At 38.2% G+C, this 72,089-nt stretch overlaps 3 pseudogenes; 2 read left to right on the top strand and 1 right to left on the bottom strand.

Moving 5' to 3' along the window:
* Positions 1-14,012: 14,012 nt before the first annotated feature.
* On the top strand, positions 14,013-14,805 carry LOC148039355 (uncharacterized; annotated as a pseudogene).
* A 143-nt stretch (positions 14,806-14,948) lies between these two features.
* LOC148039356 (uncharacterized) lies at positions 14,949-53,182 on the top strand (annotated as a pseudogene).
* LOC148039357 (uncharacterized) lies at positions 46,644-48,373 on the bottom strand (annotated as a pseudogene).
* Positions 53,183-72,089: the final 18,907 nt, after the last annotated feature.

Consider the following 72,089-nt stretch of genomic DNA (forward strand, 5'->3'; position numbering starts at 1 on the left):
TTGGATTCACATAATCACCCAATAAGTAGTATAACCCAAACTTAAAATCTTTGCATGCTTTTCCTAATGAACTTCAAGAAAAAAGAACCAAATTGTGAATTGAACCTGCCTAGCTAACATCATAATGTCAAACACAACAATCAATGTTTAATGTCATTTGCAACAAAATTTAATGAAATTTTTTTCCATTATAATAGTGTGCATGAAACGCTTTTGCAGCAAGTATGGGAGTATGAGATCCATCAATAGCTATAATAACAAAAGGGATACCATTATTAGCTTGAAATGTTGTAGCAAATTCAATCATCTGTCTCTTATCTAGCCACTTGATATATAAGTCATATAATTCAAAAACCTTTGTAGCATGAAAGAGATCCATCACAATTCCACATGTAGTGCCTGTACAAATCAACTATGACTTCCAAATTCGCACCCAACACTAATCTGAGCAAACCTAAGCACATATGTTGTTCAAGGGCTATAACTTCACACATGCATGTATTTTGACATTGCATGTGAGGATACACTTTGAGATAGATATACTTAAACTTCTCCTTGCTTATTTGCATGTGCTTTTTGAAAATTGCATCCAAGTAAGAACCATACAAACATCTCTCCATAAAAAAATTGCTCGTGCATATATCCACATGTCAAAGATGCCTATGCTTGACTTGACTTGAACAATCCTCATGGTATTGCAAATATGCTATCAAAACCTCCTCTTTGATGCATTAAGCTTACTCACGTTCTTTGTCAATGAACAAAGCAACCAACAATGCTCACCTTCCTTGTCAATGAACAAATGCATGCACAAAACAATGCCTCTTCAATTGAGAGGGCCATGCTCTTGCAAATAAAATATGCAAAACAACTTTTATTTTGTAATCCAAGCTCAAAATAAATCCCACTTTGACAAAGCAAAACAAGAAATGGTTCATGAAATCTAAGCAGACAACCACCAAATTCATCTTTCAAAAGTAAAAATGATGTGTTCCATTTAGTCTGATGCAACATTCACTATGTGTGTGTGTGTGTGTGTGTGTGTGTGTGTGTGTGTGCACGCACATGTGCTCACATGCGTGCAGGCAGCACATAGGCATGTGTGTGTAATGGACAAGTCCTTTGCCACATTAAGGGGAGGAATCCCAAAGAGGGTTGGGTATTGCTAAAAAGGCCCAACTAGGATAGTTTGCATGGCTAACAAGTGACATTGGGGATAAGCCAACTTAGATGATGGAGGACCAAGGTGAGCCTCGTGCAATTGCAAGAAAGTGCCAACAAAGTGCAATGGTGATAAAGTTGTGGCAACAACGTGCATGGGGATGGTGCCCATTGAGATAAGGAGGACAAATTGGTGGTTGGCATCGGCCAATGCATGGGAGGGTGTGTTGAATGCACCACATGGCAATTGGGAGACTTGTGGGTGAACGAGATTGGAGATCACTAGGTAGAACTATGTGAAACAAGTAACAGGGGGTGGGACAAGAGGGGGATAGAAAGGAAAGTTCAAAGAGGAATCCTATAAGGAATTGTAGAATAGAGGATAGATTGTGGTAGTGGCAAGGCAAGTGACACTTGTGCAAGAAAGGTGTAGGGCCACAAAGTTGGTATAGGCAATCAAGTGAAGAGTAGAGGGGTGAACCAAAGTAGCAAGGATGAATGATAGGCTTTGTTGGGTTGGGGGCTTGAGGCAAAGGAGGTAGCCAAGCCAGGAGGGGACAATGTTGCAAGCAATTAGTAAAGACCAAGGGTCAACACCCAGAACGGTAACACAAGATGTGAAAGGCGCAACCAGGGGCTTGGAGGAAGCAAGTGTAGATAGTCATAGGCAAGAAAAATGGTGGAACATATGACACAAGCTTGTTGACATACGAGTGGGTGTAGGAGGTTGCCAAGGGTAGGCACATTACACACAAGAAAAAGCAAAGTGGGGCATAGGGGATTGATGAGTAGGCTTAGCAATGAGAGCTTGAGTAATAGAGCGCAATTGCATCTACACAAGACATCTCAAACAAGGACCATGGGTGGGGGACAATAGGGTGAAGTCTCAGTGAAGGTTCAAGGCAAGTTTGCAAGGGGCACCATATAGATCCTTGATAGTAGAGAAAGGTGAGGATGTCTGGTTGAAGGATGGGGGATGATAAGGGGAAGTCTTAGGAAAGGTTCAAGGCAAGTGTGCAAGGGGCACCATAGGGATCCTTGATAGTGGAGAAAGGTGAGGATGTATGGTTGAGGGGACGAGGCCTAGGACTTTTTGGCACATTGATGACTTCTAGGCCAATGTTCTCTCTCTCTCTCTCTCTCTCTCTCTCTCTTGCTCTCTCTGTCTCTCTCGTCTATATATTGCAGAGACAGGCTCTCTAGCATCTACAACCTACATACTTGCTCACAAAACTCACTCTCTCCCTTGTCTTTCTCTTTAGCTACCCAATTAGCACATGGAAAATCCTCCCATAAAGAAAAGCTGGGGAGCTTGGGGGGAGCTATTAGATATAACAACTTTTCTTTCTTGTAACAGAATTCATTTGGGGTTTGGTCACAAGAAAGAGAAGTAGTCCAAGAATTGTTAAACATGAGAGCATGCCTTCATTGCAATCCTCTCTTTTGAATACCTAACAAATTGAGCATGCAAGCACTCTTATAGCACTACCTCTTGCACCTTGATAGGACATCCACATTCATATTCCTAGACACATTTAGTGGATCAATACCATTATCCCATTCTTGCACTACTTTCTACCCCCCTCTCTCTCTCTCTCTCTCTCTCTCTCTCTATTTTGCCTCATGCAACACTTGTCTCAATCATGTTTTTTGTATGATGTTGGATTTTCAAGTTTGAAAAAGGAAAATTTTGAGAAGATCTTTGCCAAGGGAGGAAGTGTGCATGTTGTGTACATGATGTGGGGCTCACTGATTGGAGGTGATTGGTTGAGGCCCAATGGTTATGAGCAAATGGGGGAGACATGGCATGCGTATGGAGAGGATAATGCTGGCAAGGAGAAGTGTTGATTTTTGACAAGTTTGGTTGCCTACCAAAATTTGTGTGTTATATCTTCTATAGTTTTACTATAGTTTCAGTATATTTTTGATGGGTAGCTCATATTTTCACCCATACAAAAGGGGAAAAATACCAAAAAATGAGCAAAATAGCCAAGAAAAAAGAACCCTAGTGAAGAGAATGGGGAAGAGAAGGTAACAAGCTAGAAGTTAGAGCTAGCAACTCCATGAAGCAACTTTTTGGGAGAGAATGGGCTATAAGGTAAGAGTGCAGAACAACTAAAGGGGTGACATCACATCATAAGGGTTGAAGTTCAAGGAAAACTTGGAATTGCATGAGACAAGGTGAGTAATCCTCTTGTACCATTTTATCCCTAAGAGAAACCACTTCTATGAACAATCATTGAGTGGTTTGCTTGAAAAAATGTTTTCTTCATGTTCAAGTTGCACCTAGCTAGGCAACACTCCTATTCTCTCTCTCTCTCTCTCTCTCTCTCTCTCTCATGGAGGGTGAGGAATCCTTGTCATTATTGCCTCTCACCAAATATTCTAGCAAGCTTAAATTTGTGACATGCACAATTCTAGATTCCACTTTACTTCCTTTTTCACTTTTAGTGTTTTTCATTTTATATTTTGGATAATGGTACTATTAGACCACATGCTTTGTTATAATGGATCTCATAGATCATTCTAGCCTTTTGTAGAAATGAACATATCATTTCATTCCACTCTTTCTTTGCATCCCTATATTCAGCTTTTATCCTCCATGAAATCACTCTTAGTTTATGGAGTAATGATGGACTTGTAGGAGCTTGTAAATGCACTTCCGTAGTTTTTTCTTTTTTTAATTGCACAACCCACTAGCCATGAGCTTCATCACTAGTATCTCCTCTTGAATCCCATGCTTTTTGTTTGCATTGCTTCATTGTAGAGGCCATTATTTCTTGCCTTGCTTGAATGTGTATGCACATTTGTGTGGTCCTTGAGTAGTGGGTGGATATTGAGTGTGAAGTTGCATATGGTTCAATGGTTATGGTGGGCTTGAACTATGGCTCCTAAATGTCTATAGTGGATTCTCTAGAACAACTAGATAACTTGGTGAAATTGCAACACATAAACAACCCTTCATTGTACAATAGCAATGTCGGCAATTTTAGAGCACTTGTAGGGATGGGGATGTAGGTGACTTTGGGCATCGCAAACACACAAGTTTTGAGCTTTGGGCAGTCAAATGCATTGATAACAGTCTGAGTGAAATGCAACATGGTGTGTTTCTTGCCCAAAACCATCACCTCCATCATGGTCAATGAGGTGTTCAATGTCTAGCCTAATGTGATGTTAGTCCTCCTTCCCACGCTTGAGAATCTCTAAATTGACCTCCTTTATAAGAACAAAAATAAGGTTAAGATTTCCATTGCCCTTCCGACCTCCTTGATCTTAGACTCCTTCCCTCCTTAGGCTTTCTTTTAAAAAAAAACCCAACCTTTATGCTACCACACTCCTCTCTTTTTACTCTCAAATTGGTTCTTTCCTCATGCTTAATGTTGATACCTACAACATTGACAAGGCCAATAGTGGCATCATCTCAACAGAAGATACTCCAAATTTCTTCTATATATTTGTGTATGATTTGTAGTGTGCAGGGTTTCTTCTATGTACCATCATTTTAAGGTGTGCATGCTTTTTCCTTATTATTATTGGATTTTTTATTAGGATTATATTTACACCGAACTTGCTTTGCTTGAGTTTTGATATGAGATTAGACAGTGGATTGTAAGGAAAGTGAACAATTTTCTAGCTATACATACGGGCGTCTAATTATACATATGTTTTGTCATAGCATGTTTTTGTCATATATGAAATGAGCCCTTTTCCCTTGCAATGGTGCTCTACAAAAGTAGCATTTACATGTAAAATTATTGGCTAAAATGCTAAAAAAGGTTGGCCAGATTTCATAAGCACCCTTTGGCATTTAATGGCTAAATTTAAAAAGCCAATCTCACTAAAAAGTTGATAATCCAACAAAACTTTTTATAGAGAATAAGGGTTTGTTCTATGGATTTCCCTTCAATTTAAGGGTCAAGAAACAAGTTTTGGTCAAGAACTACCCTACATTGTTTTTGATAGTGCTCTAAATTCATAAGCCTCTACGACTTATACTGGACCATGTGTAGTTGGAGACACAAAAAGGAGCCAATTTCCCTTTGTTTTTCCATTTGGCTATGCAGCATTGTTGGCCTCTCTATTGGAGTCAATGAGTACCTAGCTAGATGTGTGCACATACACATATGCTCAAAATAGCCTCTCCTCTACATCAAAGGTAGGGGCATGGAAAGTGCATCTATATATGTGTGTTCATGTATGCACACTCATGTCTCACCTTTTTGCACTTGTGTTGATGTACACCCAAATCCTTGTGTATATATGTGCATACATATTTATGATTATACAAAAATATGTATATTCATATGTACATATACACACATATATTTACATACACTCATACATGTATGCACATATGCATGCATCCATGTTCACACACACACACACACACACACACACACACACACACACACACACACACACACACACACACACACACACACACACACACACACACACACACACACACACACACACACACACACACACACACACACACACACACACACACACACACACACACACACACACACACACACACACACACACACACACACACACACACACACACACACACACACACACACACACACACACACACACACACACACACACACACACACACACACACACACACACACACACACACACACACACACACACACACATGCACACACACAAGCTCCTTGCATCCAAAGGTGGTAGGTCATTTTCTATTGTCTATGTCTATAAATATAACACAGAGAAAACTCCCTTTACACTTAGCAAGCTCTAATGAGTTGCTCTCTCTCTCTCTCTCTCTCTCTCTCTCTCTCTCTCTCTCTCTCTCTCTCTCTCTCTCTCTCTCTCTCTCTCTCGATTTGTATTTGTCTCTACATATCTCTCTCTCTCCCGTTTGCCCAATGATAGTGTGTGCCTCTTCTCTCTCCATTGCACATTGTTGAGGGTTTCTTCCCTATCCCTCTCTCTCCTTTGGACATTGGAAGGCATGAAATCCCCCTTTCCTAGTTATTACACAAGACAACGATAGACAAAGATTACCTTAAGCTCACTCTTGATGCAAAGAGTCTCTCTATTGAGTTGTGAAATTCTTTTGAATAATAATGAGACTTTACTTGCACTAGAAATTTCTTCAATTGAAAACTAAATCAAGTGTGCGGCATGCACAAAGAGAGCAAGGAAGCTTTGCTTGCTAATTTTTGTGAGTGCCCAATTGTAGGAAGATGATGTTGAAGCAACTCATTCTTGCACTTTCCATTTTTATTTGCATTTATAAAAGAATAAGAATCCCACTGGTCATATTGCATGGAGTGAGGAATCTTATGCATTGGCTTTCTAACTCAAAATGCAAAGCTAGAATCAATTTAGCATAGAAATTTTTGGAGGCAACAAACTTGGAGAAAATGGGTGGGCTTTGGTATGTTGCAATCAAAGAAACCAAGTGCACTTGGTGTACAATTTTTCTTAGAAGAGAGGATGTGCAAGGGAATACTGGCCACTAAGGCAAAAACCATAGATTTTAGGAGAAGCGGAGTGGAAGGGATGCACACAACAAGAAGCAAGAGTGAGTGTGCACAATCACAAATGCGATTAATTATCATTGTAAAATCAAGGAAGGTTAGCATTTGATTCAAGAGGAATTAGTTCAATGGGTAGCAAGCTAACTGATAAATGTGTAATGTGTTGCATGCATATGATGATGCTTATGAGTTTGCTAGAGCAAGCTTGACAATGAAACGATGTGTGTGTGTGTGTGTGTGTGTGTTAATTATGCATGCAAGAGAAAATTTTACTACTAATTATCATTAATGTACATTAGTTATTGTGATAGACTAGGTAGACTAGATTATGTGTAAAGAAAAATGTGAAAGGCAAAGCAAGCAAGTTCTAGTAAAGCTTGTCACCTAACTTGCCCACCCCCTTTGCTTGCTTGTGCTCTGCCCATGTTGCCACCCAACCTCAAAGGGTGGCAATCCGTGTGGAGAGAGAGAGAGAGAGAGAGAGAGAGAGAGAGAGAGAGAGAGAGAGAGAGAGAGATTATGCTCTAGCATGGGATATGTGGAGCATTCACTAGAAGGGATGTGTGTGCTACTGTGTGTGAGGAACAAAATCATGTAGTCTCAATAGCATCCCTAGTAGCACCCCCAATAGTACACATGGTACAACCCTTGGTAGTGCCCCAAGTGCCGCAATTTTTTTGATTTTTTAAAAAGGCATACTTATGCCTTTTTTACTAATATTAATGGAACTCAACATTCTCCTCATCATAAATCTTATCCTACAACAAGTCTTCTTGTGCAAAAATATATATAAGTAAATTGCAATCTATATTTTCTTCTTCATCTATGTCATTTTCCATTGAGACAAAAGTTATGCCTATATTGTAAAATGATAACTCCTTGTTTGCTTCATATAGATGTTCATCCTCTACTTGTTGTCCAATATCATCGCCTATTTCTATTCTCACATCATGTGCAACTTGTTGATCTATGTAATTGAATCCAATAATAGGTACAATTTCATCCATGGTACCAATATTTCCATTGAAAGCTAGGTCATTGTCAACAAGACCATGGTCCTCATATATCTATTTTCTTCATGGGGAAACTTGGATAACATACCACCATGTTGGTTTTTCTTGAACATGTTGGAAAAAAAAACATGCCATTTATAAGTTTATTAGTTGCACAATAATCTTACAAATAAACTCAAATATTTGAAACTACATTATATATAGCCTATATACACAATTGTGACATACAATCTCTATGGAGTAACTATATACATACCTACTCACATAAATTTGCTAAAGCAAATGTGTCAATTCAATTTGTCCATAGGTTAGTTGAGTCTATGGCAGCAAAACTAAATGTGTCCCTTTGAACAATTGTATTTTCCCCTTGTGTTACCACTTTGAACCATTTTACATCAAGTAATTACATCTAGAATGTTTTATAATCAATTTCAAAGATGCATTGAATTCTTAAAAAATATTCAAACTTGACCAAATGAACTTAATTATCTTGTCTACTATATATTTCTTGATCAAATGATGCCATGACCTTAGAGTCAAACATTCACCTTTTATGATTAATACAATGCACTTGAAAATGTCATTCGTGTGACCACAATGCACTAAAGGATTTGTATCTTCTTTCACATCCTCTTGAAAACTCTTTCTTTGTCTTCGTCACATGCTCTCCTCTCAAATTGGCTACAATCAATCAATAAATTGTGACAAACCTTGGGGTCTCCTTTAAATTATGTGGATATTGAAAATTTGTTGCATTGGGTTGAGTTCTTCTATACTCTTGTCTTTCTAGAGAAATAGCATACAGTTATTCCTCATGCATTGTGACCCATTTCTCCATTGAAGGATGCTTTAACATACAAAAATTGTTCACTTTTTCTTTTAAAAGTCAACCTATTAGAAAATTTATACCTTTTCCTTGTGGCACTTTGCTAGTTAGTCTATTGTTCTCCTTATTGTACCATAAAATTCTTTGTCCTAAAAATTCATACACTAAAGATTCTTGGACCAACCATCATTCTACCATACTACCCTCTAGTTTTGTCCTTTAGAAAACATCTCTTTTCAATTTTTTCATGAATCTTTTGAGAAATAACATCCATTTTCTGTGCACTTCAACAACAATTGCAACTTCATCCACTACATCAATCAAGAGATGCACTTGTATTGTGAGGATATGTGTTGGAAAAAATTTCTCAAGCATGAAAAGTCCTTTAATAGCATTGACCTTGTTTTCCATAATGCTACTTTTGTTTATCTTTTTTAATATCCATCCCACAAGGCATAATGGTTGATAACTTGTGTTAAAGATCTTTGGCATTATGCACACTTTAATTGCTATTTGAAGTATATCTTGCAGAAAATCATGCCAATCATGTGTTTTTAATCCACTAAGTTTATTATTTTTTGTGAATGCTCCTTTCATACAATGCATGTGCCATGTTGAAGTATAAAAACCTATTATTACTCTTTCCACCCCTGTTTCTCTTTTTTCAATATCCATGGCACTTTTGATAGTGTCTCCACACCATCTTCTCCCATCATAAGCGAATATGCATGCACATATACTATCTCTTTGTCATGCAAATCACTTTGAGTTTTTTTGTTATCTTAACTCTCTATAATATGCTCCCAAAGTATTTGACCAACATTCTTGAAAATGTGCATTGGATTGAGAAGATTATTTATAAGTAGTTTTTGTCAATAAGGCAATGCATGAAAGATTGAGAATATCATCATTCAACAAGTGTAAGTATTAGATTGTCATGCATCATATAGGTATCCTTGTCATAAAGGGTTATCACTTGGAAGAAAGTTCTTGTGACCTTGATAAACTATTTTGGATAGTGATATAGAGTACATGGCATTTATGGCAAGACCATATTTGGGACATGCATTGTATCCACTTGTTGCAAGATGAGTGCTTTATCCATGGCCAAAAAAATCATGCATGGTCCACATCAAAGTTACCCTTAGGTTCATATTCTTTTACCACCCCTTTAAGACACATCCTTAATTGGAATACCATTTCAAAGAACTTGCACTTCTTCCACTAATGAAGCCAAGTAAACATACATATTCTTGACCTTGCTCTTTCCTAGAGCAAGTGATGTAAGGAAAATATTCCCCTTTTTTATGGCTGGCCAAGGAGGCAAGTTGTAGTTTACTAGTACTATTGGCCAAGTACTACAACTAGTGGATTGTAGACAAAATTGATTTACTCCATCCATGATAACACCTCACCATAGATGGTGTTCCTCCTTTTTGAACTCTCACTATAAAATGATATGGGGTTCACCACATCTGTAGACGCACCGCACCCCATACAAAAAAAAAAGAGTTAGAGAGTGAAAGGTAATTTTTGTGGGTAGAAACGCAAAAATGGATATAGCGATAATAGGCACATTGATATTTCTACATTTATTTCCCCATTTTTTTGTGCTAATTATAATTAGAAAAACATGGATGACTGCTTGAAGGGACCCCATAGTGGGACCCATTCAAGCAAACATCTATTTGAGCACAAAATAAAGTGATTATATCAATTCTTAATAAACTACAAAAGGGCTCATGAACAAGCAAGAAATACATGTAAGAGATGGTTGTAATGACAAAAAACAAAAAATAGGAGAGATAAAGACACAAGTGAGCTAATCATCAGCAAGCCATGGGTGCACTAATTGTTTTTGACATCAATGTCTTCATCATCGTTGTTGATAGGAGAGTATTAAGGTGCATGTTCACCTTCACCATGGGTTTGACTTTACAAGACACCTAAAATAAATAAATTCAATTTTAGGTTATTAAAATATTAAGTTTTAGTTTATTAAGTTACTATTTGTAGAGTTTGAATTGTATTGTCAAACCTCCATGGTGATGTGGTTATTGTCAAGAAACAACTCCCACATCATGTATTTGGTGTGGGTAGCCTGATATCTCACTGCTTCTTGGCTTGGATGCATCATGGTAACATTATATTGCTATAGCAATTAAAGGGCAAACAATCTTACAATTAGTTTATAAATTTAGATAAAGTCTTAAAAACACTTATGTATTTATCTTTTTAGGCCCTTGTTTCTTTTGACATAGTATGTAGGCATATTGCAAAATCTTGCATCCCTCTGCTAGGCATGCCTTATTTGGCTCCTCATCACTTCATCCAGATTTTCTACCATAATGATGTCACAGTCTCTATTATGGACCTAGTCAAGATGATAGTTAGGGTTGGGGTCATTGACAACCCTTTCTGTTGCACATCAAAAGCCCAGTTTTTAATTGTTTACAAAGTACTTGACATGCAATTCCAACCGCTTGTGTGGGTACCTGTGATTTGGAGGGTTTGGGTATTGAATATCAATGGATGCCTAGACATAGTTGAGGTGAACAAAATCTTGGTTTGTAAATCTATTAAAACATTTATGATATGTCAAATATATCATATTGTTGAAAGAGGTCCTAAATGCCTTGCTAGTTTCAACCCCAAAACTCACCTCCTCTCTTTGGTGAACCTTGTAATAATATCCCTGTGCATTTGAATCTAGAGCATCATAATCCTTGTCCTTATTAGATGGGGGTGCATGAAGGTGGTGGTGATGCTAGAAGTGGTGAGATTGGTGGGGAATCTATGGCACTAAAATCAAAGCAACAAGACCTACCACTCCTTTGATGGGATCCATGTCTACTTCTTGATGCCCCTCTCCTCAAGCTATGCCTACACCCCCCCCCCCTTCCAACACGGGCCACAATGTCTCTCCATGCTTGTTAGGAGAGAATCAAGTCAAAGGGATTAAGCATATGAAATTGTGAAGGTCAAGAAGAAGTTGATTGCAAGGGCATTGTCAAAGGGAATGTTGTTAGTGCCATGCATGTAGTGCTTGCTCATTGTTAGGGTTAGTAGGGACAATCACAATGTTTGTGAAGCAGTCACACAATGAATCAACAATATTTGTTGTGTTTTGCATGCTATAGGCCACTATGGTGTCCTTGTAGCTCAACCCATCTAAGATGAACTCATCCAACATACAGAAACTACTACAACATGAGGAAGAGGCCATACCAGATATCTAATCATAAGATTTTAATTAATCTAGGATCTTATAAAATGTTGTATTCTATAAACATACGATTCTATATTTTATATGATTCTTTGATCCTTTCAAATACTGAAATTTATCCTATGTATCTATTTCTTAGGTGTACATAATGATACAGATGTGTGTTGATTAAGACAAGTTATCTACTATAGTGTGTGACTCCACTAATGTGATTAAGCTAGAGTGTGGGTTTACTACCGTGATTAAGCTACAGTGGGTCTATTTGTGTGTGTACATGGAGGTGTTTGGTATATATGTTCTTGTGTGCTTGTGGAGGTGTGCTCTATTGGAATATCATCTAATATTTAATGGAGGTATGTAGTATAGCACACCCTTATACACTAGTTGAAGTATTTATATGATTTAGTCTATGTGCAACACATACTATTGCATATATTAGTGTCTAAACACACCAATAATGAAAGTATTAGTGTATATCTATACACACTAATACACAAATTAGTATTTATGTGTGTGCACACACACTAATTAGTGTATTAGTATGTGCAACACTAATTAATGTGTAGACATACTTATTAGTGTATTAGTATATGCAACACTAATTAATGTGTGCACATACTAGTTAGTGTAAGTGCATACACACTAATTAGCACATTAATTTATGTGGTGCATGTGTGTGCGCGTGCCTACACACTAATAGCGCATTAATTTGTGTTTGCATGCACATGCGTGCACACACACACACACGGTACTAGTTTGTGCATACACACTAATTAGTGTATGCACAGTAATGTGTGTGTCTGTGTGTGCATGCACGCATACTCAATAATTAATTTGTGCACACTAATGTGTGTGTGTGTGTGTGTGTGTGTGTGTGTGTGTGTGTGTTTGCACATGTGCGTGCACTAGTTGTTAGTGTGTGTGAGACAAGAATAGTGTGTGCACACACTATACTAATTAGTGTATGCACACTTATTAATGTGCATACACTAATTAGTGTGTATATGCACACACACACACACACACACACACACAAATTTGGTGTATGCTCACACACATTAGTGTTTGCACAAACTAATTTGTATGTGTGCACTTTGTGTGTGTGTGTGTGTGCACGCACGCATGTGTGTGTACAATTTGTATGTGTGTGCACTTTATATAAACATTCGTGTGTGCATAAACACATTGATTAGTTTTATAAAATATTTGTATTCTTAGACACATTAGTATTTGCACACAGAAGTTTGTGTGTGTGTGTGTGTGTGTGTGTATGTACACATTAGTGTGTGCACAAACACGCTAATTAGTTTTACAAAATAACTTTTAGTGTATTATGAAGTGTGTGTGGGTTGGTTTTTCAAAATAGTAGGTGTAGTGATTACTTTTACATTTGTGTATGTATGTAAAATAACACACACACACACTACACACAAATTGGTTCACTTACATGCATAGTAATAGCTGATGGAGACAAGGGGGGGGAGAGAGAGAGAGAGAGAGAGAGAGAGAGAGAGAGAGAGAGAGAGAGAGAGAGAGAGAGAGAGAGAGAGAGAGAGAGAGAGAGAGAGAGAGAGAGAGAGAGAGAGAGAGAGAGGGAGGGAGAGATGGGAAGAGAGCTTATGGGTATGGGGTTTCTTTGCCACAACTACTTTGCAACTACTTCTTTGCTATTAAGAAGAGGAGAAAAGTGGGGGAAGCCACAATAGGGAATGCTTTTTTAAAAAAAAGGCATGACATGTGGAGTGATTGCCATTACCCTCCCCTCCTTCCCCTCTCCCCTTGCCTTTGTTGAAAATCTTTCCTTGGTTTTTAGTTGTGATAGGTATGCATACATTATTATTGTTTTATACAAACTTAAAATAGAACAATAAATTTCAATTGAAGGAATAAATGTTTAATTAATAGGGGTTATGTATGTGCAAGTGAATTGGGACGACTATCAAAGGAAACATAATGCAATTGGTGGCTTTCTTATCAACTACCATGCCCTTGTGTGCATTGCAAGAAAGTGATCAGTTGCCTATGATGTGTGTATTTGGAACACATCAAGAAGTGGGGCTTATGGGATAATTCACCTAAAAGAGCACGCATGGAGACTAGTGATCCACATATATTGGCATAAATTGATGTTGCGCCTCATTAGAGTGTTGTTTAAGGGTGTGGCAAGAGGAGAGTGAAGGAGTGCATGTGTCAAGAGGCTGTCATCCAATAGATCCTTGCAAGTTCATGTGGGCTCATCAAAGGAGGCTAAGCCTAACAATCCCCACATGTTAAGAAGTAGTGTTTCACCCCATGGTGAGGGAGAGGATTATCTCTTACATGACTTGGTTGAGGACTTACTTGCCCGTGAGATAATCACTAAGTGTGATGATGATTGTCCATATGTCAATGCTACACAAAAAAAAGAGGCTCTATTACTTCAAAGAGCAAATACACTAGTGTACAAGGGATGCACACACTTGATATTATGAGCTTTTCTCAAGATCTTGAATCTTCAAGAAATGTTTGGATAAAGAAGTGCTAGTGTCAATGCTCTTCTAAGGTAATATGTGTTTTTCAAAATTAGACACATAATATATTTATGCATTTTATTTCATTAAGTGTAATTATTATGCACACTTCAAGTTACTAGGGAAGATGCTACCCATAGGCAATCACTTGCTAGAGGACCAAGAGAGTGCACATTCCATTGTGGCAAGATTGGGAATGGACTATGTGCACATCCATGCATGTGTAAATGATTGTGTGCTTTTCCGCAGTGAGCATGGGGATCTTGATGCATGCCCAAAGTGTGGGAAGGCCCAATACAAGGAAGAAATGCAAAGTAACGTAGTTTCTAAAAGGTTATTGCAAAACTTTTCATTTATTATCCCTTGTATCAAGCACATGTTTAGGAGCAAAAGAACAAGTGAGCTTCTCACCTTGCATGCAACAAGTTTTTCAAATCATGGATTTATGAGAGTTCCAATTGTCTCACCTACATGGAAGCACATAGAGACAATATGGTTGGAGTTTAGGAGCCTCAACACCTACGCATTAGGCTTGCTATGGATGGAGTAAACCCATTTGGTGTGTGCTCCACATCTTGGAGTTTGTGGCCAATTGTGCTTATCAACTACAACATTCCACCCTGCAAGGCAACAAAACAAGGAAACATTCTACTATCTCTTCTCAACCCTAGAAACACAAAATGAAGAATGTGGATGTCTATTTGGAGCCTCTTAGATCTATGGAGGGGAGTGGAGTGCAATGTCAAAGATGTTTCAAAGTCCCTCCCAAATTGGCATGCTATCATCAAGTGTATCCTCTTATGGACATTATATGAATAGCTAGGGCTCAAAGGGATTTCAAGTATCCTCTTATCAATTTTATGTGCCCAATTTCTCTTTTAGTAATATGGATTTTAACACACTTTTCTTCAAAGTAATTGAACTAATGTATGCAATGCGTTTTAAAGCAATACAAACTTATCCACCATAGAACATAGTGCTTGTCCTATTGATGGCCTATCGTTGGTGACAAAAAGGCCTTTTCAGCTTATCAGGTGGTATACCCTAATAACCATTGGTTCTTACTTATAACACACTCCAAATACATCCCCCCATCCAATGAGATAGAGCCACTTCAGTAGAACATGCATGATTGGGAAAAGCATTATGCCCAATATCCACTCCTTAGTGATATCCCAAGGGATATTTCACACCACTCTATCCTCCTTACTCTACCATATTGTACCAAATTAATATTCAACATCTTTTAAACCCAATGCATGTGTTTAAGAATGTGGAGCAAACAATATGGGACCACATAATTGGTAAGTGTAAGGGCCATCCCCATGGACAAAGACCTTTCCCAAGCATTAAAGACTCATCAAGCTTCAAATTAAAAGCCACAATCCAAGCTTAGCTAATTTTTGTGAAGACTATGCGGGGAAATTAATCTCAAAACCTTTTTTTTTACACATTAGACCCAAAGTTTTCATAACTTTGTAAATTGGAAAAATAAAAGCTACTTGGAGTCCAAGGAGGAATTTTGCACAAGACTATTCATTCAATTCTTAGGAAATAGAATAACAAATCATCCGCTACTCACAAACAATGACAAGGTAATAGTGGGAATAGGGATCATGCTCAAACTTTGATCTTGGGCCAATTAAATGAGGAGCTCCATTTTCTATATAGGACACTTAATAAGTGGGAAAAGGCATATTCACTTAGTTCTCTCTCTCATCTTTTTGAAGAGGAAGAAGAAGAAACTCAAGCTTTAATGGAAAGCTTGAAACCCTCTTCCACTCTAGCTTCCACCACACACATCCATCTTCTTTGAGCTTCAAGCCAAGCACACTAGTCATGCAATAGAGCTTCCATATCCACACTACCACCTCATCTTAGCCACAAAAGGCAAAAATCTGCAACTCCTCTCATGCAAAAAAATGCGCATTTTTCTTGAGCTTCCCATCTTGCTTGTTTTGACCACCTCTTGCCGCTAGGAATTGGATATTGCCTTAAACTTAAGAAAGATTTTCTCAAGATTTTCATTGCTATCCTCAAGCCTATAACTCCTTAGCTTTTCACTTTACATTTTTGAGTATTTCTTCTTTAAGCTCCAACTCCCCCTTGTTTGGGTTAAGCTCTAGCTAGTCCCTTTGCTACTAGTGTCATTGATAAGCAAAAAAGGCCCTTTCTTCTTCAACAATTAGCAAGTGGAAAACCATTTGGAGACTCTTCCAAGCTTGGGTAAGAGGAGGAGAAGCCCTTGAAGGAGAAGGAGGACAACCCTCACAAGCCTCTTCTTGCTTGAACCATTTCCCTTCTCCTACACCACCCCAAGAAGGCTAGGAAGCTTTTGGTCAAGATAATAGTCTTGTTTGCTTAAAGATTATTAATATTTTCTATGTTCTTGTGGGTAAATTATCTTTGAAGCTCTCTCTTTAATGTATTCATGAGGTGAGAAGGCTTAGTGTCTAAAATACTAGCCTTTCTCATACAACACAAAGAGGGAGTGAACTACTCCTTCCCCCCTTTTTCTTTAAATTCCCTTGAAGATCGCTATGCTCCATGCCCATGTACTCTCTTCTAATGATTAAGGGTAACAGGTGATGCTTACATTTAAATTAATGAGTGGTATGTGATGCTTCCTCACAAAGAGGAAGGGAAATATATGTTTTATTAAAAATTTGTTGGAAAACTAGTATGTTATGCCTTCTCACAAATGAGAAGGAAAGTAATGTTGCATGAAGAAGGAATTTAAGCATTCTTTCAAAGAGAAAAGAAAGTGGTACCTAAGGAATGGTATGTGGTTGAGTCAAGGTCTCCATGTCCCTATGGAGTGGAAAATTTTGTTTAAAATGATGATGCCTTTTAGTAAATTGTTTATGAAGGATCAAAGAGTCAAATAGGGGAGCAAGTGGGTGTTATGAGCCTAACCCCTTGACTCTCCCCTTCATTTACTTTCTTTTGTTTTGTTATGCCAATTTATTGAAAGAGGCATTCAAGACCTCTCTTTATGCTTATAAAATTTGGGAAAATAGCCTATTTACGGGGAGGCTATGGCAATTTTTTTTCAAATTGTATGCATGAAAATCAGCCCCTTAATTCATTAAAATCTTTAATGATGCATAAATGACATGCAATATAAAGGAAGTTTTATGCTTAATGAAAGAACTCATAAAGAGGAAAATTTGGCTTTATGAAACATTTAGACATCCTCATAGATTTAGGGAACTAAACATGCATGAAGGTATGTGAGATTAGTACAATCTTGAGTTCATAATAAAACTGTAGTGAGGGTAAATGAAATAGTTAAATCATGAGTAGTCTAAAGAATCAAAACCAGGATAATCAAAGCATAACCTCTTGAAAGCTAAACATGTATGAGAATGTTTTTAAGTTACAAAAGGAGAAAGGAATTTTAAGAGTCTCTTAAGAAAGAAGCAACTCTTGAATGACTCACTTTGAAAGCTAAATCTTGAAAGAAACTTCACCTCCACATAAATTATGATTAGCACTTCATAAAAATGAATTCCACTCTCATGTAACCTAGAAATTAATAAGAGAAAAGGGAAAATGAACTTAGGAAAAGTCACTCGCTTGAGAGGATTGCATATCTAGAATAGTGGGGATAATTCTAAAGAGTTATCTTGATTAAGTTCCAATCCAAATTAGCCTTATTTGGAAGCATTGAATCTAGTTCATGGTTGAATAAGTAGTAGGGAAAGTGTATGGGCATTGTATTGTTTTAATGCTTGCTTGAAGAAAGAATTGGAGGAGAAGAACTTGTATGATTTGTGGGATCCATAAAGGCCCTTAAGCACCCTTTAGGATTGATAAACTTCTTATAAAATGGTGGTTAAAGTCCTTTCTTTGAGAAGTATGGTTATCTAAGTCATGGTCAAATGATAAGTCATGTATTATAGATGATGCTTTCTTGTTATATCTTTCAAAATTGGAATAAAGAATCCATAACCCAAAATGAGAACATGATTAACAATGCAAAAAGAACCTAAGTAGGAAAGACCACCCTAGACTCTAAATTTAATCCAAGAATGACTAAAAATAAGAATCTTTTTTTAATAAGAATGCTGGATCAAATTATTTAAAGGATGGAATCTCTAGCTTGATTAGGGATAAATATTGAAAACCTAAAGAAATGGATGAAGCAAATATGGTCTTCTTAAGCAAGATCACATGAGGGTTAATGGTTTGTGAGAATGTGAGATTTAGCACCCTTCCTTCCTTGTTTGAAAGTGAATTCAAGAATGGTATGGCAAAAACCCCTTCCCTAACCTTTGAATGAAACTTAAGCACAAGTAGGAGCATTCATTTTGTTGAAGTCTATTGTTTATTCACCAGTTCAAGCCCGTAATTGAGGCCTGAGGGTGGACCATAAGGCCTACAACCTGCCTTGTTGTATATCTTAAAAAGTAGATTGAATAGAATAGGAAGTGGATGCATAAGCACAATAACCCACTCCCCTCTCTTGCACTAAATCTTACACACAATTTAAGGGAAAAACCATAAATAAAGGACCCCAACCAAGCATTACTTAAAGGAATAAAAATACACACACATTTGAGTAAATGGGAATGGTAGATAGGTACACTCCTTATGCACAACTATAACGATAAAGAACCATAACATGAACACTATTGAATTGGAAACAAAGTGTAATAAAGGGTGACCATAAGTCAATTACTATAAGATGTAATAAAGGAAAGCAAAACCATAAGCAAAGAGGACAACCATAAATCAAAGAAGGTATTCAAAACAAAGCTAGGGAAAGACAACCATTTTAAAGCTTCTTTAGTCAAAGACCTTAACCCAAAAGTAATACAATAATCTAGCCTTTAAAAATCCAAGAACCATACAATGAAAAGAAGAAGGAAATAGGACAAATTCTCTTACATACGGGAACCTTAAAAAGATAAGCAATATAGTCCTAACCCAAGACACTACTAAAAATTTAAGGGAAAGCAGGAATTCTTATGAACCCCATAACAAAGCTGGCTATTAATGGTAAACTCTTGGATATGCTTTAAACATTGAATTCAAAAGGATACACATACTAAAGTTTATTGTTGTAATGGTAACCTTCCCTTAACATTTTGGCAATGAAATACATGAATACCTTTTGTTAACAAGTTTTGGTACACAATGGTCACTTTTTTGCCATATGTAGTAACTAGCTATTTTTAGTAGTTATAGGTTGATAATGTGGAGAGACGGGGCCGTTTGGGCATCTAGCTTGTAATAGAAGTCCATAGTAGAGTGTTGGTATGATTTCATGATTAGGTCAACAACAGGTATATATACCAACACTTGTAATTTTTCAAGACACTCTCATTGTATGACTTAGAGTAAGAAGAGCGAGCTTCTTTCAAAGAGTGCGCGTATCTTCGAGGGCTCATAGCACGGAATCGGGTGAGCCCATTGCATCTATCTCTTAGTATGTTGTTATGCTCATCTATTACTTCATTTTGATGCATGTGTATTGGTGATTGCGTCGTTGTACGCGTGTTTGCAAGCGTGTGTGTGACATACTAAAAAGAGACCACATCTCTCTATCCGTCACACATTTCCTCACCAAAACACATGGGCACATTCCTCTCACTATTGCACATAAGTGTATATACTTAGCTATCAAATCCAAGGTGTGTAACCCACCCATATGCAATTGTGTCAAGTTTGACACATACGCATATGTGTCACATTTTCTCAAAAGTTGTTGGATTGGAACCAAACTTCATAGGCTTGTTTCTCATGAAGAGACTAGCATGTCCATGCATTTGGTTCTTGAATTGGATGCATGGTTGGGATGGAAAACAAGGAAGTGTCTTCTTGACACATACGCGTATGTGTCACTGACACATACATGTATGTGTCAAGTTCACTAATGTGTCATGTTCCAAACTTTGTGAACCTTCATGTGTGTCTTGCCATAGAGGTTTAGTCTTAGTGTATGTTTTTAGATCATTGGTTTGAGTCATGGTTGAGAGTAGATCTGAGAAATGGTCTCTCTTTATTTCGTTACTTAGTCTAGTGTTTCTAGTTCCATACATGCAATCTAGGGACTTAGGAGATTTGAGAGTGTTGTTAACTAGTCACACTTGTTTTAGAATCAAGGAGGTAGGTTAGCATGTCCATACATAGAGATTAGCGACAATTTACTCACAAAACACTCATAAAGTCTCATAATCTGACAAATGAGCAAGGCCTCTGACTATCACAAGCATGGTCGTTCCTTGGTACTGACATACACAGTATGGTAATTGTCTTGGATGCCCTATACTACAAGGATTGAGGGTTTATCCTTCACTTACGTCACACGGGTGTTGTAAGTTGGGAAAAACATCTCTTCTTTTGGCGCCGTTTTGCCGGGGCATGGATCTTGCTTCCGAGTCTACAAGCACTCAATTGCACTAAGTCTGCAATGAGATGTCACACTTCACTTTCTTTTCCCTAACATAGTGTTAGGAATAAAGTTGTGTTAGTAGCGTAAGAGAGTGTGGTGGTTGGAGTCTAGAAATCGTCCGCGTATGTTGATTTCAGGTTCCTAATGTAAAAATATTGTATATTAATTAGATTATGATTCACTTTCAATATTTTTTTAGGATTAGGAATAGGTTTAGAGTAGAAAAATATGGTTGAAAACTTAAAAAATTGGCAAAAACGGTCTGTACTCGAAACTGTTTTTACGGACCAAATCGGGACGTGGATCCATGAAAACTTGATGTCAATGGCATGGACTCACCAAGGACCATCTATTGAACCATGATAGGTTGATAAAATCATTTTTGTTCACAAAATATGAGAGAAAGAGAGAGAGACGCTCTCAGAGACAGAAAACGGGTCAAAACCGCCATATCGGCTCAAAATCTCATGCTTTTTGGCATTTAAAGTAACCAATGGTTATGAAACCATGGATTTCAGCTGAGAATTATTTAATCCATGTGGGGATATAAATAAACATCTAAACCATTGGATTCCCACACATAAAGATACAAAAACTTGACTACAGTGTTCGAAACGGCAAAAAAGAACCTGATCGGCAATGAATTTGGCGCTATTTGTGGCACACTAACTGGAAATTGACCAAATAAATTAGATAGAAAGGTGTTAGGGAGTGCGGAAAATATTCCTATAGGATCAAGCTACATGAACAAAGCTTCGCCCTCAAAAATACAGAGGTTGCCGTGAGCTAACACTCTCGAAAAAGCTCTCTCAAAAGAGTTGAGACCAGTTTTCGGTACCGTTTCAACTCAAAAACATATGGGAGCATGAGATCTCAGTGGATACATGTCAAATCATGCTTTGGAAACTCAATGAGTTATGTCAAGCAGACAAATGACATTCATAGGCCTAAAACTGGCAAAAAAGCATGAAACGGGCTCTATAAGTCAAAAAACTACTCCCTTCTTCTTTAAAATTATATTTTCAACATAAGGGAGAGTTTTTTTGAGTTGTGGGTCAGCAAATAAGTGCTACCACACGTGGGAAACAAGATAGGAGTGCTAAACAGTGTATTGACTACTCTGTGGGCACAAAACACACAATCAGAGTGCTGGTTCGAAGCCATCTCAAGTACTTCTTCTTCCCTACACTTTGTTTCATGTTTTACTGAGTTTTTTGTGTGGATTAATCTTGGAAATGATGATTCTTAGCTATGGGAATGAAACAAGGTAAAAAACAGTGAAACTAGTTGATTTTTCGCACTATTTGCAAGGTGTTTCACCTACATAGAGACCTAGTTTCATGTAGATTTGAGGCTGGAGGTTTACATGGCTGAGATACCATATATATAGATGTATACCTTTCACACACACACAAATCACACAAGGAAAAAATAAAGAAAAGAGTGCAAGAAATGGGGCACAAACGGGCACTCTACAAGTCAAAAGCACACACACAGAACAAGAAGTAAGCATGAGGCATACAAGAGTTGATTTAGGGCTGATATTGAGACCAAATCAAGGCTGAATACCTACAAACAAATCATCTTTGGCAAGAAAAGTTCAAAAGACACATTGAACAAGGTAATTCTAGCAAACAGAGAGTCCTTTTGTTGATGGGAGGCTCATTTATCAAATTTGCTTGGGTAAAGGGTGTCTAATGTTGAAATTTCATTGATGTTGGGCTGCAATTTAAGTAATAACTACTGGTTTTTTTGTTAGTCCTTGCATGGAGTCCTCATGGGGCATTAGTACACATGTTGTGGAGCAAGCATGAGCATAGGGCATAGACCTTATGAGAACAAGACTAGGAGGGAAGGGCTACCCAACTTCCAAAACCACACCACCATGTCATATGCCTTTGTGTCAGGGAATCCATCTCAGGAAAAGTGCCACTACTTGATGATAAGGAAGGCTATCAAAGACACTAATACCATATGGAGTATATGGATTTGTACCACACCAAGAGACCCAAGAAGGGAAGAGTTGAGATGGGCAGAGAGCTATGTCACATGCCACATGCTTGGTCTCATGAGATCTAGAGGGATGGGGATGACACATACGCATATGTGTCATCCTCAATCATGCACTTATAACTGGAAGTCTCTTGTATTATTTCTTGGCTATGGAGTTCCTGTGAAGCATACACAAAATGGTAGTGGAACTTAAAAGAAACTTGGTCATGAAAAGGGGACTTGTGGACTTGCTCTCAACCCAACCCAAGACAAGGGCAGCCCCTACATTCTAGTGTTAGATTCAATTAAGGCACAACCTCACAATCCTTATGCAATGCAAAGCTTAGCTTATAAGAGGGGGCCACCATATGCCAAGTGAATGCTAGACTTGAGGCGAAGGCCATTGGCAATGTGACATGAATGGGGTAATGGCTCAAACACCCCAAGGATGACACATATGCGTATGTGTCATCCAGGTGTGCAAGACCATAAATCATGGGGTGGATCACTTATCAATAAGCCATTTGCATAACTAGAGTACCCAAGACCAAGCCACACTACCTAGTGGAAGCCATAAGGACAAAAGCATAGGAGAGGGCATTCAATTTGGATAATGATCCACCAAGGGCATGGGGTTGCCTCATCTCTCACATAAAGGCCATTTACTGAAACAAACCAACTAAAGATCCTACTAAACACAAGGAAAAGCTTGTTTTGCTTGGACTACTAGGCAAAAGTCATGAGATAGAGGCATAAGGTACTGGGCCACTAAACATAAGCAAGAAAACTCACCCCATGACACATACGCGTATGTGTCATGGGGTGGATGATTCATCTATGGCAAAAGCTCATGGCTAATTGATAAGCCTAAACTCTCTTACAAGTGATTACAAGCACATACCAGGCTTGGGCGCTAGGCCACTCCAATCATTACCAAAGATGCTCAAAGCCAAGATGTCCTAGGCATGACACATATGCGTATGTGTCATGCCCCATGCCTCTTCATTGTTTACAAGCCTCAAGCCTACTACATTTAAAGGAACATAGTGACTCCACTGCTTGGATGCAGGAGGATGAAATATGGACTAGAGGGAGCACTATCCATGCATGGATGCTTGAGTATGTGTGAATGAGCCTAGCTTCATTGATTGGATTTGTGAGAGCACTAGGCCAAGGGCAAGACTCAATCTTGGGGGCACTAGACCATAGACTTAAGGAAAGCCACACTAGGCATACATCACATGAAGGGGTGCAAGACTATGTGTCAAGGGAGAGGAAGCTTGATACATATCAATCATAAAGTGATGCATCCAATTGGGAAAAGTTTTGACATTGATGGCAATGATGATCAAACAATGGGCAACATAGATAGATGCCATACTAGAGCCTTCAAGGCATAGAAAACCATGACCCTTGTTCCCCATGATTAATTCAAGGATCTTAATGATTCTAAGGACAAACACTATAGCTACCATAAGGACTAGCTCCACTAGCTAGATACCTAAGGCATAGGCTTGGCATATGTAGACATCAAGTGCTCAAGCATTGTTCATCATGAAATTATCAAGGGGCTAAACTTTATCCAAGTATATCACACTTGAAGTGCTTAGGGGTATTCATCATGTTTTGGGGACAAGAGGAAAAGCCAAGACCTAGCACATGGAAGTAAGAGAACCAAAAAAGTACACAATGACCACTCCAAGATTGGAAGACAAAGTAAAAGTAAGGACTCTTAGCATTGGACATGGAGTCTAGACTATCACTTGGCACCATTGAGAATATACGAACACAAGAGGTCCACTCCAATCATGGCAGGCATGGAAGCACATTCATGGAAAGTATGCAACACCAGAACACACATAAAAAGGCCAAACCAAAGGGACATGAGAGGTATAAGAAGATAATAGGCATGTGTGGTTTGAGTTGTGATGGGACAAAGTACTTGACAAAAGCTACTAGCCAATTGCAGGGTTTTGACATGCTCACAAGGGCTCACAAGATAGGGAACATACTTGGCTTGGTTTTTGAGGACACTAGGCCTTTAAAATCATGTTAAATAATTCAAGAGATGTGGGCATGACACATACACGTATGTGTCATGCCCATCCCCTCAAGCAAATCTTCAACCTTACATCAAGGGACAACTCCATAGGATCACATCACACAACTTTACACTATGCAAGGTACATTAGGCTTGAACCCTGGTTCAAGGACCATAGTCAATCCCCATGATATGGGTGAGCACACTTCAAGGAGATCAAAGAAAAAACCCAGTGACACATACGCGTATGTGTCAATGGGGGAGATGAGTAAATTGAAAGCTATTTTTGCTGGCACACACCACTTCATGAACATTAGCTATGATGCTTGCAATTGTACTGGACCTAGAGCACAAGGTAACTCCAAAGACAAGACTAAATCTAAAGGGGGCACCTCACAAATGCAAATAACCCCACAGTGACACATACACGTATGTATCACTGTGGGCTGTTTTGAATTCTTAGATCTCAAATGCTCATAAGGGGATTCACCCATGGACTATCTCAAAGTTCACTAGTGGAGTGCACAAGGCATGACATCAATTGAGCAAGGAGAGGCTAGGAAATATAGAAAAGAACCCCCATTGACACATACACATATGTGTCACTGGAGGTCTGCTCTTGCTATTTCTTGGCTCAAAGGTCTATTGCACCATGTAGGGTCTTGCCAATGTTGCCAAAATGATGAGTTAGGGACATGATGGTCTTAGAAGCACATTATACATGGATTTGAGGCTCCTAAAGGTGTGACTCAAAGCTGAAATTTTGTTTGATACCTCATGGACCAAGATCTGGAGACAAGGGGAAGCACTGCTCTTCATATTAGTCATGACTACACCATGTAGATCTAGGATAAGATTTTGTCTTGCAAAGGAATGCACATTAGTCTTTAGTAGCCACATGGGGAGTTATGTACATTAAGAACTCAGCCCTCAATACCATTTAGAGCCATGCATGGGTGTTGGATTCAATGCATAACTCAAACAGATTACGATCTAGACCATGGACTTAGCAAATCGCAGCCTGTCTATCGTGTGAGGACTTAGGCAACCAAAATGGGCCAATGTTTATCTTTATTTTGCATCCAATGAGAGATTTAGGTTTAACTTTGAGGCTTTGGAATATCCATTGGCACCTGGTGCCTGGAAAGTGTACTCTTTGAGCTAATCTTGTTCCAAAACTACGCACCAAATAGACTTGCAAAAGGTACATTGTAGTCTTCAAGCTAAATGGATGAGATATACCATCAATTTCTTGATTATCTTGAAATTATAATCATGATTCTCAATCATATGTTAACCTAGCACAAAGCAAGATTGAGTAAAGTCTTGTAGCCTAGAAGAATCTTCTATTAGAGCTTGCAAGCTTAGCACCAGATACCAAGCACTATTTCTTCTCTTAGACTCACTTGAAATGACTTCAAAGTGCCTTAAAACCATTGCTTGATGCATTTGAACTTCATGACCAAAAGAGGGTTGGTAATTTATCAAACTCTTTGAAAAAAATAGAAGCATGAAGAGTACAGTACTACTCAGAGTGCTAGTAGATACCATCTCTAGCTCTCTACACTACTTGTAATTGCATGTAGCCATCTATGGAATCTTGGGATGCATTAGCATGAGAAAACCCTACCAAAAGGATTCTAAGCCCATAGGAATATCTCTCTTTGGAGATGGAATCACTTTTGCATTAATTGAGATTCCTTAGGGACTAGCACACACATAGAAAGCATCTTTTGCAGTGCTTTGGAGCTCCTCAACTTTGATTGCTTCTATCCCTAGACTCAACTCTTCAAGAGACTGACTTGTTCTTTGAACTTTCTTGTATTGGAAGTGAATATTTTGTACTTTATTGGACCATGCATGGATTGATAATCTTCAATTACTTTTTTGGCATGAATCTTCTGAGAGCTTGTGCTCTTTGATTGAATTTAACCTACATATGATCAGAAGAGAAGCAATGTTTTTAGACTTGAGTTATGAGCTACCAAAGCTAAATTGACCACCCCTTGCATGTGTCTTCAATAGAATCTTGCATTGTCAATAGCCCTATCAAAATCTTCTAGAATCTTGCCATAATTTCATTTGCCAATCTCATTTGTGCATACACCATATCTTCAAACTCTTTTGTGCACTGTAGTAAGATATCTTGTGTGAGAATTAGGATTCCAAGCTTGCATGAACTGTGCTCATTGCCTATGCATGGAGAGCCTGCTTAGAATTCAATTGCCTATTATTTTGTCAGACTTTCAATCTCTTGTGGACATCCAGTGGATAGCACTATGGTCAACCTTTGTCATGACTCAAGTTGGGTCATTAGATGAGTGTTTATTTGTCAAGGGTTTGAACTAGCTAAACCATACTTGTACATAACTGTTAGATTCTTTAGGAAAACCCCTACCCACCACTAACGGTCAAATAAAGTCAAGTTTTTTATTTCTTTTATATTTCACTTTACCATAAAAAGATAAAAACCCAAATTTGACCAAAACGGGGAGTCTTTCATGTCAAACACTCAGTCCACAATGTCTTTTGGTTTATAGACACTGGGTGACTCTCAAGCATACCCTCTTTTAGCTGCTGAAATCAGAAAGGAGACAAAAATTCTATTTCCAAGTGTAAACTCAGACATCCTAGGAAACTTGGAAACAAAGCAAGAAAAAACTTCAACAAATAAAGCTAAACAAGGCTCACAAGTTGTTTGAGAGCAAGAAACCCAGCAAAAGTTTCACTTATGAAACTTTGAGATGAGGCCAATGGGTTAGTGACTTGGCTCTGGCAGAAGATGCTTTGGAGTCACTTAACTCTGGAAGCTATAGAAAAATAAGGGCTTTAAACAAGCATGGACAAAAACTAAAGTCCACAGCTAGTTTTAAACCTAAACAATGGAAAATGGATCCATTAGAAGTGCTTTGTCTTTAAAATGATGAAATGGATCTATTAAACTATAGTTCTCAGAGCTTAAGCACTTAAATGGATAGTTTTAGGCACTTCTGGTGCACTATTTACTGGAATGGTTGTAGTAAACTCAGAGTAAGATGCAAGACCACCAAACAGCCATCAAATTGTAGTTAGCATTGCTCTTTGCAAGAGTGTTTAGCGAGAGAGCGGGCAAACGACACGAGTATTGGAAAGCAAAGTAGCAGACTCGGTACACCTTGTTTGTCTATTTTCTATTTGTTGCTGTAATTTTTTTAGATGTATTTGAGATTGGGAAACTTTTAGAAGGCGGGATTGAGAAACAAAGTGAGCGTAAAGTCTAGTGAGGAGAGCGTCTCAAAATCATACCATGTCCTAACACCTATTCTAGAGGAAGTGTACGTCTTTGACACTATGTCAAATATGTATTTGGATGCTAGGAACGTTGACCTACTTGAATTCTCAATGGCATTCAACATGAGGCTTACTTTTGTCAAGACCAACAACCACAAGGCTCAATTATTTCAATATCTGATGAACCGTTGGGTTGTACGTGTCAAGGAAACTCCAACTGCTGTTGACGGAGTGCCACGGGTTAATTACCAGGGTGAATTCTACATGGGGCAGTCAAGGGAGTGTTACATAGTCATATTGAATCCTGAGAGCATAGACAAGTGGGGAGTAATAGTGAAAGCGAACAAGGTCAAAGAGTCACCATTTGTAGAGTCTGCTGACATGAAACTGATGAATACTATTAAATTCCAATTGATCAAAATGGATGACCCTACCATAGTTGTGTATGTGCAAGAGTTTGATGAGGTTAAGACATGCTATTTCACTAAGATGCTAGACCTTAGCACTATAAATGAGGAAAAGACGTTGTATATTTATCTGGAAGGGACCAACACTTTGAAGTTGAATCCGGTCTTCCTGGATAAATACAGAGTGCTTTATGAGCTGATGGAACAACAAAGAGTGGTGCGCTCACTATCTTGGCAAGGACTGCCAATTTTGGAGCTTGTTCCACAACCCACCTCTTCCATTGGAATAGGAACCTTAAGCCCTAAGGGAGGAGACTTGAGGAACGTAGTTTCCATACGTAGATTGTTGAACTTAGGAGAGGAAACATTGAGTTCAAGGGCCACAAGATCCGTGGATAGAGTGATGCCTAGTGCACCACCTATGTCGGATATCAATGTGTGCTCAACCTTAGAACGGGGGAAAACAAGGACATCAGCACATGAGGTGCATTCAAAGGCCACTAACCACACCAAACCCACACTTGCTATAAGATTTTTGCAATAGGGAGATAATGCAACTACCTTCTCACCACACAGAGAATTCAAGAATACAGGAAGGGTGAGGCTTGCTAACTTCTAGAAGTGGGTCAAAAAATTTAATGGGTTGGGTGATCCTTACAATCACTTGGCAAGCTTTAAATAGATTGCTTGAGCTAAACAAGCTTACGACCTGCACACTAAAATTGAAGGTTTTGGCTTGACGCTTGAGTGGAGAGCGCTCTCGTGGTTTCAAACGTTGACATTGTTTCACTATTTGACCTACAAAGAGCTTGAAAAGGATTTTATAGCCACATTCTCCAAAACAGGATTGAAACATGATGTGCTATTGCAAATCCATGGGTTTAAATAGAAGAGTGACGAGTCAGTTAGAGATGGAACTAATTGTCTAAGATAGTACTTGGCAACATGCCCGATGGAAAGAGATGCCTAGCCAAGAGAGATTAGTCTCTATATTCCTAGAAGGCTTGTCTAGCAAAGAGTTGCACACCACATTATACATGAAACACCATAGGAATCTAAATCAATGCATCCATGGTGCCATTGATTATGATGATAATTGTGGTGAAGAGCTGAAAGGGAAAGATACGAGCTCTAGGGCTAGTGCTAGCACTAGTTTAGTTGCTTCTCAAGTGGAGGAGATACAAAAAGGAGTAATGGAAAAGATCCAATGTCTTTATGGCATGCCTAAGTTGATGGATCCACAAAGAATGGATAGACCGGGACCTGTAGTTGCAAGGCTTGATGGACGTCCAGCTCTTTGGTGCGACTTTGACAAGAAATGGGGCAACCATACAACTGAGGAGTGCTTTAATTGCATTAGATTCATGAGGAATTAGCAAATGGGTGGTAACGTACAAAACTTTGCTCCAGCAAGTGAAAGACCTTTGCCGATGTTAGATGCCCAACCACCATTGCCTAATGCAGCTCCTGTAAGGTTAGTTGAGCATGAAGATGATGATAACCAAGAATGAGTTTTAGTGTCAATAATGCCATATGTTAATGAAATGCAATATGGTCAACCAAAAAAAAGTCAAGAAAGGACAAGAACTCCTCCAGTGACTTTCTCTAAAGGTTAGTTTAGCATGGATTTAAACACTTTGATGTTTATAGCTAATCAAGCTAGACTACCTGTAGCACAAGGTCCAAAGCAAGCTCCAAACTTGCCTCTAGGGCCATGTTATAATTGTTTAGGGGACCATTTCATCAAGGACTATACTTATCCATGGCAGCCACGACCAAACCCTACCAACAATGTGCTGGCAGCATTGGCCAGATACTATTTAGATTGTGGCATCAAACACTTGGCATCTGATTGTTCACTTAACCCAGATAAGAAAGGGAAAGCAACTATAAAATTTCTAGAGACAATACCATCGTCTAGCGGGAATGAGAGTGAAGATGTAAAATTGGTCATGGTAGTGACGCGAGCTCAAGCATTGAAAGATGTAGCTCAACAAACGGATGGTGAAGAGAAGTCTGAAAAGTCTTCTTCTAGCACTTGGAAAGGATGCTGTCAAAGAAGAATGGCTGCTAAGAAACGCAGAGAGGAAAAAGATCTAGATGAATAGAAGAGTTAAGAAGGAAGTTTAGTGTGGGCTGATAAAGTCTTTGAGCCATTAGAGACAATGCTTGACTTGTATGAGGCAAGGTTAAGACCAAATTATACCAACAAGGAATGTTATAGGGCATACCTTGATCCCGAACTTGAAATGAAAAGACTTGGAATCTTTCAAAAGATGATCGAAGGAATAGAATCCCTACTAAAGAAGCAAATGGACAAACAAAGGTCAATTGAGGATTAAATGAAAACATGGGTGCATGATAAGCAAGTACCTAGTGGGCCAGGAAACCTTGTCTTACCCAACAGAGCTGAAACAGTGAGTCCACCAAAGAGGAATAAACGCGGAAAGAGATCTAGCAAATCTCAGACAAAAGATACAACCCAACTCCCATTTGATAAACAGCTTAAGGATGAATCAGTTAAGATTGTTCCTAACAGTCTACCTAATGAAACTGAAGAAGATTGGATGAGGAAGTTGTGGGATGAAACTCAAGAGGCGAATGCACGTAAAGAAGAACAAGGAAAGACACCCTTAATTGAGCTGGATCTAGATAAACCCCAAGCAATTCTTGATTCTCATTCTAGATACAACATGATTGAGCCTTTTGACACAAGTTCAAGCAAAGTCTCTTCCATGAAGGAACTTCCATCATTTCTTGGAAATGATGCGGACAGTGTCGATGATGTGAGAAAGATTCCTTGTTAGTACAATCCAAGTGCATTAGTGTTAGACACATCAACCTTACATGCGTTGCTGAGTGCTAAAGTGAAAGTGACGATGACTCTCACTGAGGTCTTGAAGAGAAAACTAGAACTCTGGCTTGAGGTAGTGAAAAGATTGAAGAAGATGGACATTCACTTACCATCGGTTGATGCTATCAAACTAGTTGTTAGAGAAACTAAGCCAAATGTGAGGTGTGAATCGGTTCCTCTCAACAAAGTAGGAGACTATAGTGAGGGAAACAACAGTAATACCACCTTACCAATTGAGTACAATGAAGTACAAAGCTTGGCTATACTTGACAACGGAGCAAGAGTAGCCCTAATAACAGTGCAAGTTTGGAAAGCATGGGGAGAACCTGCTTTGAGGAGAACTTGGATGAAATTTTAGCTTGTTGACGGGTTCATGGAGAGACCACTTGGCTTGCTTGAGAAAGTTGTGGTGACTTCATGCAGAATTGAATATGAACACACCTTTGCGGTGGTTCACCTTTGCGGTGGTTGATTTTGGCAAGGAACCCAACTATGAGATCATCTTAGGGAGACCATTCATGCACCAAATGAAAATGATTCAGGTTTGGGGCTATGACTTCATTTACTTATGCCAGCCTAGTGCTACTACTCATATTAGCCTAAAAGATCACTTGTACAAGGATGTAAACTACACTCCTATAAGAGATATGGTCTTAGTGATAGAGAAGACTGATTCTCTACCATCCTAGCTAGTACACAAGGAGCATGTATGGTTATGTGAAGCAATAGAAGTGTTGAGATATCGAGCTCCACTCGTGATACGCCAGGGTGACCGTTGTGTATTTATGTCACCGACTTGTCAGTTGCGGATGCGGTTGGTACACCGCCCCTGAATAATAGCTACATGATAGCTATCCTTATCTACTCTAGTTCGTGGCTCAGTTAGTATGCCACCTTAGTTAGTTGAGTTTGGTTTGAGACCCATATCTAGGGTTCTTCTATTTCTTTTGTACAAGAGTTCTCTTTGGCTTACACAACTAAGAAGAGGAAAACTGTTTTCAGCCTCCACCCTTGTGTGTCTTCCCCCATTGTGCAAGCAAGAAAGCTTCAAGCGAGACTCCTTCCTTCTCTCCCACAATCTTGACATGGTATCAGAGCCTTGTTCGTGGTAAGGAGCTCAAGAAAGCAAGCCAAGCTCGCGGTGTTTTGGTAAGAGGAGCAGTGTTGCTTTCATTTTCTGTTTTGGGAGCAGATCTCTGCAGGTAGCACAGTCGAAAAGTGCAGGAGTGCATTGTCTCAGGTTGAGACGCCCTTCGCGGTGAAGCAAGAGGGCAGTATATGCTGCGGGAAAGGCCTTTAGCCCTGGGCGACCTTATTTTTTTGATTTGAGGCCATTTCGGGGCCTGTTTTGGAGGCGGAAGTTTTCTGCACGCACTCAAGAAAAGGCCCAGTTTTATGCTGTGCAGCCACTGTTCTACAGGTCGGTGAATAGTTACTGTAAAAATTGCATTGTATGCTTGTGCGCAGAGACATTGGGAGTTACAGAATCATCCCTGTTGCCTGTTGATGCAAAATCGTCACTAGGAAGTGACTGTGTGGTCAAATACCACTTTCGCCAGTTTTGCAGTTTTTCCCTCGTGAGGGTGAAGCTGTGGTTTTTGCAGTGACAGAATTTTTTGCAGTCTTCTGTAATGGCATCTGATTCTCTTTCACAGATTGTCACTGAAAAGCTTGACAAGAACAACTTCCAAGCATGGAAGTTTAGAATGACGAATTTCCTTATGGGAAAAGGATATTGGGAATTTGTTGCAGGAAATGAAGAAGAACCAGTTCTTCCTGATGTTCCCAATCAACAGCAAATGCAGGCATTCAAAGCATGGCATGAGAGAGCCAGGAAAGTTATGTACTGGCTGTCTATCAGCATTTCAGACTCTATGATTGTGCATATTCAGGATGCAAGTACGCCAAGGGAGGCATGGGATACTCTGTCAAAGATGTATAGCACAAATACGCAAGCCAGGAAAATGCAGCTCAAGCAAGAGTTGCACAATGTGCAAAGAGAAAATATGAGCATCAATGACTACCACATGAAGGTGAAGAAGATTGCAGATGCACTTGCTTCCATTGGGTCGCCAGTGGAAGATGATGATTTAGTTTCTGTGACCTTGAATGGTCTAGGAAAGGATTATGCGCAGTTTCGGACATCCATTTCTGTCCGTGAAAGATTTTCTGATTTTGAGGAGTTGATTGCTCTTCTAATTTCTGAGGAGCAGAGAAATGGTGGTGCATCTTCTTCAGGAGGAACTTCAAAAGAAGCTGTCTTCTACTCAAATGCTGGAAGAGGTAGAGGCAGAGGTAGAGGAGGCCGATTTGGAGGCCGTGGTAGAAATCAGAATATGCAGCAAACTCAAGAAAACCAGTCCTATGGAGGAGGACGTGGTAACTCTAGAGGCAGGGGGAGCCAAAGAGGTCGTGGTGGATGGCAAAGAGGTCAAAATGCAAACAGTAATGTTGAATGCTACTATTGTGGTAAAATGGGTCATATGGCTAAAGACTGCTATAAAAAGCAGAATGACATCATGAATGGAAAACTGCAACAAGGGAATTATGCATCTTCTAGCAGACAGGGTGATGACAGAAATGAGCATTTGTTCATGGTGCAGCACATGAACAATTCTGTGACAAGTGCAGAAGAAAGCAATGATGTATGGTATGTTGACTCAGGTGCATCAAACCACATGACAGGTCATGCAGAATGGATGGAGGATGCAAGGAAAATGAAAAAACCAGGATTTGTGGAGACTGGTGATGATACTGCACATCCTATTGTGCAGATTGGAAAAATTCCCTTGTCTATGCAGGATGGGAAAAAGAAATACCTGTCCGATGTATTTCATGTCCCGAATATCACCAAGAATCTGGTTTCTGTCGGTCAAATGGTTGAGCAGGGCTTGCAGGTCAGATTTAATCCTCATGGATGCTTTGTTGAGGATATGAAAAATAAAGGTCGCTTGATAGCAAAAGGAAAGAAGAAGGGCAGAATGTTTACGTTGGATGCAGACATGTCTGAATTGAGTGCAGCAATGTTTGCACATGGGACCGGTGTAGTTGCAGATATTGATATCTGGCATAAACGCATTGGTCATGTTAATGTACAGCGACTTAAATCAATGCAGGCCCAAAATATTGTTGCAGGATTGCCAAAATTCAAGGTTGCAGAAATGCATAAGGTATGTGAAGCCTGTCAGTTTGGAAAACAGGCAAGGAAACCATTTCCTAGACATGTTCAAGAGAGTAAGAAGCCATTGGAATTAATCCACTCTGATGTTTGGACTACTAAAGCTGCATCTCTTGGAGGCTATCATTATTTTGTCAGTTTTATTGATGACTATAGCAGAAAAGTTTGGGTGTATTTTATGAAAAAGAAAAGTGAAGTTTTTGGGCATTTCAAAACTCTTAAAGCTATGGTTGAAAAAGAAACAGGCCTGCAAATAAAATGCCTAAGGTCAGATGGAGGGGGAGAGTACCTCTCAAATGAGTTTGCAAGGTTCTTGCAGGAGCATGGCATAAAACAGCAATATTCATGCAGTCATACCCCACAGCAAAATGGAATTGCAGAAAGAAAAAACAGACATATTGGAGAGGTGTCTCGTGCCATGCTCAATGAAAAAGACTTGCCAGATTTTTATTGGGCTGAAGCAGTTGCTACAACAGTCTACTTAATGAACAGGACTCCCACTGCAGCAATACATGGAATGACTCCAGAGGAGAGGTATACTGGTAGGAAACCAGATATTTCTCATTTGAAAATTTTTGGTTGCATTGCCTATGTACATGTGCCAGATGAGTTGAGATCCAAGTTGGATCCAAAAGCTGAGAAGTGCATCTTTATTGGTTACTCTTTGCAGCAAAAAGGGTATAGATGCTATAACCCTTCTACTCGTAAGTTTACAGTGAGCAGAGATGTTGTTTTTGAAGAGATGAGTAGCTGGTATAAACCAGTAAATGTGATTGATGATGTAGATGCACAAAATGGTAATGCTGCACAGAATTCACAGCAGCAGTCACAAAATATTAGTGGACCTGGAGCGTCCTCTAGCAGTGGTTCACATTCTTCGCCATGGACAGGCAGATTGAGATCAGGAGAATCTTCTCAAAGTAATGCAGATAGTGGTATGCAGGTATCACGAAAAGGAAAAGAGAAGGTTGATCAGCCCATGTTTGATGTGAATGCAGGTCACTCTTATGTGGATGGTGAATCCAGTGGCTCAGAACAGAGCATTGATGATGAGTTGGGTATTCCTTCTATTGTTACACCTGGAGTAAGGAAGACCAGGGATGTTTTGAGAGCACCTGGGAGTGAACCCACTTTGCGCAGGTCTACCAGAGTTAGGTATCCTGTGGATAGGCTAAAATATGATGGATTTACAGCCATTCACTATGCATATATGGTCAAGGTGATACAGGAACCAGAACCCACTTCTTTTGAGCAAGCCATGGGAAAAGAAAAATGGGAGAAAGCCATGGATGAAGAAATGGATGCCTTGGAAGCAAATGCTACATGGGAATTGGTACCTTTGCCTAAAGGTAAGAATGCAATTGGCTGTAAGTGGGTTTATAAGGTGAAGCACAATGCTGATGGTTCTGTGAACAGATACAAGGCAAGATTAGTAGTCAAGGGGTATGCACAAACATATGGCATTGACTATGAAGAAACATTCAGTCCGGTTGCAAGGATGGCAACCGTAAGAGCAGTCATTGCTATGGCTGCATCAAAGGGATGGTCTTTACATCAGATGGATGTAAAGAATGCCTTCTTGCATGGTGATTTGCAAGAAGAGGTCTATATGGAGCAGCCACTAGGTTATGTGCATGCTGTTCATCCTGAGTTTGTTTGCAGGTTGGAGAAAGCTTTGTATGGCTTGAAGCAAGCACCTAGAGCATGGTCTGACAAGATAGGACAGTATCTTGTCACTATTGGCTTTCAGATTTCCAAGGCAGATTTCTCACTTTATGTGAGAAAAACAGAGAAAGGTATTATGCTACTTGCCATTTATGTTGATGATTTGATTATGACAGGTGACAGTGATGAAGATATCCTTCATGTGAAAATGCTATTGAAGCAGAAGTTTGAGATGAAGGATTTGGGAGAGCTGCGTTATTTCTTGGGCATTGAGGTGATTAGATCACCAAGTGGGATACAGCTCTTGCAGAGGCAGTATGGATTGGACATGCTGTCCAAATATGGGATGACAGGCTGTAAGCCTATTTCAGTTCCTTTGGAGCAGAATGTGAAGCTGAGCGCAGATGCAAGTGAGCTTCTGGAAGACCCTACTATGTACAGACGCATAGTAGGAAGCTTGATTTATATGACTATTACCATGCCAGATTTGAGCTATGTTGTTGGATTGGTAAGTCAGTTTATGCAGGCTCCAAGGAAACCACATTTGGATGCGGCTAGACGCATACTCAGGTATGTGAAGTCCACATTGCAGTATGGACTATTTTATGAGACTGGGGTTCAGATACAGTTGCATGGATACACTGATGCTGATTGGGCTGGTAGTATTTCTGATAGACGATCTACTAGTGGATATGTGTTCTCTTTTGGGAGTGCTGCAGTCACTTGGAGCAGCAAGAAACAGCCTACAGTTGCCTTGTCGAGCACAGAGGCTGAGTACAGGGGTGCAGCAATGGCTGCATGTGAGGTAGCTTGGTTGCATAAGCTACTTTATGATATGCATCAGTCTACAGATAGGCCAGTTGTCATTTATTGTGACAACATGAGTAGTATACACTTGGCAAATAACCCAGTCTATCATGCTAGAACAAAGCACATTGAGGTGCATTATCACTATGTGCGAGAGAGGGTTTTACTAGGTCTTATTGATCTAGTTTATGTCAGCACAGAGGATCAGGTAGCTGACATATTCACGAAGGCATTGGGCGCAGAGAAGCTGCGCAAGTTCAGAGACCTGCTTGGTGTGCAGGAATTGGGATTGAGCTCGAGGGGGAGTGTTGAGATATCGAGCTCCACTCGTGATACGCCAGGGTGACCGTTGTGTATTTATGTCACCGACTTGTCAGTTGCGGATGCGGTTGGTACACCGCCCTTGAATAATAGCTACATGATAGCTATCCTTATCTACTCTAGTTCGTGGCTTAGTTAGTATGCCACCTTAGTTAGTTGAGTTTGGTTTGAGACCTATATCTAGGGTTCTTCTATTTCTTTTGTACAAGAGTTCTCTTTGGCTTACACAACTAAGAAGAGGAAAACTGTTTTCAGCCTCCACCCTTGTGTGTCTTCCCCCATTGTGCAAGCAAGAAAGCTTCAAGCGAGACTCCTTCCTTCTCTCCCACAATCTTGACAAGAAGAGCTTGACAACTCTAAGGAAGACCTTAATGAATATATCCTTGAGCCCTTCCCTGAGCATGAATTTGAACCATTGGGCTGGAATGATACGTTAGCTACCATGGATGTATGTGCTAACATCTATGCCACGAGACACTATGATGAAGAAGGATATGGCATCATGTCTCAATATATGGAAAAAGTCATATTAAATGATGAAGAAATGGGAATAGATAGTAGCCAAGGTGTTGAATTAATCTTGGAGATTCCAAAAATAGATACTTCTCTAATTAATCCCATCATTCAAGAGGTTACTATGAAAAACGTACCTCTTATGCCATTGAAAATGGAGAAAACTTCCATTCAAGACTTTAAGGTCTAAGAGGAATCAGAACATGTTAGAAAAGAAAATTTTGATCAAGAACACAAGTTCCTTGATGCCTTAGTCAAGGATCTTGTTGATGAGGAGGTCAAAATGATCTTGGTAAGGAACATTGGATAGGCCAATGAGAAATCAGACTAGGGAGAACACAAAAACAAGCTTAATGAACCACAAACAGAGCAAAACATACAAATCAATAAGATTCAATTGCAAGATGAAGAAGAATTATTGGACGAGGTGATCCCTCCACCAATAATTACCATTTAGATTGGAAATGAACGGAAACTTGTGCAAGCACTCATAGATACAGGGTTGGATTACAATACCATATCTACAGAGTTGTTTGACCAATTGAAAGGTATTGCCTTACTACATACAAATGCTATCTTGAGATCATTCACATTGCACACACAACCAAACCATGGGGGATATGCAATTTAGTGGTCTATGTAGATGAACTAAGTTGCGGGGACAAGTTCTTTGTCACCAAGTTTGACTTATAGGAAGTATCAATCATTCTAGGGAGAGCTTGGCACAGGAAGTACACTTGTTTTTTCAATTAGAAGAACAATTTGGTACATTGCCAAAGTGCCAACAATCAACTTTGGGTACTGCTGCAATGTCTAGACTAGAGGTCAACAAAACAGGTAAAGCAAAACAAAGAACAAAGCTAGGAAGTGGGTTTATCTATAGGAATTCCCACTCCACAAATCCAATAATCCAACAACATAACCAGGCCATCCACACCACCTGCACTCAAGTGGATAACCAAAACAAGAGCCTTTACATCAACAAATCATCTTATGGTTTGGGTTCCAAAACAAAAACAAACACAAACTACGCGGTCAAACACTTAAATTGTTAAACATCACATATAGTGTTAGGTGAAGAATGCTCCAACGAGTACAAACGAGACCCAACAGTGACCTCAAAAAAACTGGTATGGGTACCCAAGAGAGTGCAATTGCCTCCAACATCAACGTTTAGTCAACAAGAGGATAAAGCACTTACAACAAAACAACCTCCAGGTGTTCAACAAAAAAAAATGTGGGTTTGGAAACCAAAACAACCAAAAATAAATCAAAACCCACAGCCACAGGTAAAAACAAACAAGATAATATGGCAAAAGAAACAACAGGTATAGGTCTCTAATGCAAAGCCATTATCATCTACAAATCCACCAACAAACCTTCAAACATAGGGTTTAAGTGCAATGAAGTTCAAAGCACTGCAACTATAGATAAAGATTTTTGGACTATCCTCAGTGCTTCTAAATCATCAAAGTTGGTTGAGGTTTGTATGACGTCAACAAGGCTATAGGACATTGGCATATAGGCCACCCACACAAGTCAAGCCTTCGCTACTCCATACTTCAAAGCCACTTAGGTGACAAGCACCATTCGGCAATACCCTAGTATGTACATAATAGTATAGGCTAGTTAGGATTAATCTTGCCAGCAAATGCCCATGGAACACATCGTTTCATGACCTATTCTCTTGCACAGCATGATTCTTTTCATGCATTGATCTTCAAGCATAATAGGGTTGTATCACATGACCATGCATAAGCACGGATTCTTTTCAAACCCTTGCATACTCCTAAGACCAACCAGTCATTGCACGTAGTGCTTTGATTATGTGGGGGGGAGCACGAGTGCAAGACAGGTCAGTTGTGAGATGAGAAGTGTGTGTGAGTGTAGTAAAAGTGTTTAGGGTCTTGAGCACACACACTTTGGGCAAATTTTTGGCAAAATTTTTACTAACCTATACACAAATTGTGATGAGTTTTGTACAAAATAGCCCATTTACAGCACATTTTATAATTATGTTTTTTTTCCTTATTTTATTTGTTATTACAAAAATTGAAAAAATATCAAGAAATCATAAAAATTAAAAAATCTTCGCAAAGAAGCTCTTAGATCTTTAGGAAAAGTCATAAATTCAGTCTAATTCACAAGTGTTGTAACTAACATGGCCTAAAAAGAGTGGGTAGTGTTAATTGTACTTTGTCATTGACTGATACACTCCCAACTCAAGAATCCAAACCAAGGGAGCCACCAACCATAATAGAAACACAAGCACTAAGTACATCACGTAGTAAAGAGGGCCTACATCTTAATGAAATAACAGGGGCAGTCAAAAATGAAGATAACATCTAGAAGATGCTTACGCATTACAAAGCCCACTAGAAACAAATTAAGGACCTAAAAAGAAGAAAAGCAGAGTTGACAAACACTCAAAGAAGACATTGAGTTCAAGCAAAAACTGCCACCTTGAGGAGGCAACTTCAAGATGAGGAGTCTGCTCAAGGTCAAATGCAAGAAAGCACCTTCAATCCAAGGAAAGAAGCTAGACAGGTATAGGGGCAAAGGAAGGAGCATACAAAGTGACTACCAGAGTTTGAACAACCTCCAAGCTTCCAAGACGTGCCTACAGGTCATGACACAGCCAACCCACAAGGAGAAACACACACAGATGCAAAGCCAAATAGCCAGAGCTTCACAAATAGACGAATCCGCACATAAAGAAATACCAAACAGCCTTGAAGATCAAGAGAAAGTTGCAACCAACAAGGACTTGCCTCATAACCCGCCATGGGAAATAAGGTTGAAGGAATCAAGCACTTACGTTTGATTTCCGCAAAGGGTCCAAATAGGAAACAGGTCATGGGCTTGTATGCCAAATTTTCATTCATGTTTGCTTAATTCATGCAGACTATTTAAAAAAAATGTGTTGTCATAGAATTCTTTGAGACAAAAATCTCCATATTTGGTCCAAACATAACCAATCTACCACTTAGATATGTGGCATACAAAGATGCAAAGTATGGAGACCCAGTACTAAAGACATCCAACATCTCAAAGAATCACAATGACATGAAGAAGCACGCTAGGCGACTAGCTATGCCTTGGGCAAAGGTTCCATCTTCTAGACGACGACCTTCCGTGGACTCTCATAAGTATGTATGAGGACGAACATACATTAGGTGGGGGGGAGTTGTTAGTGGATTTTCGTACACAACGGTCACTTTTTTGCTATATGTAGTAACTAGCTATTTTTAGTAGTTAAAGACTAATAATGTGGAGAGACGGGGCCGTTTGGGCATCCAGCTTGTAATACAAGTCCATAGTAGAGTGTTGGTATGATTTCATGACTAGGTCAAGAACGGGTATATATACCAACACTTGTAATTTTTCAAGACATTCTCATTGTACGACTTAGAGTAAGAAGAGCAAGCTTCTTTCAAAGAGTGTGCGTATCTTCAAGGGCTCATAGCATGGAATCGGGTAAGCCGATTGCCTCTATCTCTTAGTATATTGGTATGCTCATCTATTACTTCATTTTGATGCATGTGTATTAGTGATTGCATCGCTGTATGCGTGTTTGTGAGCGTGTGTGTGACATACTAAAAATAGACCATATCTCTCTAGCCGTCACACATTTCCTCACCAAAACACATGGGCATGTTTCTCTCACTACTGCACACAAGTGTATATACTTAGCTATCAAATCCAAGGTGTGTAACCCACCCATATGCAACTGTGTCAAGTTTGACACATACGCATATGTGACACATCCCATACTCATTTGTGTCAAGGCCTCATATGGACCACCAAATGAAATCCTTTGGAGGTACAATTTTAGGAGCATGTTCCCTAGAGTCTAAGCTATGTGTGTGTGAAATCTTGAAGCATTTTGAAAGACTTTGAACTTCAAGGTTGACACATACGCGTGTGTGTCATTGTCACATTTTCTCAAAAGTTATTCGATTGGAACCAAACTTCATAGGCTTGTTTCTCATGAAGAGACTAGCCTTTCCATGTATTTGGTTCTTGAGTTGGATGCATGGTTGGGTTGGAAAACAAGGAAGTGTATTGTTGACACATACGCATATGTGTCAAGTTCACTAATGTGTCATTTTCCAAACCTTGTGAAACTTCATGTATGTCTTGCCATAGAGGTTTAGGCTTAGTGTATGTGTTTAGATTGTTGGTTTGAGTCATGGTTGAGAGTAGATTTGAGAAATGTTCTCTCTTTGTTTCATGGCTTAGTTTAGCGTTTCTAGTTCCATACATGCAATCTAGGGACTTAGGAGATTTCAGAGTGTTGGTAACTAGTCACACTTGCTTTAGCATCAAGGAGGTAGGTTAGCATGTCCATACATAGAGATTAGCAATATTTTACTCACAAAACACTCGTAGACTCTCCTCATTTGACAAATCAACAAGGCCTTGGACTGTCACAAGCATGGTCCTTCCTTGGTATTCACATACACACTATGGCAATCAGCTTGGATGCCCTATACACTGCAAGGATTGAGGGTTTATCCATCACTTACGTCACACGGGTCCTATAAGTTAGGGAAAACACCTTTCCTTTAAAGAGAGGGATGGAAAATACATGGACAAACCCAAGACCAATAAAGTATTAAGAGAATTAACAATCAAGGAATGGAAACCAATAGTTATGTTATCAATTCAAACCCATGTAAGATTCAAGTTATGTAATGAATTTACTATTTACATCTTTCAGAGTTTTGCAAATGCTTATTTCACGTGGGTTTTGGGATAGGGCTAGGAATGGTACACTTGGGAGTTTGCCCTTGGGTCTACTTGCACCTATGCTCCTATATTATTCTAAAAAGGGTAATGTGAGTAATGGGGAAAAATGGTAACCATGAATGACTCTTGAGACACTTAGCCAAGACTCTAGACGGCTTTTTTGATTCAAATGAAAACAATAACTTAAAAAGGAACCAGGAGGATGGAATTAGGATGACCCTAGCATTACTTAGGAATCTTAGGATATTGTTTAAGCTGGATCTAGCTAGCTCAATGGAGCTAGAGATCCCTTCTCACAAGGAAGAATTGGGAACAAGCTTCCTTATGAGGAAGGAAAAACTTTAGCCTATCAAGGAAAAGTCAAACCCTCTTTTGGCAAGGGTTAGTAAGATATTGAGTAGGTAAACTAGTTTTTTATTAGGCTAATGGTGCCTTTTTTACAACTCTCCTGGGAAGTATCGTCTTTGATCAACACTAGGGAGGATACTGGGAGAGGGAAATATATTCATTAAATCCTCAATATGAGCGGGGAGCTCATAGTTGACAGTCAAAAAATGGCTTAATTGAGGTAGGCTTAATGCCAATAACAGTAGAGGAATGAATCTCCAACTTAGGGACGGGAGGATCCCCTCTAACAACTTGTGGACGAGAAACAAACGTTGATGGGGAGAGAACACAAAAATAGAATTGCCTCTATAGCTACTCACCCCTCACTCTTGGAATCATCAACAACCTACGAGAGCACCAATAAGACAAAACCAAAAGCAAAATTTCCTCACTCAAAACAACAACCATCACAAAGTGCTCAAATATTACAATTGGTGCCAAATTAGGGCAAATGGACATCACCAACGCGTTTGAAGTGGCCCAAAACCCTAAGATACACTCTCTATTCACCCTAATCTGACACCCAGAGAGCAAGATATGCCCTTCCTTCACTCCCCTCTTCTTAACAGTCATGGTGCCATAACTGTTCTTGCCTTTTTCTTCCTTTTTGTTTATTTTTTTAGTAAGTGTCTTTTCCAGTAGCATGCATTCCCACCTCTTTCACTTCTTTTAAATGACCGAATCCTTTTGCTTTTAGAATATTTCCTTTCATAGAACCTGCATAGGTGCATATCATTTCTATAGAATCCCTTTAGGTGTTTAAAGATAGAAAACTTGACAATCATGTGACGTCCATGTTCATTCCACATGTTAACAAAATATAGCTTGCATGCACCGCCTTGCCTCATCCAAACTGAGTTTGATCCCATCTGTCTCACAAACCTCTAGAACCTTGAGAATCATCTAGATACAAGCTGATTGTGCACAAAATAACTCATTTTCTTTGCATGCCTTTGACCATATGTACAAAAGTAGTCCAAACAACCCCTTTCTTCCCCATCACTTAGACTTCCATAAGCCACATGTCATGCATCGGTATATACATATGCCCTTAAATGTGTACAGAAAAAACTTCCAACATAGTTTGCCCAACCCCAGTCTGCAGGACATTCATGTCCTAGCAGTTAGCAAAGAGATGACTGAGTGTAAAACCATGACCCTCATCTATTGGTAAAGTAGGAGCCACAAGTAAGGGCAATTGTAAATCCTTATCCTTCACCACCATCATCATACAAGCAATATACTTTTTCAAGCAATACCCATTCACTCTACTATCATGCAAAGCACCATCCAAATCTGCCAACTGAAATGTCCCATTCTCAAACTTGTTAATGACTTTGAATGACCCTTCCCACTTGTTTTGGAATTTCTTTTGAAAGGTTTTGTCCAACTTGTTATTGTACCTAAGTACCAACTCCCCTTCATTTATTCCTTTATCTTTTATGCCTGCATTCACACTGTCAATGTGCTTTTTCTTCTATTGCTCATAATTTTCCAAAGCTTTGACTCTATCTAGTTGCAATTCTTGTAGTTGTAATAGTCTTTGGTTATAATAATTTGGTGGCTCATCCATTAGCTTTGAAAGAATTCTCAAGGACAAAATCTCCAACTCAATAGGCATTATGGCTTCTTTTCCATAAACCAAGTGGTATGGTGAAAATTGGGTATCTGTTTTGACTGCTATTCTGTAAGCCCACAAGGCACCAGGCAATTCAAGATCCCAATTCATGCCTTGGATGCCAGTCATCTTTGTTAGCATTCAAATAAGTTCTCCATTAAAGCGCTCATTCATCCCATTACACTACGGATAATAAGGTGTTGTAAAGACATGCTTGATTTTAAATTTCCTGCATAGAAAAACCAATAATTCCCCTCTGAATCTAGGTCCTCTATCACTCAAAATATCCAAAGGTATGCCATGGTTGCAACATATATCTTCATATACAAACTTTGAAATCTCTTTAGTAGGTATTTGTCTCATAGCTCTAGCTTCTGCCCACTTTGACAAATAATCAATTGCTATTAGAATATAGCATTTACCTCTTTGAGTAACTAGAAGAGGACCAATTGCATCCAAACCCCATTTCTCAAAAACATCATAAGCCATAATAGTGTGTCTCAAACCAAGCTACAAAATGTGATTGCCCATAGCTTGACACCTATCACATGACTTACACCAATGATATACATCTCTTTGAATACTAGGCCAAACATAGCCTTCTTGCAAGATTTTATGCAAGGTGATTTTCAACGCAAAATGCCCGCCACATGCTCCTTCATGATTATCCTCCAAAATCCAATAAATTTTGTCTTTCCAAGGAACTCTTTGAAAAATCATATCTACACCCTTCATAAACAACACATCATTCAGCATAATGTACTTGCTTGCCTTCCTAATGAATGCATACTTCTTCCTTGACTCAATTTCCTTGGGAACTTTCCCTGTTAGCAAAAATTGACATTCTTTAGACAAAACCTCTCTACCAAGATACATAGGCGCATTGACTTTCATAACAAACACCTCTGTGATCATTTGTTGAGTAGCCTCATGAGCTTCCAAATTCTTTGATATGTCAATATGCTTAAGATTCCACACTTCAAATCGTTTAAGGAGTCATGTGATATGGAAACAAAACTGTTTTAAGATAGGATTCTTATTTTGCCAAACACCAAGAATCTCTTTCACTACAAGTAAGGCATCCCCTTTTATTTGCAATCGCTTTACCCCTTGATTCAAACATTACTACAATCCCATTTCAAGTATTGCATATTCAGCCTCATTATTTGTGTGTGCATCCACCTTTAGACCTTTCTTTACTACCAACTTACCTTGAGGATCATATAAGACAATACCACCTGATGTTGCATCATGTATTTTCTTGTATGATCCATCAAAAAACAACACAAAATCATTATCCACATGTGGAGAACTAGATGTAGGCTTCTTCATAATGGTTTCCTTGATCAACAAGGGACTCTTTTTGTATGTGAGCAAATTGGCTAATATGGCTCTAGTGCTTTCCTCCACTAAGAAAGAGAATTGGAACTCTTGTAGCTCAGCTACCCATCGCATAACTGATTTGGAAACATGAGTACCATTCACAAGTTGTGGTAAAAGAGTGTAACTTGTAAGAAAAACAAATGGTTTGGGTAGTAAATATGGACGAAACCTTCGACAAGCATATACCACACTAACCATAATTAACTCTACTTCTAATAGAGTCCTTTCTCAAGGAAACGTTACCTTGCTTGCACAATATATGGGCCTCATGTCGTGTGATCCTTTACCTTTTTGAAGAAGCATGGCGCCTATTGCCTCTTCCCCCACAAATGGGTTGGCATAAAAAACTTGATCCCAATCTGGTGCTTGCATAGCGGGCAAAGCCCCAAGCAGTTCTTTTACATTTTGAAAAGTGTTTTCACAATCCTCATACCATACCAATGGATCATGCTTAGCTGCTTGTTGAAGAGGATATAGCAACTGAGAAGACAAGGAGATGAATTGAGACATATACTTGACCTTTTGAATGAAACTAGCCAATTGTTTTGAGTCCTTTGGAGAAGGCAATAACGTCAAAGCTTTAACCTTATCTGAATCGGCTTCTATTCCATTTTCTAAAATAATATGTCCCAGAAGCTTTACTCTTGGTTGCACAAGATGACACTTCCTTGGATTAAGTTGACCTCCACAATCATCATATCTTCTTAACACTAGCTCCAACCTCTCACAATGATCTACCCTAGAACTATACACACAAAAATCATCAATGAAAGCTTTTACAAATTCCCCTATAAAGGGAGCTAGAGACCAATTTGCTCACTTTTGATAAGAAGCTGGTCCATTTGTGAGTCCAAATGGTAGTACCCTGTAACAAAAACATCCCCAAGGGGTTATAAAAGATGTTATCTTTTGGTCCTCTAAAGCTATTTGTAAGTGGAAGTACCCAAAAAAACCATCACAAACACTATAGCGTTCAAAACCTGCCACTAAATCCAATATTTGATCAATGAAGGGTAGTGGGTAAGGATCCTTCTTTGTTGCGGCATTTAGAGGTTTGTAATCCACACAAACTCTCCATCTTCCATCCTTCTTAGGGGTAACTACCACAGGACTCACCCATTCAGTGGTATCCATAGGGGTAGATAAAGCCAGCTTTTAAAAGCTTGTTTACTTCTTCTTGTAGAGCCTGCACCTGTTCCCTACCCATACGACGTAGCTTTTGCTTAATGGGTTTTACTGTGTCCTTGAGCTCTATATGCAAATCTTCTCCTTTAAATCCTCTGATTTCTTCATAAGATGTAATAAATAGATTTGAGAATTGAGACAACATGTCATTATACTTTTCAAGTTCTCCTTTGGTTAAGTTTGTACTAAGCATCTTTTCCATTATTTCTTGCTTCATTGACATTTCCGCCTTAGGTTGCATGAGTTCTTCAATCTCTTCATAGGGTCCCTTTGTGTCCTCTTCTTCCTCCATGTCATAGAAATCCTTCACTTCTTTTGAAGAATCTTCTTTGACAAGTAAATAAGACACCTTCACATCATCCTCACTGGTAGAAGAGTACTCTGTATCATCTTCCGAGCTTGAAGAGCTTGATGTGTCCTCATTGTTTGACTCACTACTTGATTCATCTAAAACTTGCCTTTTACTCTCCATATCAAACCTTTTCTTGTCTCCCTTCCTATTGTAGAGAGTTATGATCCCTTTCCTCCAATCTTGGATTGCACCAGCAGCTCGCAACCAAGGTTTGCCAAGAATAATGGGAAAAGCTCCCATCCCCATTGGCATAACATGTAAATCAACCAAAGCTTTCACCCCAAAAACTTCAAGTTCAAGATCTTGCACTATACCCAAACATTTTACCCTTTGATGGTTGGCCATGCGGATTTTAAAACTTGAAACACCTGCAATTATGAGGTCATGTTGCTCTACACAAGATTGTGTAATCACACAAACTTGAGCACCGCCATCAATATAAGCCTCCCCCAAATTCCTTCCTTTGTACCAAGCTTCAATAGTAGGACAAATATCTGGAAGCTCACTCATTGACAAAATTTTGACAGATCCTCTCTCGGGTTCCTTCTCAATTGGATTGACCAATGCTTTCCATTTCCTTTTCATTTTGGGGGCAATCTCCATTCATTTCCCAAAAGTGATATTGGCCTTCCAACTTTCAATATCCCCTTGCAAATTGTAACTGTCTTGCCCAACCCCTAGTGGAAAATCAGATACATGAAACTTCCTTCTAGGCTTCCTTTTTGTCTTTGTCTTAACATCATCTTGTTGTTTTGCCTTCCCCCTCTTCTTTCGAGTTCTTGTCGTACCTTTCTCTTCTTATTTACCACTATTTTTTTTTCCTAATGGCATCACATCAACCTCCTTTCCTTTTGCTTGTTCCAATGTCAAACCACTTACCACCTTAGTCTTACCCTTGTCCTCTTGAGACAAACCACTAGTACCAGCTTCACCTCTGATATCCACACCATAATCATTTACTCTATTAGGTATCTGAGAAGGAAAGGGATACATGTCTCCACCCATACGAGGTGGCTTCTCGCAATCTGGACTCAAATGACCTAATTCACCACAATTATAACATGTGGGAACATAACGTCGACCACGACCATATCCATGACTAGCACCTGCATGATAATGGCCAATATTACCAGCTAGATTGTTTCCTTTATTTTGACCTCAACCCCCTACTTGGCTCATCAAATTGAGATTTAAATTCTTTATCATGTCAAGCACTTGATGCATGTCCTGTTGCAATCCTTCATCTAGTGGGGGAGTTGATGCCACTAAAACCACTTGTGGTGATGTATGCACAATTGGTCGAATTGTTGTTACTAAACCTCTAGTAACTTGAGATCCCAAAGAACAAGTTGTAGGTTTAACTATAAGAGGACCCATCCCTAGTTGAGTCATCCTTTGCATTTTCCACTCTTTGCTGTTGGCAATCTCAACAGCCTCATCAAAGGTTGTTGGTCTCTTCAACTCTACCTTCCATCGCAAAGTGGCCTTCAAACTTGCTATAAACCTATCTTTGTTTATCATTTGCGGTGGATGCTCTGGATCCAAAGCTATGCATAAATCTTTCCACAATTTGTTAAAAATTTTCAAGAAATCCTCAACACTTTTTGATTCCTTCTGTTCCAAACTCTGTATAGAATGCCATATCTTGTTTGCATCTTCCACATGCTAAAATTGTCTTATCAATCTAGCACTTGCAGTCACAAAATTAAGACTTAAAGCATTCTCTTGGTGTGCATGTTGGACTTCAAAATCTCAAAATCAAGCTCGAGAATCTCCTTTTAAGCAAATTTGTAACAACTGAAGTAGCTGAGCTTGATCTTCTATATGGTTGCCGATGCATGCAACCTCAAGGTTCTCCAAAAATTGATTGACATCCTCACCAGCAAGACCATAGAGTTCAGGATAAGAAAACGCCATCACCCACCCAATTCAACTTCCAAGGAGAGCTCCTTAGTGGGGGCACCAAAAGAACGATGGGGAGAGAACACAAAAATAGAATTGCCTCTATAGCTACTCACCCCTCACTCTTGGAATCATCAACAACCCATGAGAGCACCAATAAGACAAAACCAAAAGCAAAATCTCCTCACTTCAACAAAATCCATTTGTAAACACTTCTCACAAATCATAACCTGTTGAGAGAAGAAGGGAACAAAAAGAAACTTGATTCTTGCAAATGGAATCACAACTCAGTAGAGAGTACAATAGGGCATCAAGGCTTGCCCTAATCTTCACCCAAAATCTCTATGAGTACTCCTATGTAGGCCAATTCCAAGCTCCCATAACCTTGCTTCATTCACAACACCAGGAGGAAAAGGCGACCATCACAAAGTGCTCAAATCTTACAATTGGTGCCAAAGTAGGGCAAATGGACATCACCAGCACATCCGGAGCGGCCCAAAACCTTAAGATACACTCTCTGTTCACCCTAATCTGACACCCAGAGAGCAAGATATGCCCTTCCTTCACTCCCCTCTTCTTAACAATCACGGCGCCGTAACTGTTCTCGCCTTTTTATTTCTTTTTTTATTTTTTTAGTAAGCGTCTTTTCCACTAGCATGCATTCCCACCTCTTTCACTTCTTGTAAATGACCGAATCCTTTTGCTTTTAGAATATTTCCTTCCGTAGAATCTGCATAGGTGCATACATTTCTATAGAATCCCTTTAGGTGTTTAAAGATAGAAAACTTGACAATCATGTGACATCCATGTTCATTCCACGTGTTTACCAAATATAACTTACATGCACCGCCTTGCCTCATCCAAACTGAGTTTGTCCCATTTGTCTCACAAACCTCTAGAACCTTGAGAATCATCTAGATACAAGCTGATTGTGCACAAAATAACTCATTTGCTCTACATGCCTTTGACCATATGTACAAAAGTAGTCCAAACAACCCCTTTCTTCCCCATCACTTAGACTTCCATAAGCCACATGTCATGCATCGGTATATACATATGCCCCTAAATGTGTATAGAAAAAACTTCCAACAACGTCTCTGACTTGGACCTTACATAAGGGTGGGAGATGTATAAAACAATGAAACTTGGACTCCTAAACAGTTTGATGAAACCAAATCAAAAAGGCTAGGATTCCAAGTCATCCAACATCAAACCATCCAATCACCATCCTCTTGAACTAGAAGATAAACTAAACAGAATATCTAGAAATAAGCCTTTCCCATACATAACTAAAGGACAAATGTGTAAAGGAGTTGGTATGAGGGAAACCTCAAGACTCAGGAACTAGGGTTCATGGCCTGATGAGGGTGAATCTTGGGTATGGGAAATGCTTGCCTAGTTAGGCGAAATAGATAAAGGTAGTATCTAAATACTTAAGGAAAAACAAATTAAAAGGAATCAAGTATGATGGGGACTACCATACGGGCAGCTTGGTTTGAAGGTAGAACACTTTGTATGTTGTTTTTCTTGCCTTTTGTTTACCACTCAATGTAGTATGTTAGTACTACTTCAGCCAAATCATCTATTGCGCAAAGGTCCAGTGGGTGGGTGAAGTCTAGAGGGTCATTGTCATTGGCCGGACAATATAAACCCCTTACCCTTTTCCTTGAGGAACAAAAATCACATCTTTGATCTCAATTACTTAAATTAAAGTGATAAACGGAGTGAGAATAGTTTAGTAAGGGAGCCACGAGTAAAAAATAGAGGTAAGAATCATTCCTCTTAGGGAAACGTACTGGGTCAATACTTAAGATTCCTTGGTATCCTTGAACCAAGGAGGAAATACTAGAGTACTTCCCCCAGTTGGCCCTGGGAAGATTAAGAACACCCTAGACTGATCAATACGCATATCGGGTATATAAATGAATAGTTTTTGTGGAAAGGAAGGGCTAATAAGGACTAGGTGAGTGATCTAGAATCCCCTTGGGTTGGCATTTCAGGGCAGGTAGAGAGTTGCCTCGGTGTGGTCCTAAGTGGGAGCGATGTCGAGGCTAGTAGTAGCCAAGTCCTAGAAAGGGCAAGCCTTGACCAACCTAAAAACAGACGCTTGTGATGGCCAAGTCCTTTGATGGATAGGCATTGGTATTAGTATCAAACAGGTTGGAAGTGGTTAAGTCCCAAAGAGGATAGGTACTAACTAGCCTCGGCATGGCCCTCATAGCAAGAAAGACTCATTAGGTGCTAGGGAGGACATGAGAGCTATAAGATGCGTCCGACCTTTGGCCCCACCATGCATGGGTTCTTGTGGAAAAATGATTCTTTCAAAGGGAACTTGCATCCTATCAAGAGTAGAGAAAGATTACATGACAGGTTTCATCACCTCTATATGCACTCCAACCAACTACATGTGTTTTCTCAAAGGTGCTTTCATAAAGACAAAGCAGGGGGCACTAATCAATTGTATTGGTTAAAGAGTCATGATTGACATAAGATGCTACATGTAGCTAGACAATTTCTTCAATCATTTTATGCACACCATTGTATAATTTGCACTCTCTCGTATGTGTTCATTTGTCATGCATAGTTTGTTTTTCCTATGTACATAAGCAAATAGGAAATGGCAAGGTGAAAAGTGCAATATTCAAAGTGGGAGAGGTGGTAAGGTGATTCCTAATGAATCCTCTTTGTATTTTCACAAATATATTTTTTTGTATGAAAAATATATTTAACTATACTTAATCATGACTGTGTGCATGTAAATTTGTAAGCTTGTAATAAACCATTGATAGGTTTTTTATTTGTAAGAAATTTTTTTCATAAACATTCATCTATATAATGTTTAGAAGTTATTTTCAAGCACTTTTAGTCATGTGGATAAATTTTGGATTTAATGTGTTTTGAAAATTTGTATCCTCACCTTGTAGGCACCCATTTTGAGAGTGAATTTTGAGAATGTTGTGAAATGATTTAGGAAAATTTTTATATGAATAAAATGTAGTGTTTGGCAAGTAGAATAAACTTTCATGAGTAAAATTTTCATAGATCAATCATTTTGAAGGTCATTGGATGCTCACAATTAGGGTAGTTGGTAAAAGTTGCACAAATTTTCTTCTATCTCTAGAAATTTCTTGCTTCTGGTTGAATTTTTGGTCAAATGGTGTGGATTCTGGAGAGACAATGGCTCATGGATTTTGTGGGCCTTCTCAAGATATACAAAATGATATCTCACAACCTTGGGCCAAATCTTGAAGAATTTGGAGATACAAGGCCGACAAGAAGGGTGAGTTGTTTTGGCATTTAAAAAAAAAGGTTTTTCTTTTCTAATCTCCTTGATTACTCATGATTCTTTCTTGGTTGTTGTTATTTTTGTAGGTGCACATTACCATTCTGGGAGCATGTGAGGTTTTGACCATATCTTTCTCCTAAATATGCGGCTTTTGGGAAAAGTGACCACTCATGCTCTTTCAAGGCATCGTGAGACTGTGATTGTGATTGTGCAGTTCATGCGTATACGATAGTTGGAAGGTGGTCGGGTGGTACAAGATCTAGCAAACATGTTGTTTCTCTCTTTCAAGTCTATTGTATAGAGCCTTCTTCTCCCTCTCAATTCTATATTTTTTGTTTCTTAAAGATTGTGAAAGTGTGTTGTCCAATACGTTACAAAGCTCTAAGGAGATAGAGAATCTAGTCATTCCAACAACTTGTCATCTTGCAGTGGAGATAATGTGTGCTATAAAAGAGGTATTTTCACAATCTATCCTTGTTAGCCAAATTCATCTATTGGTACATCTCATTTGTGAGATTTCCATTTGTGGCATCGTGCACTCTAGGTGAATGTTTTTCCTAGAGATATTCTTGAAGACACTCAATGATTTTGTCAGGCAACATACAGGACTATAGTCAATCATGGCAAAGAGTTGGTTAATGTAGGAGGCCTTTGTATATGTCTCCCAATATTTCCTTACTATTGAACCATCTTTACCTCGATTAAGGACCCAGGAGGATGATCCAAAGAAGCATTCACATGTACCTAGTGAAAAATAGGCTCTTTTTATTATGAAAAAGGAATTCAAAGCCATTGTTAACAAACATTGTATACTAAATGCTCCCACCATGGCAATGTGGGTGGATATGTTCATGGAGGCCCATGCAAGACAAGAAAGAAAGAGAGAAACATGGAAGAGGGAACATGGAGGAAGAAGGACACTTGCATCTTCAATGGAGCTTGCAAAATTCCCAGCTCTCATTGATGTAGATTGGATACACAATGCATTGATAAAGGCCAAAGCCCAAGGAGAGGAAATAGGTCATAGGGAGTGGGAACCAAAAAGAAAAGCAACAATTGCGGCAATAGTTGAGTCAATACGCATGATAAAATATGCAAACAAATGGACTTTTATGCCACACTTGTTGATCTATCCTCTTTTTCCCTTTCTCTCTCCTTTTACATAGTAATGTGGTTCAATAATCACCCCATCCTCTTGTAGTATCTAGGCATTTTTTCTCTATGTGTTTTCAATCTAGGGGGTCTTTTGGAACACACATGATGCAATCTATGTATCTTGTTTTCACATGCTAACTCATTAACTTTGCAATTTTTGGTCATTGGAACATATGAGATATGCAATGTATGATAGGAAAGTGTTTGAGTACCTTGGTAGGTATACTTGTGTGAGTAAGATATTGACAACAACAAGAGGCTTGACACTTAGAACAACTTTCCATCACAACATAATCACCATGCTATAAAGAATGTTGTTATTTCAGTAAGCGTGAATTCTTTCAACATCCATGTCTATATGTGAAAAAATGCTCTTTGTAATAGCCCTAGATTTTGACATCTCATTAGTCTTAAGTAGTAAGGTTGATTTTATAAAAGATAGAAATGCATTTATACTAGCATCACTCCATCTATATATAGATTGCAAATTGAGGATAGACAAGTAATCTCACAAAATAAAAGTTTTTGCACCTTCAAATAAAGGGGTGCTTGCTTGTTTTCATAATTTCTTCATTGTTTGGTAATCTTCTTCTAGTTTTGTGTCCATATTCTCCATTTGTCTCTTCCAAATTTTCATCCCAGAATCTTTCTATCATCTCTCCAATATCCTCATCTTCCAATTAATGGTTAACAATATTGAAAAGGGTGCCTTGATTATGTGCGTTATTGAATTGTTGTCATGAAATAGTGGTCAACACAAGCATACGAGATCTCAACAAAAATTATGAATTGATTTGTGACACATCAATAGTTTGATTTAATGCAAAACTTTGTTCTTCATTTATGTTATCAACCATTTTCCCTAATCTTTTATATGTTCATTTGTGATCCATCATTGTCTTAGAACTTTTTTTTTGCACCTTTTGCATGGACAAAGATCTTGACTTGATAAATTTGAAGTTGTTTTTTCTTGTTTATAGATCACTTATGCTTGCACAAAATATTGACAATGTAAATAATCATATGCGCAAACTTAAATCTCTTCGTTATTTCAATCTCTCTCACATATCTCTCAATTTATCCTTAGATAGTAAAACCATCATGGATACTTTTTGTGTCCCATGTGAATAAAATAAAGCGTTATTTATGAGGAGGCTTATTGATCAAGGGGGTTTTTGTAGAGTATAAGGTTCACAAAGGGATTTTTTTAGGGGACCATTTGCAAAGCGAATTGTCTGTCACACATGTATTATCAATCACAATAGCTCATCATTTGTAAGGGCATAAGTGTGTTACATAGAGTTGTTAATGGGGGCTCATTGTTTTATGAGGGATTGTTTGCAAAGGGCTCATCAACCATGTAGGGCCATTTGTGGAGGCTCATCGTTTGTCATGAGGGGTCATTTGTAGGAGCATAAGTGCATTATAGGGAGCCACTTGTGGGGGGCTCCTGGGGTATGGGGGGTCATTTGTTAGGGGTAATTTTTGGGAGGCATGTTAGTCTAGAGGGATTGCTTTTTTTTTTCCTTTTTTTTTTTTGGGAGGGTGACCTATTTGGGGGGGGAAAGGGGGACTTAAACCACTCATACCCCTTATAGTTAATGAATATTTGGTGCACAAGAGCACACCAAACATGCTCCAAGTACAAACCTTGCTATACGACCCTTGGTGCAATACCTAGTATAGGCCTTGATAACACCCCCAATAGCATCTCTAGTAGTTCCCCTAATATTGCCCCCAATAAAACATTGAGGGTGATACTAATGGTGCTATTGGGGCACTATCAGAGACATTATCGATACCAATGGCGCTCATAAAAAGGGGTGGGTTGACAAAGGAGAGAGGTGAGCCTTCTTCTCGTGTAATCCCCCCTCCTAATTTCTCTCTCTCTCTATCTCTCTCTCTCTCTCTCTCCCATCTCTCTTATTGCTTGCTTTCTCCCTCACCTTCCCATATCTCTCTCTCTCTCTCTCTTGAAAGGTCCACACACACACTAATATACGCTTGTGTTTCTTTGTAGGTTGTGAGTATGTAAGAGTGCTAATTTTGATGGAATCAAGGTATGTGAGCTCCCTCCCTCCCTCTCTCTCTCTCCCAAATATACACACATCTACACAGAACACAAAATGTAATGTTGTGCTTGTTTTGCAGATTGTGGACACTATCTCTCACTCTCCATACACATACACATTGAGGTAAGGACACTCCTTCATTTCTCATTTTGTATTTTCTCTTTTTGAAATACACATGTATATCCACACACACACACACACATACACAAACACACACATACACACACAAATACAAATACACATACACATACACATATACTCACATTCACACATACACTCTCACACACATACACACCTTCTCTCTCTCTCTCTCTCTCTCTCTCTCTCTCTCTCTCTCTCTCTCTCTCTCTCTCTCTCTCTCTCTCTCTCTCACACACACACACACACACACACACACACACACACACACACACACACACACACACACACACACACACACACACACACACACACACACACACACACACACACAAAATTAAAAACTTTTGTACTAATTGCATATTTCCGTTGGTCTTACCCCTATTGGAAGATTAGAATTTCTTCCAAACCAAGCCAAAAAAGGTATTTTTATCCATACTCTTTTTGTTAGCTCTCTCCTCGAAAAGTATCACCCTCAACAAGCTCTTGCCACTTTTTGTCTCCTTAAAAATCTTGATTTCCCAGAAAATTTTGATTGGGCTTCTTTCTCCTTTGCTTGGTCTTTCAGTAAAAATCTTAAAGATTTAGTTTACAAACCCAAATATTGTTTTATCAATAATGCTCACATGGATTGCTTATGTCATAAATTTGCTAGCTTTCATTTTGTCAATTCAAACCATGTTGTTACTTATAATCTATCTTTTATTAAAGACCCTCTCTTAAGATCAAAGTTTGCAAAAGGGCTTAACCACATTCCAATCAAGCCCCCTTGCATTGCCAAAGCTTCCAAAGCTCTTTGTGATATTTGGATTCAATTTTCCTCCTTTCTAGTTATCAACAAGTATGATCTTCCAAGACTCTCTCTTGAATTTAAGATTTTTGTTGAAAAGGAATTGTCTAAAATTATTCCAACTTTTCAAAAAATTACCATGTTTGATTCACCCTCATGTATAAAAGAATTAAAGTTTCTTACCACCTATTTTTTTATAAGTGGTATTGATAAAGCACCTAACAACCCATCTTTTATTTGTAAGAAATTTCTTCTAGAAATTGCTTTGGTTAGAACTAAATGTATTGATTTCAAACCTTTCCATGGAACTAGTACATAATGCTTAAATCAATTAAACATCAATCGTGACAAGATCTCTCCTTGTTCTTTACCTTTTCAATTCAATCTTCCATATTTAATGGGTACTTTCAAAGCACATAAAAATGAATTTAGATGGCTAACCAATGCCTCTAATTGTTGCTACACTAATATATCTTCCTTGTTGCATCTCATTCTAATTCAAGTTTTGGATGCGCTACAAGAAGTTTGTGCCGCCTTTAATCAACAAGTTTTTCTTACTAATGGTAAATGTATACAATCCTTTTGGATCATCAGCTCATCAATTGAAACTTACATCAATCTCCCTTCACAAATTTTTAGTATTTGCTCTTGTGACATCAAAAAATGCCTTGAAAACATTCCACATGATGGTGAAATTGGAATAAAAACTATTTGCAAAAAATTGTTTTCAATTGTTTTCAAACATAAAAAGAAAGGAATCTTAATCTCCAACTTTAATGCCTCTTGTTCATCCAACAAAAATGCTTTCAATCTTGAGAAAGTTTCCTCCTTTAACAATTGGATTATTGATAATGTTTTTATCCTTTGTGGGAACCTTATTTTTCAACAATGTAAAGGTATCCCAATAGGCTTTTGCTGCTCCCCTCTTTGGTGCAATCTTTATCTAGCTTATTTTGAGCTTAACTTTTGCAAAATATTAGCACATTTACATCGTTGGAAAGATATTTCCTTTTTCTATAATACCATGCGATACTACGATGACTTACTTCTTATGAATGTACCTAATCCTACAATCTATTTCCATTGCCTTGGACAAGAAAATGAGAATAAGCCCTTTTGGATTTAACCTAGGGATCATGTTACTTTGGATTTTCCTAATAATCATTTTATTTTTATTCCACCTCATCACTTTATTAGCACTCACACCACCTTCCTCATTTTGCAATTTTCCATTAATAAAAATCTCCCTAATATTTCTATCACACTTTTTGACAGAAGAAAGCTACTACCCTTTCAAGTTATTCAATTTATCCACCGATCAAGTAATAGACCCAATAATTGGTCACATAAGGTCATTGTTTCACAAACCATCCCTTACCTCTATGCCACTAATTCAGCCCATGATGCAGCATCTTCAATTAGAGAATTGGTTAAGAAATTCACCACAAAAGGTTTTGAGAAAGCCCAACTCTGGCGACTTATTTCTAGAACTCTTAGCACAAATTTTCCACTCCTTTTGTACAATATTGAAGACCTTAGATCACTTATTAGGACTATGGGTGACCCTAATGGCACCCTAGTCCATTCTAATGTCTAAATTAATGGCTTTTTTTGGGCCTAAGGTCACCTGTTTTTGCATTCAAATACAAGGAGAAATAATATTTCTATTACTTTCAAAGTTCAAAGTAATTTTAAGTTGGATCCCTTCAATTTGCTAAATAGAAACTCCTGTTATTTCCACATCTTTATGTAAAAGTCTATTACTCTCCACTTTTTGATGTTACACGTGCTAGTATTTGAGAGTTTTCAAAAAAAGTACTTTGCAATGAATATATTAGATCAAAAATATATATGGGTCATTTAATAATGTACCAATTTTTTCAATTTTCTATTGACCTTGGAGTAAGAGTTTGTGGCTCTTTAATGAGATGGACACACCATTTGTTTTATCTATACTACACCCCCTGCAAAAAAGGTGGCTCACTTACGCCTAGCACATTTTTTCTATAGTTTATTCTTATTGTTTAATAATATTCTACTTTAGCATGACTTCAAGCACATAAAAGATATCAATTCCTAAGGTTTCACATCTAAACAAACTTGTGCATATAAAGGATTCCAATCTTACAAGAACAAAGCATTTACTAACTTTATGACACAATGAATTTTATATGCACAAATGGTCTCTTCCAATTTTTAAACTATTCAAAAAAATACTCATGCTATATAAACCATACAAATGAAAACAAACACACACGCCTTGGGTATTCAAGAAAACTCTCCTCAAAGATTAACATCCTCTCTTCTTTGCAATCTTTCCATGGACAATGCCAATAAAGTAGTATAAGTATAAAAGCTAATTATATCCCCAGACATGGATAACAACTTGTTACAAGTTAAGAAGCCTGCATTCCCCTTCACTAATATGAGTTCTTACTCTTGTTTTTTTGTCAAGATGGTTGCAGGTGAGTTCGTGACTCTAGGGATATGTTGATTTTATACTTACTCCTACCTTTTCTCCAATCAACATTAATGTTTTCAAAGTCTTTGTAAAAATGTTTAATTTTTTATGACAATGGCTTATGTACTCAATCTCAATAATAGAGGCTTTGAGGAGCATTTTTATTAATTTTTATTAATTTTTTAATTTTAATCTTGCTACTTTTCAAACAAAGTGGATGCCAAGTATAATCAAGGCTTTACACACACACACACACACATACACACACGCACACACACATGTGCCTTAAGTGCTCGTGCCATAAGTGCATATGCATTAAGTATATGCACTAATGCAAAAGTGTTTACGCCATATGCAACAACATATGATGTAAGATCTTATGCAATAAATTTATTCCATTAATGCATATGCACTAATACACAAAAGCATACACATACACTAACAGACACACACACACACACTTATATGTGCATTAAGTGCTCATGCTATAAGTGTATATGCACTATGCATAAGTGCTTATGCCATATGCAAAAGCAAATGGTGTAAGTGCTTATGCATTAAGTGTATGTCATAAATGCATATGTATATGCACTAATACACAAGCACATATGCCATATGCAAGTGCATATGGTGCAAGCATTGATACATTAGTGCATATGCACTAATGCACAAAGTGCTTATGCATTAATCATATGCCGTAAGTGCATGTGTATATGCACAAATACATACACCATATGCAAATACATATTGTCCAAACACTTATGCATCAAGCATATGCCATAAGTGCACATACATACGCACTAATGCACAAGTGTTTATGCATTAAGTGTATACCATAAGTGCCCAAACATATGTCCTACTGTACAAATGCTTACATATTAAGCATATGTTGTAAGTACATATGCATATGCTTTATGCATATTGCCAATGCACAAGCACACATGACATATGCATGTTTATGCATTAGTGCGTGATGCATATACACAAATGCATAAGTGCCTATAGCATATGCAAAAGTGTATAGTGTTAGTGTTTTTGCATTAAGCATATACCATAAGTACATATGCATATGTAATAAAGCACAAGAGCATATGCCATATGCAAAAACATATGGTGCAAGTGCTTATGCATATAGCATAAGCACTTATGCATTAAGTGTATGCCATAAGTACACATGCATATATACTAATGCACAAGCACATACACCATATGCAAAAGCATATGGTGTAAGTGCTTGTACATTAGTGCATATGCACTAATGCTGATGCCAGGAGGCATATTTCACGGTGGATTCCGTGAGGTTTTACGGTGGATTCCGTAAACTTAGATGACCGGGGCTCATACACAAAGAGGATTCTTTGTGCGAGAAGTTGATGGGGACGCCTGTCCTTTTCGGGCGTTTCATTAATTTAATATGCATTTTGCGGAATCACCCGCTATGGAATCACCCATGTACACACTAAAATGCACACTAAATTAATGAAACGCCCGAAAAGGACAGGCGTCCCCATCAACTTCTCGCACAAAGAATCCTCTTTGTGTATGAGCCCCGGTCATCTAAGTTTACGGAATCCACCGTAAAACCTCACGGAATCCACCGTGAAATATGCCTCCTGGCATCAAATGCACAAGCACTTAAACCACATACAAAAAACATATAGTATAAACACTTGTGCATTTTTGTATATGCTTGATAGATATACACTAATGCACAAGATTTTACATATGGTGTAAGTGTTTTTGCATTAGTGCATATGCTTGATGTATATACACTAGTGCCATAACTGCATGTGCATATGCACTTATATACAAGCATGTATGCCATATGCAAAAAGATATGGTGTAAGCACTTGTACATTAGTACATATGCACTAATACACAAGTACTTATGCCCAATACAAAAGCATATGATGTAAGCACTTATGCATTAAGTGTATGCCCTAAGTGTATATGAACTAATGCACAAGTGTTTACAATATATGCAACATCATATGTCGTAAGCCTTTATGCTATATGCAACAACATATAGCATAAATGCTTGTACACTAGTACATAGGCTTAATGCATATGTACTAATGTGCAAGCACTTACATATTAAGTGAATTACATAAGTACATATGCATGTACTTCATGCATATACGCTAATGCACAAGCACATATGCCATATGCAAAAGCATATGCCATAAGTCCATATGCATTAAGCACATGCACAAATGCACAAGCACATGCACATGCACCCTATGCTTTTGTGTATAGCATATGCACTTGTACATTAAGTATATGTCATAAGTGCATATGGATATGTACTAGTGCAAAAGTGCATACTGTATATGGTGTAAGGCATGTTGATTATGCATAAACACTTATGGATTAAATTATAGCGCTTATACACTAGGCATAATGGTTCTGCAAAAAAGCTTATGCATTAGGCATATGTGCTTATGCACCAAGTATCTTAGTTGTGCATAAATGTTTATGCACTAGGCATAATGGTTGTGCATGAGTGCTTACGTACAAGCATAATGCATAAGCGCTTATGCATTAGGCATACACATTTATGCATTATGCATGAGCACAAATGCACTAGTCATGTTTGTTGTGTATAAGCACTCATATGCACTAGGCACAAGTGTTTGTGCATATGCATTAGGCACAAGCATGCACAAATGTACAAGTGCTTATGCATTAGGCATCACTGCTTATGCACTAGGTACAAGCATTTGTGCATATGCATTAGGCATAAAAAGAAACAAAAAATCATGCACAAGGATGCCCATATATATGCAAAACTCATAAGTTATGTGTTCTCATGCAATAGGTATGGACTACCCTAATTCTTAGGGTCCTCCCACACCTAGGCTTGATCTTTCACTTGGGATCTTAGTGAGGATGCGATAGAGTAGCTTGATTGCTTGTCGCAACACATATTGTAGTTTGGGGATGTGGGGAATCTTTATAGCTTAGTACCTCCTATTGCTCCATCTTTGCGCATGCCTGCACCTTCAAAGACATTGAGTCTATCTTGACTTTCTTCACAAAGATCAAACACATCTACACCTTCCCGATGTACCACCTCCCAAAATCATTGAGGGAGTGGTAGATGTTGTGGTGAAGGAGTTACAAATGTGGCTAATAGTGTTGCACTATCATTGGCCTAAAGTCATAGGTCACGACATAAGTCAATTGACACATCAATCACACCACCTTGCTTCTTGTAGATATGTGATGGTGTGGGAGAAATCTCAGAAAATAAGGAGGTTCTAGAGGTTTTGAATTATATATGTTCCATAACCTAAAATGTATTTCATTGTGATCTATTAATGAAATGGCCTAATGTCCTAAAGATGTGTAGTGACTAGTTATAGAGTGCATCCACCAAAACTTCCCACAACCAATTGAAAATGCTAAATTTGTTAATAGACTTATGCTACAATGCATTGAACAATTGATGGGGCATCGTAGATAACAAGCAAGATATGTCTATAAAGAAGGTAAGGCTCAACCTAGATGGTATAATAATAATCTATGGAAATCTATAAAGGAATAATGCAATATAAATTTGCACACATTTCAACAATAGGATGTGCATGCGACTCAACGTAGCCGTAGTGTCTCACACCTGAGAAGGGGCACATGGAAGATGTTGATGAGAAAATTTGTAATTAAAGTCTATGTGCAAATTGATTTATATTATGCTCAAAATTTTTCATAATCAATTATAATATTAATTTGTAGACCAACTAGTCTAGAGAATAAATATGCAAGCTCTTAAGAATTACAACCGTTTGCACACTAAGTTAATAAGCAAGGACAACTATTAAGAGGTCGTATGGATGTCCTTATTGTTCTATCATTTAAATTTGATTATCTTTTTTACAACTAACCATAGTGTTTATTTAATTGGGATTTTATAACGTGAGCCCCCATCTCCACTTTGATCATATGAGATACCATGCTAAACTTCTCTTAAATTAGATAGAATAATAAATTGTATCTCTTGTATTCCAAAAATATACAATTGTGAAGTCTTGAATAAAGTAAATTTAATTATATGATGTTTCTTGTAATAACTCTTGTTTAATACTTGAAACTTCAAATGTATTGTGCTACATACAATGATTCAAATTTGATGAGTTTGTGTAATTAAGCAAATATATGACACATGTATAATGATGAAACTTTATTGCATTTGCAAATACAATTATGTTATGGGCAAGACTCTTAGTGAGGTTTTTTTTCTAGTAGGGAAAAAATGTGGGTTCTATTGTATTGTAGTTGTGTGTCATCACATCAAAATGTACATTTTGCCCAATATTAATTGTTTATTCTTGCATAGGGCTCCTTGTAGAGCCCTTAATAGAGGCCCAGTATAGACCTTGATGCAACCCCTAGAGTAGGCCCCAATTGAACAATCATACCAAAGTGTGTATCGGGAGCTATATTGAGGCCTTTGTTAGGGGCTCTACTAGTGTTATGAGAAGCAAGGCACTAATAGGGGCACATTTGAGACCACAAATTTTCTAAAAACCTACAATTCGTGTGTATTTTCCACACTAGGCTATAGTGCACAAGTCTCCTGTAGTGACTGCATGAGAATATATTTTTAATGCATCCAAGAGGAAAAGAGAAAGTTGAAATTAGGAGAGATAATGTTTCATTACTAGATAGCAATAGATAGCAAAAGACCATATTAAGGAATAGAAAACAAATGAGAGAATGTTTGGATAGATAGAGGGATCTAGATGCAAATTGATTAGCTATTTACATCAACATTGATGCTATTTGTGTCAACCATCATTAATTTTAAGAGTGTAGAGATTCATAGAAATTGCATGCTTATAAGGGTGGATGCAATTGAGTGCATGATAATAGAAGGAGAGATATGAGGATCCTTCCACTTTGCATTTAAAATAGCATGGTGAAAGAGTTTCATTAGATGTGGCCAACATAGGGCTAAGAAGGTGCTAAATAGTTGCATTTCTATTCAATATCTGTACGGCACTAAGTTTTTGCATTGTCAAATGATAGAGAGGCTGAAAAGGTGCTAAGTAGTTGCATTTCAATCCATTATCTATATAGCACTAAGTTATTGCATTGTCAAATGATAGAGGGGGAGGGATAGCTTCCAATACCTTGGTAGTTCCATAAACCATTTTTATAAACATAATGAAATCAATTCTTGACAACATGCACACATATCCCTTTACAACTCTTTCTATTGCCTTCATGTGAATTCTATCTAAGTTTTGTAGAGAAATTACAATTAAGATATTATTGTGTGTGTGTGTGTGTGTGTTTGAGAGAGAGAGAGAGAGAGAGAGAGAGAGAGAGAGAGAGAGAGAGAGAGAGAGAGAGAGAGAGAGAGAGAGAGAGAGAGAGAGAGAGAGAGAGAGAGAGAGAGAGAGAGAGAGAGAGAGAGAGAGCATTTGCATGCTTCTATAGTGGATATGCTTTGAGAGAGAGAGAATAATGACACATTGAAATCATGGACAATTCTAACACACCACACCACACACACTTTCATAATCTTTAAGAAATAGAAAATATAGAATTGAGAGGAAGAAGAAGAAGAAGATGATTCCTTTGTATTGATTAAGTAAAGAGACCATATACAATAGACTTGAAAGAGAGAAACAATATGTCTACTAAATCTTGTACCACTTGATCACCCCTGATCTATCGTATGTGCATGAATCACACTCACACTCCTGATCACACTCACAATCACAATCACACTCTCAATCACAGTCTCATGATGCCTTAAAAGAGCATACATGGTCACTTTTCCCAAAGCCACATCTTTAGAAAAAAAAAATGGTCCAAAAATCATATGCTCCTAAAACGATGACAAGAAAGAAGCATACATAATTGAGAAGATTAGAAAAGCAAACCTTTTTTTTCAACATCGAAAAATTTCATTCTTTTTACCGGCCTTGTATCTCCAAATTTATCAAAATTTGACTCAAGGTTTTGAGATATCATTTTGTAGATATTGAGAAGGCCTACAAATGTCGTGACGCATTCTCTCTAGAATCCACATTGTTTGACCAGAAATTCAACTAGAAGTTAGAAATTTCTAGAGAGAAAAAGAAAAATTATGCAATTTTTACCAACTACCTTAATTGTGAGCATCAAACGACCTTCAAAAGGATTGATCTATGAAATCATTGCTCATAAAATTTTATTCTAATTACCAAACACTACATTTCATACATACAAAGCTTTTCCTAAATCGTTTTGCAACATGCTCAAAATTCACTCTCAAAATGGGCACTTGCAAAGTTAGAACACAAATTTGCAAAGCTGATTTCTTTCAAAATTTATCCACATGAATAAAAGTTCCTAAAAATGATTTTGAAACATTATCTAGATGCATGTTTACAAAAAGAAAAAATCGTACAACTAAAAAGACTATCAATGGTCTATTACAACAATTTTGAATGCTCTAATAGTACAAGAGAGAATGGCTAGAGAGAGAAATAATTAGCCTTGTTTAAAAGTTCGTTGCTTGAATCTTGTGTGCATGTGGCCACAATCGCAGTGGTAGGTCATGACTAAATGAGTTCAATATCTCATTCTCTCTCTTTCAAAATTTCATGTTCATCACCTATAATCTCTCTCTCTCTCTCTCTCTCTCTCTCTCTCTCTCTCTCTCTCTCTCTCTCTCTCTCTCTCTCTCTCTCTCTCTCTCTCTCCCCCCCCCTTTGGCTAAGCGATAATTGTTTCTTGCAACCAATAATAAAATATCCTCATGCTCTCTTTGACTGTCTCCTTTAGACCAATAGTAGTGATTGATAGTGGTATTCGCTATAGTGGTCCCTAGCTTATTACTTTATCCATTCCTTATCTACCTAGTTGATTATCTAGGTCAAGTTAAAGCTCCATTCTTAGGTGAAGTTGCTACTATTTTGCATGTATCTCTATTTAATAAATAATCTCTCTCTCCTTCAATTATCTACCTAGCTAATTAGCCTTCCCCATCAAAGCACTTTCAAGCATATTTAGTTTCTTTGCCCTCTTATTCTCTAAGTAAGAAAACCAAGGATCCTTTGCATTACAAAAAATCACCAACAATAGGCAATCCAATAAAAGATCCTTCATTTGAGAAGACTTTAATCTTACATGCAAGTCAATCATTGGCTTCACTGCCAATAGGCAATATCTCATTTTTTGCTACAATAATACACCTTTCCTAAATGGTTTCCACTTTAAAATGTGTTTGTGTTGATTTTGAATCTCAAGTCCCTTCTTATAGCAACAAATATGCTCCTAAGTCTCTCACAATCACTTGTTCAAGCATTTTCTTCTCTAAAGTACCATTAGAAAGTTCCTTCCTTACTAAATGTTTCTTACTCTCAAGACCATGTATCAAAGAAGAATCCTTGGATTTGTTGAGGTTCAAAGTTGGTTGAATGAGTTTACATGTCCCCACTATGATCATCCAATAATATGGAAAGAGAGATTTTGTTACTTATAGATGGTAGTAGACAACTTAGGTCTTTTGTAGTTGGAAAATATTTGATGCTCGTTGAAAGAATCCATCTTTGAAGACTATCAAGTTCAAAGATGAATGTGAGAATAAACTAATTAGAACTTAATTTCTTTGAAGCAAGTTGAAGCTCCAACTTCGTCCAATCTGTTAGTACTTGGTGTGTACCTCTATTTTCTAAACAAATTCTCTGTCCATCAAAGGTGTATAATTGGCAAATTAACCTTCCCCATTAAAGATTGCTTCAAGTACCATTATCAACACATATTGTAGTATGGGGATGTGGGGACTCTTTATGGCTTAGTACCACCTATTGCTCCATCTTTATGCATGCCTGCACCCTCAGAGACATTGAGTTTATCTTGACTTTCTTCACAAAGATTAGACACACAAAGATCACATTGATCTTTCACTTGGGCTCTTAGTGGTGCGCAGATCGGACGCAGGTAGCTCACGTAGTGAATTCCCAAAGGTCCCCAAGAACAAAGCACTCTACTTTTTAGCACAAAAACCAATGTGAAAGCAAGCACGACATGAGACAAGAGACAAATTGGGTTGAATCTCCCCCATGCCTTGTGTGAGCGCTTCACAAAGCATGTATTTAATATATATTTCCAATCTTTTTGCTAAAAAATAGCCCAATTACAAAAATATGACAAGCTTTTAGCTTTTGAGTTTGCTTTCTACCAAAAATAGGAAAATAAAGCTAATGGACGGTGCCCAAAGAGTCTGGCACGCCCAATCTCAATGTCCAAATAAAAATAACATATCCAGGCGCATAAGCGCATACAAAATAATAATAAATAGTCGATGTCTCTATAGACATAATCAAAATATAGGCGTGGCGCCTATCAAAATATAGTCCAAAGATCAGAAACCCGCTAGACTCCAATGCTTTCCTTCGCCACTGCTGCTATCTCTACACATCAACTGAAGCATTCACAATCGTTAGTAAAATAACACAATTAAACCGACAAAAGTGAATACCTAGCAGTCTTCAGCTACATAAATAAATCAACTGGTTAGAAATAAATCCTAACCTTAATTTATTACGAGTGCGCACTCTAAACTCATAAACGTTTATTAATTTAATATGCATTTTGCGGAATCACCCGCTATGGAATCACCCATGTACACACTAAATTAATGAAACGCCCGAAAAGGACAGGCGTCCTCATCAACTTCTCGCACAAAGAATCCTCTTTGCGTATGAGCCCCGGTCATCTAAGTTTACGGAATCCACCGTAAATCCTCACGGAATCCACCGTGGAATATGCCTCCTGGCATCATACCCCCGGGGTGGGATAGCAATTGACCTCAATTGCTATTAGCTCAATGTGGAGCTAACAGAGTGGGGAAAGCATTTAGGTCTCTAGCGTGCATCCATTGTGCTTCCTCTACAGGATGGTTCTTAAATTTCACGAGATATCTAGAGTACCTTCGGCCAGTTCTAGTGGTCATGTAGTCAGTGTCTATGATGGCTTCTGGTTCAAGTATTTCAGTCTCTTCTTCTAGTAAAGGTGGGTTTTCATAGACAGGGTGGATAGGTAATTGTCCTCTAAATGGTCTCAATAAACTAATATGGAAGGTATTATGAATTTTCCAATGTGATGGCAGTTCTAACTTGAATGCATTGTCATTAATCTTATGAATGATTCTAAATGGTCCGTAGAATCTAGGGGCTAATTTGACAACTGGATGTCTATCTACACTTTGCAGTCTACGCTTTTCTATTCTAAGCCAAACATAATCATCAACTTTGAAATTCATGGCTTGTCTTTTCTTGTTGGCTTGTTTGGTATATGATTGTTGGGCTTTAACAATCATATCCTTTACTTCATCAAAAATAGTGTTATGCATAACAGCAATATCATCGGCACTTTGTATTCTATTAGACAAAGATGCAACAGGTGTAGATAATCTATGTCCATAAATAACTTCAAAAGGTGCTTTCTTTGTAGATGTGTGCGGTGTATTATTATAGGCAAACTGTAATAAATGCAAATGAGTATCCCATGTCTGAGGTTTAGAGATAGTGTATGCACGTAAAAGATCTAAAATAGTGCTATTTGTGGCTTCTGTTTGTCCATTTATTTCTGGATGAAATGCAGATGAAAAATCAATCTTTGTGCCTAGATTTGAAAACAGTGTAATCCAGAAATTATTACAAAATCTAGAATCTCTATCTGAAATAATCACTTTCGGCAATCCATGGTTAGTAAAAACAGTTTTAAAAAATAACTGTGCTGCTTGTGATGCTGTTAAAGTTTTCTTACATGCAATGAAATATGCTTGCTTACTAAATCTATCTACAATTGTCCAAATCATGTCATGGTTAGATTTAGTATTTGGTAAGCCAGTAATGAAATCCATAGATATATGTTCCCAAGGTTTAGATGGAATAGATAAAGGCATTAATAACCCATACTGTTTACCATGATGTCTTTTTATTCTTTGACAAATCAAACATTCAGAAACAAAATTAGACACATCTGCATCCATATGCGGCCAATAAAAATCTTCAGTTAACATGCGTAATGTAGAAATGATACCTCTATGACCTTGATATGGGGGACAATGAATTTCATTTAAAATAAAAGATCGGAATGGAATAGTAACACACAATCTCTTTTCAAAGAACATGAATCCATCATTATATGATAATGAATCAACAGGAATGAAATTATTTTGAACTAATTTTTGCCAATCAGAATGAAAAGTAATATCCTGGTGATATGTGTCTTTCATAGCAATCAAAGAATCAAAAGATATGATAGAAATGTTATGAATTGCAGGTCTTCTACTCAATGCATCAGCAACTACATTTTCTTTTCCAGGTTGGTATTGAATGATAGGATGGAAACTTTGAATGAATGAAGCCCATTTGATATGGCGGTCAGAAATTTGGGGTTGGCTAAGTAGATGTCTAATGCTTTGCTGGTCAGTCTTTATCATAAATTCTGAACCCATTAAATAATGCTTCCATTGTTTCAATGCTTGTACAACTGCTAAGAGTTCCTTGTCATAGGTGGAATATTTAAGCTCAGAGGGTTTCAGCTTAGAACTAGAATATGCTATTGGATGGTTGTCTTGCATTAACACGGCTCCTATTCCTGATCCGCTAGCATCAGTCACAACTAAAAAGAATGGTCGGTTAAAGTCAGGCAATTGTAGAACAGGGGCATTGGTCAATGCACGTTTAAGTAAATCAAAGGATTTCTGCTGGTTTTCAGTCCATTGATAAACAATGCCTTTCTTAAGAAGTTTGGTCAGTGGTAAAGCAAGTAATGAGAAATTACGTACAAACTTCCTATAGAAACTAGCAAGACCAAGGAATGAGCGTAATTCATGTACATTTTTAGGAATAGGCCAATGCAATATTGCGTCAATTTTCTTAGGATCAACTTTTATTCCTTCTTCTGATACAATATGACCTAGATATTCTATTTCTGTCTTAAAGAATTCACTCTTGTCAGGATTTGCAAACAATTGATTTTCTTTCAGTAATTGAAAAACTAATGATAAATGCTCATAATGCTCTTTTTCACTTTGACTGAATACTAAAATATCATCAAAGAAAACAATCACACAATATTGATATTTTAGAAAAATACGGTTCATCATTCTACTGAAAGTAGCAGGTGCATTAGTTAATCCGAATGGCATAACTAAGAATTCGTAATGGCCAAACTGTGTCCTGAATGCAGTCTTAAATATGTCGGATCTATCTAGCCTCACCTGATGATATCCAGATTTAAGGTCGATTTTACTAAATATAGAAGATCCTTGCAGTTTGTCCATAAGGTCATCAACTCTAGGTATAGGATACCTATTCTTTACAGTGATTTTGTTTAATGCTCGGTAGTCAATACACATCCGATAAGTATTATTCTTTTTCTTGACTAAGAGCACAGGTGCACCGAATGGAGAACTGCTAGGTCGAATTAAACCTCTATTTAGTAATTCTTCTACTTGAGTCTGGATTTCTTTTTGCTCTATTTGATTGTGCCTATATGGGGCTTTGCAAGGTGGTTGTGTGCCAGGTATTAGGTCAATCTTATGGTCTTCTGGACGTGATGGAGGTAAATCTGGTGGTAGGTCTTCTGCAAAACAGTCCTTAAAATATGCAAGAAATTCCTTATGTCTAGGGTGCATATGAGTTTCTTTTGCGTGCAATTCATTCACCCAAATGAGATATGATTTAGTATTCTTGCGTAGTGCACGTTTTGCTTGAGTATGCGAAAGCAGTGGAAACATATGAGATGCATGCATACCAAATAATGTAATAGATTTTCCTTGAAAATTAATATTCATTGTGTGTGTGGAATAATCTATATTAGGATTATGTTGATGTCTCCATGGCATTCCTAGAATAATGTCGCTAGACTGTAATGGGACAACTAAGAAATTTCTTCTTTCAATATATGGACCAATTTGAATTTCTAAATTTTGAACTTCTTGTGTGCCATTGTACCTAGTGCCTAAAAATGCAGCTTTTATGCGATAATGTGTAGGTACTGTATGCAATTTCAATTCCTTTACCAATTTTGCTGAAATAAAGTCATGCGTACTACCGTCATCATGCAATACAGTTCTTTCTTTTCCATGCACCATACATTTCATAGTCAACAATGAATGTAAAGTAGGCATACCTGGTAAAGTGTCGGAAGTAGTAGTAGGATCATCTTCTTCTTCAGTGAAGTCCGGCATATCCTCATGCTCGTCTTCGTCCATAGCTCCAAGGTAGTTGATATGTGCTGATGGCTTCTTTGAATGACAATTTGCTGCGAGATGGCCTGGCTGGTGACACTTGTAGCATACGATAGGCTTGGCTTTGGTCACATTATTTGCAATGGCTGGGAGTCTGGGTATATTTGGATTTGCTTGTTGGATAGGCTTAGGATTTGGATTGACAGTGGATGGTAATGCGGGTGGTTTAGGCCAATTCTTGCGGAAAGATGGTGATGAAAAACGACCTGGATTAAATCTTCTGAAATTGGAATTGAATTGTTTAGATCCATAATTACCGTTTGCTTGGAATGGCTGTGGTCGTCGATCTCTTCCACGTAACTTATCTTCAGTGTCGTGAGCTAAGGAGATGGCATCTTCAAGAGTAGCAGGCTTGAACATATTCACCTCAGCGTAGTAATGTCCAAGAAGTCCAGACATGTACTTCCGCTTATGTGTCGTCTCTGGTACGTCTTCAAGCATGAGTAGCTGTAAGAGTGCATTCCAAAAACGCTCTGTATACTGTGGAATAGGCTCACGGTCGCATTGTTGAAGTAAATCCCATTGCTTGATTGCCTTCTCATGAAATTGCGGTGGAAGGAAATTTTGCATGAACTTCTTCTTAAAATCTTCCCATGTAGCAGGACATTCTATGCTCTTGCGGACGACAGTCCACCAAAGTGATGCT

Source organism: Lygodium microphyllum, chromosome 3 (genome assembly GCF_053477565.2).
Source record: "Lygodium microphyllum isolate KBCC chromosome 3, Lygodium_microphyllum_v1.1.10, whole genome shotgun sequence".
Classification (NCBI taxonomy): Eukaryota; Viridiplantae; Streptophyta; class Polypodiopsida; order Schizaeales; family Lygodiaceae; genus Lygodium; species Lygodium microphyllum.